The sequence below is a fragment of the Lathyrus oleraceus genome, chromosome 6 (genome assembly GCF_024323335.1).
Source record: "Lathyrus oleraceus cultivar Zhongwan6 chromosome 6, CAAS_Psat_ZW6_1.0, whole genome shotgun sequence".
NCBI classification, from domain to species: domain Eukaryota; kingdom Viridiplantae; phylum Streptophyta; class Magnoliopsida; order Fabales; family Fabaceae; genus Lathyrus; species Lathyrus oleraceus.
The window spans coordinates 243,986,249-244,058,337 of NC_066584.1; positions in this window are offsets into that span (position 1 = coordinate 243,986,249).

Here is a 72,089-nt window from a genome sequence, read left to right on the forward strand (position 1 = left end):
AATGTATTAAATTTTGTTAAAGATTTTGTCATTTTCATAAGCATATTCACATTCAATAAATCAATGGACCTTTTTGCATTCAAATATTGCGCTCTTTATCTTTCCTGTCATCTTTCAAATAAGCTATGTTTTCTTACACACACTCACGTAACAGATTGTTGATCCATATCCACTCTGGATCCTGTTGATAATAATTCTGCTACTGTTCATTATGACTTCAAAAATCCGATCTACCAAGCCAAGGATAGAAGTGAGGAAGATTGCGAAGTACCTGGAGAGCTTGCCAGACTGTTACTGCAAGAAGAAAAGACCATACAGCCGCGTGAGGAATCAATCGAAATTGTAAATCTGGGTACTGAAGTAGACAAGAAAGAAGTCAGAGGTTTCTTGGGATGCTTGAATTACATTGCCCGATTTATCTACCATTTGACTGCTACTTGCAAACCCATCTTCAAATTACTGAGAAAAAATAAAGAGATAATATGGAATGATGAATGTCAAGAAGCTTTTGACAAAATCAAGAAGTATCTCCAAGAACCTCCAATTCTGATGCCACCAGTTGAAGAAAGACCTCTAATCATGTATTTGACCGTGTTAGAAAATTCAATGGGGTGTGTGCTGGGGCAACATGACGAGTCTGGTCGAAAAGAGCATGCAATATACCACCTTAGTAAAAGTTTACCGACTGTGAAACAAGATACTCATTGCTCGAGAAAACTTGCTGTGCTTTGGCTTGGGCTGCTCGCCGACTAAGACAGTATATGTTGAATCACACCACTTTATTGATTTCTAAGATGGATACTATCAAATATATAATGGTACTAATCTGAACAACAAGATGATGACGGAACTCTGCACGCAGTTCAAAATAAAACACCATAACTCTTCTCCGTACCGGTCAAAGATGAATGGCGTCGTAGAAGCTGCCAATAAGAATATTAAGAAGATCATACAAAAGATGACAGTAACATACAAAGACTGGCATGAGATGTTACCCTTTGCTCTTCATGGCTATCGCACTTCAGTACGCACTTCGACAGGGGCAACGCCTTTCTCTTTAGTCTACGGAATGGAAGCCATTTTACCAGTGGAAGTTCAGATTCCCTCTCTAAGAATTATGAAAGATGCAGGCTTTGAGGAAGATGAATGGATTCAGACTCGACTCGATCAGATAAATTTGATTGATGAAAAGAGACTCGCGGCTGTCTGTCATGGACAGATATATCAGAAGCGCATGACCCAGGCGTTTAATAAGAAAGTCAAGAGACAGGTATATCAAATTGGCGACTTGGTAATAAAGCGTATCATTCTACCACAAGGTGATTCTAGAGGCAAATGGACTCCCACATACGAAGGGCCGTTTGTAGTTAAGAAGGTATTCTCTGGTGGAGCCTTGATGCTTGCTACAATGGATGGCGAAGACTTCCCACATCCCGTGAACGCACACATAGTTAAAAAATACTACGCATAAAAGAGACCCGCTAGGTCGACGTATCTAGGCAAAAGTAAGGGTATCCCGGCGAACCAAAAGGGTTCGGGCAAAAACTAGGGATAAACATATAAAAATGCACACCCGGCAAGTCGAAAACCTGAAAAGGCGGCTTGGGCAAGAAAGGGTATCCTGGTGGACTGAAAACCTGAAAAGGCGGTCCAGGAAAAAATTAGGGATTAAAGCGTATGACTATGTCCCGTTCTAGGTCAGATTGACCCAAGTCAAAGGGACTGAACAAGCCAATCACTTCTATCTGACAGCAGGAGATGAGAGGCTTGAAGACATAATGACAGTAGTGAAATTAAAATCAATAGGACTTTTTCTTCATAGCTTTTTCTTTGTTTTCTTGACAATTTCCTCTTACTAGGATCTCTGTCTCCTTGTACTCAAATTGGCTGTTTATAGGCCCTCTTTCAAAATCGATACAATTTTATTTCCAAAGATGCTTTTGTTTTACTTTCTCTGTTTTGTTTGCATAAACGTCCATTGATTTAATTCGAATTAATATATGCGTTTGAACATGATTGATGTTTACCGAAAATACATGCATAAAATAGGAATAGCAATTACTAAAAGACTTCAGGATCGAGGAGAAGGTCTAACCATGCTTTCCAATGAATCCGGTTGCTAATTCTATTCCCCAGCAAAACCAGTTATTTCCCAGAAGAAATTGGCATTACTAGACAGACTGGTCATCTCAGATATCCCCCAGCCAGGTCCTGTTGAATATTTCTACTATCAGACAAGAAATCAGATATCCCCAGCTAAGAAAGGGTCATCAATACAAATATCTCCAACCAGAATATGGGGATTTATTTTCCCCTGGCAAACTTCTCAGACGCATAATTCATTCATTACATCATTTCACAGCATACACATGCATACAATGTTCGCAAGCATAAAACATCTCATGCATCATGACATGGCATGAAGCTAACTTTATTTTTCAGGTTAATTATCCTCCTGATACAGTCAAAATAAAGATTCGTTCAGACGGGTACTCTTATTGATTACATTCAAGGTTCGGATACGTCTTTCAGATATAATCCATATGAACATTCATTCTGACAAGCATCCTAATATCCTCCTAATGATGGCATCTTTAAGCCCATCCCGGACATTTATTGCAAATACAATGTATACAAATATTATCAGATACAGCCTAACGTATGGTTCATTCTGATTCAGCCCAACATATGATTTCTTCAACTATTCCAATACGGTCTAGCGTACGACCCATTTGGATCTTCATTCCTCAGATACTACCTAGCGTACGGTACATTCCGAGGTGTAGTCTAGCGTACGATTACTTTCTTCAGATACAGCCTAACGTACGGCTCATTCTGCAACTCAGATACGATCTAGCATACGATCCATTATGACCTTCATTCCTCAGATACTACCTAGCGTATGGTACATTCCGAGGTGTAGTATAGCGTACGACTACTTTCTTCAGATACAGCCTAACGTACGGCTCATTCTGCAACTCAGATACGATCTAGCGTACGATCCATTCTGATCTTCATTCCTCAGATACTACCTAGCGTACGGTACATTCCGAGGTGTGGTCTAGCGTACGACTACTTTCTTCAGATACAGCCTAACGTACGGCTCATTCTGCAACTCAGATACGATCTAGCGTACGATCCATTCTGACCTTCATTCCTCAGATACTACCTAGTGTACGGTACATTCCGAGGTGTAGTCTAGCGCACGACTACTTTCATCAGATACAGCCTAACGTACGACTCATTCTGCAACTCAGATACGATCTAGTGTACGATCCATCCTGATTCTACCTTCGTCAGATACAGCCTAACGTACGGCTCATTCTGCAACTCAGATACGATCTAGCGTATGATCCGTTCTGATTCTTACCTTCGTCAGATACAACCTAACGTACGGCTCATTCTGCAACTCAGATACGATCTAGCGTACGATCCGGTCTGATCTTCCATCCCCAGTGAAGTCACCCGCCTAATGGACGACTCATTCTGCTACTCAGATACGATCTAGCATACGATCCATTTTGATCTTTACTTCTCCAGATACAGCCTAACGGACGGTTCATTCTGCAATTCAGATATGATCTAGCGTATGATCCATTCTGATCCTTTATCCCCAGCAGTGTATGACCCATTTGGATCCTTATCTCATCAGGATGACTCATTATACGGTCTAGCGTAAGGCCCAGTATGACACCCATGTCTTCAGATATGGTCTAATGTACGATGCACTCTGAAGCCTCCATCCTCATACTTTCTGGATGGCATATTTAAGCCCATCTCCATCAAGATTAACTTTTAATTAACAAGCGCAAATTTTTGGGGCATTCTAAGTGTTCAATAATCTTCCACCTCCAGATCACGAATGGCATACATACCATTCTAACTCTCTCTCGGTTTAAGAATATTGAACAGGGGCAGCTGTCATACCCCAAAATTTGCCCGTTAATCTTGCAAGACATTTTTCAAGGCACTCCAACTCATTTTTCAAGACATTGATCTTAAAGGAACAAAGACCCAGCACACAGGTGGCCAAATCCAGAAAATGACTTAAACTGGTTTGCTCGTTAGGCGAGCAAAATCCTTCGCCTAGCGAACTCTTCGCTGCACCACTCGCCTAGCGAAGCTTGCGAATACCAGAAATTTTGGGCTTCATTCTGAGCCCATTAGGTCACAAAAACTATTATAAATACCAAGACCTCATTCAGAAAAAGAGACATAGAGAGACAGTGGAGAGAGAGGGAACAAGCAAACCCTAACAGAGGCAACCGGAAAAACCCTGGAGGCTAACCAAGAGAATTCAGAACAACCCTAAAGGAAACCCTGAAAGAAACTCATCTGCACAAAGGTTACCTCCGCCCAACTCAATCCGACACCAACCCTAAGAGTGATCTGCCAATTCAACGTTGCAATTCAATTGCAAACAGGTTTGCACTACCACTACCGCTTTATGCTCCCAATTTACATGTGGCATTATGATTGAATTTATAAATGTATCTTAGGTTTTGCATGTGGATTTAAGTATGCATGGATGTCTTGAATGTTTAACCATGTAATTTCTATAATGGATGCCATAGGGTTTGGAGCTTGCTGTAATTGTACTGTTATTAAACTCAAAACCCGCAGCCGTTCGCTAGCACATCGCTAAGCGAACATGTAGCGAGTGTTCGCCAAGCCTTCGCTAGGCGAGGCAGTAGCGAACATGACAGTCGCTGATTTTTTTCTGTTCTGTTCTGTGCTTATCTGACATGTTCTATCATAGCTATGTATTATTTGCCTGACATTATTACTGCTGCGATTCCTTTGTTCGGTGCAACTATTGATTGCACCCCTTTTTGGTATTCTAACCCGTTTGTTGACTTTTTGTGAGGGTTCACATACTCCCGAAGAAGGTAGCTTGCTAGGTATTCCACTTTATTTGTGGGATACCCTTGTGGAGATCTATTCTAATTATCTAACTGATTACAAATGTTGCCTTTGAATACATGTGATCTTGGTCCTCTCTTTGTTGCCTTACGGTATTACGGTCATGTCCCGCGAACGTGGGGATACACTTAGCAAAGACTCTTCGATTAAATCATCACGTCCCTATAAGATAAATCATAGTCCCTCGGATGTTGCCTTCGAATATATGATTTTGTCCCTCGATGGCCCGTCGTTGTAGCCTACGGTTAAATGATGATCGTCCCTTCGAATGCTAAGGTATCCTTATAAATGTTGCCTTCAATGACCAATCGATGACCCTACGATGTCCCTTTACATCCAAAGGATAAGACTACTTACTTCTCAATAGTAAGGACAATTTTACCCTCATAAGGATAGGAAATGCCCATAAAGACCTTGGGTAGGTATAACTCTTAAATGCTTACTCACAACTTAAAATACTTTTCACACCTCACACTTTGCAAAACATCTATTAGAAAATCACCACTTGGTATACATTCGTACTAGAATCATTGCCAAGTTATATTTTTTCTAAACAGCTTTCAAAATTAAACGAGATAAATACTTTGTACAGGAATCATTACAAAGTTAAACTCTCTTTTCAAAACATTTTCTAAACAGTTCTCAAACACTTTTTCGGACAAGAAAAACATAAGTGATTAAGCAATTAAGAGCCCATGGATAACCATGGATACAAAGGGTGCTAACACCTTCCCTTTGTATAATGTACCTCCCGAACCCAAAATCTAATCAAGGTCTTTCCTGTTCTTTTCCGCCTTTCCTTATTGGATAAAAGAAAAGTCGGTGGCGACTCTTGCTATCCGCGACATTCGCTTTCCAAAGCAAAAACACACCAAGTCAGTTCACCGTATGACAAGTACCCTATGCCAGCCCGAGATTTATTGTCTTCCAGCTTAATCATTTGTCCTAAACCAGTAGTTGCGCCATGCTTAATGGCCAACTTCGCATCATTGTAGGACGCAAATGAAGAAGGTCATTTCCTTAAAGGCTCAACAATAGATAAGTTTTGGAACTGAGTCCCCACCTCATCCTCAACATCTATATAGGAAAAGGAAGACAAATGGCTTACCAAGAGAGCCTTCTCTCCCCCTACCACCACCAATTTCTTGTTCTTGACGAACTTTAACTTTTGGTGTAGGGTGGATGTCACGGTGCCTACCTCGTGAATCCATGGTCTGCCGAGAAAGTAGCTATATGATGGGTGGATATCCATGACCTGAAAAGTGATCTGGAAATCACTAGGTCCTATCTTGATTGGGAGCTCAACCTCGCCAATCACAGTTTTCCTGGATCCATCAAAAGCCTTGACTACCACTCCACTCTACCTCATGGGAGGCCCCTGGTAAGAAAGTTTGGCCAGTGTGGACTTTGGCAACACATTTAGCGATGATCCCGTGTCTACCAGCACATTAAACAAGGCTTCATCCTTGCAATTCATTGAAATGTGTAGGGCCAAATTATGGTCTTTTCCCTCCTCGGGAAGATCAGCATCGCAAAAGCTCAAGTTGTTACAAGCAGTAATGTTTGCAACAATGCTATCGAACTGTTCTATTGTGACATTGTGATTCACGTATGCCACATCCAACACCCTCTGCAAAGCTTCACGGTGTGGCTCGGAGTTCATCAACAAAGACATCACAAATATCTTTGAAGGCATTTAAAGCAGCTGATCTCCAACATTATACTCACTCCTTTTGATGAGCCTCAGCATCTCATCACAGTCCTCTCTTAATATACCATTCTGGCCAACAGGGACAGGAGTTCTAGCAGCAACGACAGGGTTGTCAACAATAAGTGTCAGATTCGGAGAAGAAGAAGAAGTCCGCACAGGGCGGGCTACATTATCAACAACATCAGTTCTTCTTATGTCAGCCTGGGGTTTCGGCGGCGCCGAAAAAGTACGACCACTACGGGTCAAACCACTGACATCAGAGATACTTGTCACAAAAGTGGAGGGCAAAGGCACCTCCTTCCCATCTTCTAATGCAACTGCATTATATCTATAGGGAACAACTCTGTTTGAAGAATATGGAACAGGGCCATCTAGCTTTATAACGAGAGTAGGAGAAGCCTTCTTGCTACCATCATATCTGACGACAACAGGTTCGGGCATTCTGAAAACAGGGGATATAACATTAACTTCATCCTCGTCACGATTATGAAGTATCTCGATCACACCCTGATCCAGCGTTTCTTGGATATCTTTCCTGACTTGGCGACATCCTCTCTCATTGACAGTGCATACACGGCAGTTGTCATGGTCATGCTCATAATGACTGTATCCACATAACAGTCTGTGCATCTCGACCAATGATTGTTTGATATGGCTAACATATCAGACCTTGTATTTGCCAGGGCAACCCTGAACCATATTAACTGCAGCCTTCCCATGCTCGGGCAATGGGTTCTTCTTAACATTAGGACCTATGTCCTCAAAAAATAATATCCCGCTTCTAACAAGGTCTTGAACCTTGGTCTTGAGAGGGTAACAATTCTCCACATCATGTCCGGGAGCACCGAAATGATAAACATAGTGAACCTCGGGCTTGTACACCACCGAGGGTTAGTCGGTACAGCAGGTGGGTCACGTGGAGTAATCAACTTCCTTTCAATCAATGAAGGGTATAACTCAGCATAAGTCATGGGAATCAGATCAAAAGTGACCCTCTTCTTGTCATAACTAGTGCTGGTATTGTTGTTGTTTCGAGGTTGGTAGGCCTGCTGTTGCGGATGATGTTGTTGCTGTTGATATTGCTAATGTTGCTGTTGCTGATGTTGATGATGTTGATTTTCCCTGAAGGCAGGTGCTATATGAGCCACCTGGTGCTGGTTACTGGCAGGGCGCACAGTCTTCCTCTTCATAGAGGATCTTCTTTGTTTAATATGGGAAAACACGGCATGTGCCTCTCCCTCTTTCTTCTTGGAAAACGCCCCATAATGTTTGGTAGAAGAGCCTTCTTCTCTGGTCAGGCGTCCTTCCCTGACTCCTTCCTCTAGTCGCATCCCCATGTTCACCATCTCGGTGAAGTCCGAAGGAGCGCTAGCGATCATCCGCTCGTAGTAGAAAGAGCTTAAAGTCTTTAAGAAGATCTTCGTCATTTCTTTCTCTTCGAGCGGGGGCACGATCTATGCAGCCAATTCACGCCACCTCTGGGCGTACTCCTTAAACGTTTCCTTCTCCTTCTGGGACATATCCCTCAGTTGGTCCCTATCGGGAGGCATATCAATGTTGTACTTGTACTGCTTGACGAAAGCTTCGCCAAGGTCGTTGAAGGAGCAGATGTTCGCACTATCCAGACCCATGTACCATCTCAATGCAGCACCGGACAGGCTGTCTTGGAAATAGTGGATTAGGAGTTGATTGTTGTCAGTTTGAGTTGACATCTTGTGTGCGTACATCACAAGATGGCTGAGAGGGCAAGTGTTCCCCTTGTACTTTTCAAAGTCAGGTACTTCGAACTTGATGGGAATCTTGACATTTGGCACGAGGCACAACTCAGCAACAGATTTACCAAAAAGGTCCTTCCCTCTTAGAGTTTTCAGTTCCTTGCGCAGCTCAAGGAATTGGTCATTCATAGCATCCATTTTTTCATAGACATCTGGACCTTCAGACGGCTCAAAGTGATAAATGGTGTCATCAACTCTCGGTAAAGTATGCACAACTGGAGGTGGCACAGTAAGGACCGGGTTAGATGCCGGCAGAGAAGTAAAGGTAGGGGCGAGACCCTCTGGAATAAAATTAGCGGGCATCCCCCAGGGAAACCCGACTGGCATAGTAGATGGAGCAAAATGAGCACTGACAGCAGGCACGGTAGAGGAAGCTACCTCTGAGATGACCGTCCTTTGTGGAGGAGTTGAAGGCGTTGGAGAAGACTGGCTTTGGGCAGCCAAGAATGACTCCATCAGGGCAGTCAATCTTGCCACTTCCTCATTGAGTTCTCTGTTTTCTTGCTCGAGGTGATCCATTAGCTTTGAAGAGTTGGCTCTGGTGTAGTACCGGTGCGTCAGCTTGTCTTCAAAATAAATGAAGAACACAGAGTTAGACCGCTGATCAAGAAGCCCTGAACAAAACTTGCTTATGCATATGATGCATGCAATGCTTGTGCTTATGATTTTATTTTTAATCAGAGGAACTTTTTAGAGATCTAGTTGCAAATATTTGGGAAATATTAATCATTTTAGACATATATGGAATACTCATATCAATAATATTTGGAAAAAATTTTACACCAAAGAAGTACAGTCTTGGTAACCAAATACAATACAAGAGAGAAGAAAAATGAACATCCTACGGAACCCTAGAAACAATCTTCCAAAGCTCTCGAGATCGGAAGATAAGCTGCACAAAGCCTCTTCACCTCTCTCTCATAGGCTGCCTCCATATCTGCCTTCTCTTTGGCGAGTCGATCATACTTCCTCTTCCAAAACTTGGATGACTGAGGAAGAAGAGAAGTAACCACATCATCAGGCTCGTCGATAACCTGATGCTCCAGAAAATCTATCAAAGCATCCTTATCTCTGAGTTGCTAAAGTAGCTCCTCTCGCTCACGGACCCAAGCACGCAAACGGTCTTCATCTCTCAACTCCTCTACTCCTTGGTTAGGGAGGGTTGAAGGCCCAACCATAACCATAGGTGTAGGTCTCGGATAATCATAGGGCATGCGGTACTCAGATACTCTCTCCCTCACCCAAGAGGTATATGGTTCTAAAGTAATACAATTCTTCGGACCAAGCTCTTTCCTTCCCTTCCTATGAATCTTGCGCCAAGCGCGGACCATCATGCTCTTCAAGTTTTGGGGATCTTTACCCTCTTGAAAGAACACACCTTCTAACAGAATGTTATTAGGTTTATCCTTTAAGGGGAACCCCAGCTGACGACGTGCCAAGACAAGGTTGTAGTTAATCCCACCACATGTACCAAGAAGAGGCACATTGGAGAATTCACCACAAGAGTCAATAGTCTGCACACCATCATACACACGGTTATACCAAAAGATATCATCATTAGTGAGAGACATAAGTCTCGTGGAACACCGTAGACATCCTTTGTTCTCCTTGAAGGCGAGCGTCTGTGGCAAGTGCGAAATAAACCACTTGTACATCAGAGGCAAATAACACACAATGGTACCACCACCCTTTGCATTCCTCATATGCAAAGAGAAATAAGTGTCACCCAACAGAGTCGGAACGGGATTAAGAGTAGAGAAAATCCTAATAGCGTTCACATCCACAAAATTGTCGATGTTAGGGAATAACACTATCCCATAGATGAGAATTACAAATATGGCTTCAAAGGCGTCCTCACTCATGGCCTTTCCAAACAAAGTAGCTTGGGCAATGAGAAAATCAGATGGGAGACCTTGAATTCCACCTTTGGTAGTCATATGAGCAACAATATCAAATACATCTATGAGAAGCAGATCAACAATCTCTTGGGAAGAAGGAACTCTCTCCAAGCCACTGAGCGACAACTGATCTAGGATAGGTATACCTACAAGATAGGCATACTCTTCAAGTGTAGGCAAAAGCTGGAAATCCGGAAAAGTGAAGCAACGGTACAGAGGATCATAGAACTGCACCAACACACTCATCAGACCTTCATCCACCTAAGTAGCAAGAATATACAAAAGCTTCCCATGGCGATCTTTGAACTCCAAGGGATCTAATACATAGGATGTCAAACTCCTTAACTCTTTCAAGTCGGGTTGTCTGGAACTGTACTTCTTTGTATTCCTTCTTTGTTTATCCATGTCTGAAAATTTTGCAAATAGACCTCTTAAGTTCCTTGGAAATTTTCTCATTGTTGATGATATGGATGTGTATGAATGCATGAATGCATAGATGCAACAATCACACTCAAGGATCAAGCAAATCACACCACACAAAAGTCACGGGATGGATCAAGTCATCCTTAATATTAATCATCCATTTTGGTGGATTATGGTTTTCACCTTATCAACACCCAAATTCCATTGATATTAAAGATATACAAGAACGGATCAACCGTGAATCAAGGGTTTGTTGCAAGTCACGAGCATGGAGTCTCGATTAAGAACCACCCAAAGGGAGTGTACTATGGTTAAACCTGACGATCATGTTCTACAAGAGGTTCCCATAGTCATCATCCCATCTTTCGGATATTATCGGATAAACGACTACTCGTATTCCAAAAATATTCTCAAGAGAGACTCTTATGAGTGTAGTATCGCCTAACAATCGTATAAAATCTTACACTTGAACGACCTTCGCACTACGTCCTAAAATAGGCCAAGATGGGCTAGGTAATCTAAGTTCCTTAGCTTCTAAGGCATATATTGGAATGAGTAATGCCTAGCCACGACTACTCGTGTGACATTATTGATCCCAACATAACCTCCACCGAGTGAATGGGCTTGCAAGTCAACTTGCTAAGGAATAACTCCACACAAGTCAACAAGACTATGCCATTCTCCTATCATAAGTGCACTCGAGTTCGGGTATAGAACTCATCTCACAAGAGACCACCAAGCACACAAGTAATTGATATATCAAGCAATTCATACATTACAAACAATACAGTCATCCCAAATTTGCACAAAAATATGTCACAAAAAATATAAACATACAATACAACAAAGGCAAAAAGTAGGCTAAACCCACTAGGAAAGATAAAGTGTCCCCAACAGAGTCGCCATTTTTCTGTAGCGGAGTATTCGTTACCTTTAGATTTATTGACTAAATCAAAAGTAAATCATACAATTCGAGTTGCCATCGCACTTCTATTTATCCAAAGGAAAGGTTAGAAAGCGAACAAAAAACCGAGAAGTTTTATCAAATCAAAAACTAATAAAAATGTCAGAGATCTGGGTAAGGGGGTTGGTTATGCAATGGGAAGGTTTTAAGCACCCAAAACATCCTTAGTACTCTAAGGGAGCCCTTTTTGAAAATGTTTTATGGTAGGTTGGTATTTGTGAAAATATTTTGTGCAAACATGATTGGGGGGATGAGAAAAGAATATACATATTTACAATTTTTGTTGTTTGAATGGATAAACCCATTACCTACGTACCATTACAAATGTAGGATCAAAACCTCGTAATTCGGGGTAAAAATCTCAAAAGAAGTTGATGAATTGATTGGTCAAAAGCCTTAAGGTCTTTTGTTATCAAAGGGAAAAAACTCAACCTAAACCACAATCCACCATGTGAGGAGAGCTTCAACATACTAGTGAGGGATCCACCCTATAATAAGTATGGAAGACTTATAGTCCAATCACTAAGGATAAGGTGAGGTTTACATCAACCACTATGATAACTCAAACCTAATAGCTAATGTTTATGAAAAGCTTTGGCAAAGGTGGCCATTGGAACCATAAAAAAGACTTTGAATGAGTTGGATTTACCAATTAGATGTATTCACAAAATAAAGTCAAAGTTGACTTAAGGTTCAATTTAAAAATGAGTATTATGAAAAGAGTTTGAAAAATCACATGCATAGTGCCTAGGTTTCTAATTTTTAAAGCAATGTTAATGTTTGCACAAAAAGTTTGGCTTGGGTTAGAGTGGAGAGAAGAAGATAAGGGTTAGGTCCTAAACATGCAAAGATGAGAGAAAAGAAATAAAACCCTTGGAGTTCCCTTCTTGAGATCATAAAGATGATCCAAGTTGCTCCTTTCCTTTGGACTTAGCAAGCAATAAGCAATTAATTCAAGCAATCAAGCACATATTCAATCAAGCTCCTAGGATCCTCCAATTTGGATTTGTCTCTCCCTTCTTGGATGCTCATGACAATGGTCCTTCTAATTAGCTCAAGTTTGGGATCCCTATCACACAAGAACAAACAAATCAAAAATTTCCACAATGCAATAGAAGAATGGACAAGAGTGAGTTTAGAATAGGGGTCCTTTCAATTCATCTTTCAAGATTAAGCATTCTAAAGGAATGAGGCCTAGTTGCTCTTCAACATATTTAGCATTCTAAAGGCATGAGGCCTAGTTGCTCTTGAAACTCCATTTAGCATAGGTAAGGTCCTAAATCTAAGTCCTTTCTCCATTTGCATTGGTTCACACAAACAAAACAAAACAAACACAAGGCAATAGTATATACACAATAATGTGCTCAAGTGAGCAAAAGGCAAATGACATAAACATAAACATGAGCTCAAGTGAGAAAAGGGCAAAGGATAATATGAATAAATGAGCAAGAAATTAAATTGTATTAAAGTAAATTGCAAGAATTAAATGCTTGAATTAAAAGTTAGTAATTAGTGGTTAGTGTTAGTGTGCCATAAGGCAATTTAGCGCTATGTTAAGCAATCGTAAGTGGACTAATGTAGTAGTCACACCTATCTGAGGTCGATCAATAAAACTATAGGCAAATAAACATAAGTTAGAGACCATGACTAGTAAGCCAAGCTCCTACAACTTGCCATGCCAAAAGAAAAGAAGAATGACCTTGTATGGATTTTAGGTTCTTTGCTTGACCAAGAAGCAACCTATCTTTGACACAAAGCAATTCACTTGATCTTTGATCAAGATGAATTTGATTTGGATCAAAGAAGGTTAAGCCTCTCATATGTCAAGGCTAACCATAAATCATTAACTCATTGGTCAAAAAAGAAAAAGAAGAAGATGAAGATGGAAATGGAATGTACAACATTGAAATTCAAAAGACATAACCAAAACACATTGATCAAACATGAATGGGATCAACATCAATCAATGGTAAACAGAAGTGAAATGAAGATTAGAAGTCAAGAAAGGTCAAACATATTTTTGGTATTTTATGGTATTAAAATAATGCATAAAATAAAATGAACAAATAAATGTCAAACTTCAAATCCAATTCAAATCAACTTGAATAAGTCCAATTGGATCATCATAAGTCTAACATGGTCAAACAAGGTTTGACAAAATTTCTCATCATTTTTTTGAAAATAGAAACTAATTTTAAACAATTAAAAAATGGAGAAAAATAACATAATTGGATTAAAATCTCAAATAAATCTCAAATCAATTAAGAAATTGATGAGAATATTTTTCATAGATTCATCATCATCCAAAGATGTTAAGAAAATATTTTGGCATTTTTTGAATATTAAAAAGCATTTTAAATGAATTAAAAACAATCAGAAAAGAAATAATTCACAAAAAATATTAAATGGAATCACAAAAATAATTAAAAATCATTTTATGAAACTAGAATTTAAGAGATTTTTTTTGCAACTGGTCCCATATTTTTGTGATTCCAAATAAAGAAGTTATGAATTTTTAAAATAAAATGGAATAAAAGAAATTAAAACAGAAATTAATAAAAGAGAAAAATCCTGAGGCGTTAGATCATAGCTCATTAATTGACGTGGCTCATCAGAAAGCCAGGAAGCGCGTGTGTATGGTGAGTGTTAGTCAACAACGTGGCATCATGCATTAAAATAAGTCATAACAATATAGGGCCGAGATTAGATTTGGAAACACTCATCCAAGGGCCAGGGTTTGGACGCGTGGGGATGGTGGTGGAAACCACCGTCTTCTTTGGTGAGAAGGCCTTCTCCGGCCACCAGTTGCCGGTTTTCAAACCTCAACCATAGCACGCGATCCATATACCATTCGAAAGCTGGGGTGATGTACATCACCCCTGTGACCTTAGTTTCTTCTCAAGATTCTTATGGAGGAAGAAATCTGAGATTGAAATATGAGGTGTTTAATCTGAACTTAACCAATTCTCAAAATTAAAACCACAAATCAATTGCCTCTCACATGAGGACTTCAGAAATGCCAACCAAACTAAGAAATGCACAATAATAAGAGAGATTCGAATCAAAACAGTTATGGTGAAAACCTTTGAAGTGCAGCTTGTGTGAGCTTGATCCAATCTAATCCTCGAGTGCAACTTGATCTTGAAGTAACAATGAAGCAAGGCTAAGGAATTTAGAAGCTAAAGATCAACTAGGGAAGTTGAAATTTAAGCTTGAAAAGTGAAGAAAAAATTCAGAATTCCTTTAATGGAGGGTTGGGGAATCAGTTGAGTAGAGCTTCAGGCACCTTCAGGTTACCATTCAAGTGAAGCAAGCATGTCTATTTATAGCCACAACTGATGCAAGGAAGTAGAAAACTCGTGTGTCCATGAACTTGGGTCCTCCATGCATGGGCCTGTACAGGCGTATGTGAGGCCCAAAAGCAATTGCAATTGAGTGCTAAATATCAACCAAAGTGAAATGGACGTGCAGATTGTAATGCATTAGCTTGTGCATGGAAATTTAACATGTTATGCATAAATGATCACAAAACTTCACCTCTTTGAAAATGCCAATTGGAAAATTGAAACATAAGCATGTGGGTAATGTTTGGAAAGGTCTTGACATGAGGAACAAATGTTATGTTGAACAAAAATTCATTTGGAGTTAGGAAAATATTGAAAACTGGCCATGAAGTTCAAGGTACAAAACATGTATTTGAAAAATTTGCCAAAATGGACAACTTCAAGCCCTTCTGTTCCAATGATACAAGCCTCAAATGACAAAACCTTCAACATACAAGTTGTAGGTCTTTTCAGTAAAATCAATTTGGATTTAAATTTTGCATCATTTGTATTTTTAATGAGAAAGTTATGGGCACTTGAAGTTGGACTTTTTCACATTTCAATGGCTTTGGTCCAAAGTGACCTATAATGTTTTGTATTATCACATGTGTTTCTTTTAGGATTATGAAAACTTGTCCAACATAAAAATTGAATTAGACATCTTAAAATTTCCAATTCACTTGGTCTCTCCTCAATATCATAAAAAATGAAGGAGTTAGGTCCTTGGGAAGTTGACCTAAAATTAGGGTTTCAATCAAAATGACCTATAATGTTTTGAAATGAATGATGACCTTCCAAGTTTCAAATTAAATTTTGTTGAACATGAAAGTTGTTAATATGGTTCTTAAGAACATGTTTTCTCTTGGGGTCATCGTTATTTTACTAACACCTCAAAAGTCAGGTCTCAGTGGATTTCAAAATAGTCAGATGATTTGACTGGTCAATTTCTCAAAGCCAAACTTCAAATCTTGATGTATGAATGATTGGGGATACTCACATAGGCTCATATATGCATAAAATTATGAATGAAAGAACTTCCCTTGATTGTATTTAATCAGAGGTTGAGGTTGCATCATGAGCAAGGCACAATCAATGCACAGTTGAATTATGGTTTCCTTGGGAAACAATCCTCAAGCCCTTTGGTTTATCTCGATCAAATTGGAAAATTGAGATACTTGGGAGGCATATATGGTGATTGAGATCTTTAGGAACCATTGTCATGCTTGCTTTCATCTTCATCTGGCCACTTCAATGGGCATAAGAGCCTCCTAGGAGCCTTGGATCACATGGCTGCTTAAGCTTCAAAACAAAAGATGTTAGTGACATATTTTTGTGCTTTTGGTTAGTAAAAAAAATAGGAAAAGCAATAATATACAATACAAGCATGCTTGGTGATCTCAAACCAATCACACAAGTCCCAACCCAAGGGTAAGGAGCCACACATGCTATGATCCTTGAGGCAATGCAATGAGCAATGATATGATGCCATGAGGGATCTTAGGGTCAAAATTAGGGTCTTACAAGATTCTTTGGGTCCCCTGAGATTTTATTACCCAGTATCTGGTAATATTCTTCTTAAGTTTTGCAGTTTGTTACTTTTTGCCCAATACCCGGCAAAAGTAACAATTTTCTCTCCCCAGCGGATTCATTTTCACGTTTCCCCAGGAAGTATATCCTTAATATGTTCATCCTAACCGATGACATATATTTTCTTCCACTGCTTTGAGTTTATCCTTGATATGTTCATCCTAACCGATGACGAATATTCTCATCTTTGGTATTCTACCCAGTAAAAAGGTAGTTGTAATCCCTATTTTGTTTCCCAGAGAGTTAATCCTTGATATGTTCATCCTAACCGATGATGAATTTTCTTCTCTTTACGATCTTCTTCTCAGTAACCGGTAGTTGTAAATCCTGTTTTTCTCCCCTTTGCAGAGCTTATCCTTGATATGTGCACTTTAATCGGTGACAAATATCCTCTTTGTGGTATTTTATCCAACATTCGATAGATGTAATTCCTATTCTTTTGTTCAGGTAGTTTACCCTTGATATGTTCATCTTAACCGATGACAGATATCCTCCTTAGCATCTCTAGGAAGGTCTATCCTTGATATGTTCATCTTAACCGATGACAAATTTTCTTTCCTTTGAGTCTATCCTTGATATGTTCACTTTAATCAGTGATGGATATTCTCTCCCTTCGGTCTTCTGCCCAGTAACCGATAGTTGTAAATCATTTTCCTGCAGTTTTTCCCCAGTAAGTCTATTCTTACCCAGTAACTGGTAATGAATACACCCTCTTGGAGGCCCTCAGTGAGTCATCCATGATATGTTCATCCTAACCGATGATGGGTGTCCTCTCTGTCAAATCTTTATTATCTCCTTACCTAGTAACAAGTAGTGGATAATAGATTTCTGCTCCTCCTGTGTTGAAGTTTATTTCTTCTCCAGTTGAGTTGAGTGCGTATTTCTTTAGTGAAATCGTTTTTCCTGCATGATTTGAGTACTTCAGTTTTATTCTGATCTATTTGTTTCCCCTGTAGTTGTTCTTTTGTTTCCCCGACTGAGTCTTTCCATTTTTTATGGAATTCCTCTAGTCCCCCAGCAATTTTAAGTCGTAGCCTGACCTACGCACAACCTTTTTATCCCCTCAGAGTCTCTGTCTCCCTAGTGAGTTTTCCTTATGGAATGCATTATGCTCCTACGGACCGTCGGTCCCTCTGATTTCTTTTCCTTTGTGGCAACATTTCCCCACACAGAATTTGTTTTTGCATTCATATCACAAGCATCATGTGGTCTCTCAGGGACCAAAATTTGTTTCTATATGTTGTTATTTAAGCCCATTTTACTGAGTCAAAGCAAAGATTTTAACCTTCACCTCCTCAGCTAGAATGTTCTTAAATAGGGGCAACTGTAAGACCCCAATTTTGACCCTAAGATCCCTCATGCCACCTCATCATATGCATTAGCATTGGGATCATACCTTGGTATTCTCCTTGCCCCTCTTTCATTGGGTTTGTTTTAGAGAGATCACCAAGCACCATGTGATTGTATCATACTTGTATTTTATCATTTTACTAACCAAAATACCAAAAATATGTCTTTGCATTTGCCTAACTCTTTTGTAGGTAGGGCATGATCACCTTGATCTATCAAGTTCACATCTAGGGTTTAAGACCCTCATTGCTAAGAACACAACCAAGGAATTATCCACAAAGGATCTAGGCATCATATATGAGTCCCTATGATCTTCACATGTTATTTTAATCAAGAAAGCATTAAGAGTTTGAAGTTGATTTGCCTTGGAAAGCCTAATTCATATGGGTATCTTGTGTGATTTCTTCAACAAGCTTCTTCACCAATTGATCAAATTCCCAAAGGGATACTTTAAAATTCATCACATTATGCATATATGATCTACCATAAGCCTAAAAAGTCAAGAGAATTGCAAGTTAGCAAGTTGATGGATGGTGGTTGACCAGATGAATTCATTTGATCAAAACTAGGTCCCCCTAGACCCTATCTCCTACAATTTTCATCATATGAAAATGATTCCAAGATAAAAGTTACTCTAAATGACACTCCAAACAACTTTCATGTTTGGGTCTAGACCTAAGTTTGCTTATAAAGTCATTTTATATGTTGAAACATTATAGGTCATTTTGTCTAAACCCTAATTTGAAAGTCAACTTCCCAAGGCCATAACTTGCTCAATTTTTATAATATGAAAGATTTACAAGTTTGACAATCAAATTAAATATGTCTAATTTAACTTTTATGTTTGGAGTGAGATCTAAATCAAATTTTATGAGCACGTGATAGGAGGATGCATTATAGGTCATTTTGGACCACTACCATTGAACAAGTGATTTTCCTCAACTTCAAAAATGCATAACTCACTCATTCTAAATTCAACTGATGCCAAATTGGTGACAATTTTGAAGGTCTTGGAAAGAGATACAACTTTGATGAATACACTTTTCTCATTTGGAGCTCACATAAAAAGTTAAGCAAGGTGGAATAATTGAATATGTGACTTGACACTTAGAAAATATTTTAACATGTTGAAATTTCCAAACATCCACCTCAAAATGCATCATGATACAAGTTCCAAATGGAAAAGTGTTCAACATAAGAGTTGTTCCTCTTGATCTAAGCTTTCCAAAGAGTTCTAATTCATTCATTTTGGACTAAGTTTGATAGGTCTGTGCATGGTGTAAACAGACCTGTATCAGTTGGCAAAATCAAAGCTTCAATTGTTCAAACAACTTTGCCTTGCCACTCAAGCTTCATGCAGACCTCATTTTAGTTGATTTTGGACCTAAATGGATTGCTTCATGGGCCTGTACACGCCCATGCAAGCATGTGCATTGCATTACCAAATTTGGAGAATTTTTCAAGTGTGCAAATAACACTTCCTTTGGCTATAAATAGAGGTCCCCTACATCAATTCAAAGGACCCTTGCGCACCAGCTTTGTCCCCAATCTTCCAAACCCTCTCAATTCAAAGGAAAACCTGAGAAATTTCATTTGAAATTTGAGTTTGAATCTCACTGTTTGGAAATTCAAAAACTTCAGGATCCAAAGCTTTGCATTGTTCTTAAGCCACTTCCACAAGCTCCATAAGCAAGATCAAGCACGAATTGAAGCAAGAGAGATCCATTTCTGCACAGCATTGAAGGTAATTTTCCAGATTTTTATTCTCTTCTATTCTCTCCTAATACTCATCAATTCTCTTGGATCCTTGGTTGTCTGAAGTCCTACCAATGTAGGCAAGAAGATTGAGTTGCTTTGAGGTCAAATCGAAGCAACTCAATTGACACACCTTAAAATTCAACTCCACGTATCTCTCTATATACTTAGAGGTAGTTAAAATTGAGGTGATATTCGTGATCTACACCATTTTATCTTTAAGATCATGTCCTTTTTTTTTCTTTTTCAGTTTTGATGTGGTGATGAATGGACCAATCCGGCCAAGGTCGCCTGAGAAGACGACCGACGCTTTTCTCCGGCAATGATGTGGCATGGTCTAGAGCCATTAATCTGTTTCAAAATGTTTTAATCATGAGCGTACATTATAATTACCATTGGTACAACATGTTGACTCAAGCGCATCATGGAACGCGTGCGCTCCACCACTTGATCTACCACCTCAACTAATGAGGTAGATCAAGTGGTCCATTTGCCTTATTCATTTGCCATTATTCATACCATTATAATTGTTTATGTTAATGTCATTTTCATTTTGTCCACTTGGACCATATTGTGTGATATATTTTTGATTATGTATATTGTGTTTGTTTGTGTGGTCTTTGACTATTAATGTACATAATAAGAACAAAAAAACCCTAAAAAATATCTTGTGTGGACTGTTGGTTTGATCTGAGACAATTGGACTTAGAATTTAGGCAACACTCCATATGCAAAGGACTTGGCCAATGCCAACTTTCATGTAACCAAGTGCTTGTGATTTGAAACTTCATCTGATACATCATTGAAGATACATTTAAGTTCATCTGCAACATGATCATTATGAAATTGTTATTTTGAACCTGTGATTTATGCCATCTTGGAATTCATCTGATGCATGGGAAACTTTGAGGAAGATTACGGAGTTGATAAGCTTGGATGTGGCTATCTTTATTTGATGCCTTGATCTTCAAGTTGAGATTTTGTGCATTGTTTGTTGCTTGATTCTAAAAGTCCAAGGAATTTGGTTTTCTATAAGACATTCTTCTCTATTGGAATGCAACCCGTTGGTCAGATCTTTTCAACTCTTAACTAATAAATTTTTGCTTAGGATTAGTCTCTTCATCTCCTCCCCACCTCTTTAATTTCAAAATCTCTCCCTCCTTTCAAAAATATTCTTTGCTTGTGTTTGTAGATTTTCAAACTTTGACCATTTTTGCAAACTAGAAACTTTGGCCTTAAGCCATTGTATTTTCAAACTTCTTTTCTTAATCAAACTTGTAAATAGACTTAATTATACTTGACTTAAAAATTTCAAAATCCAAAAAGAACTAACTCATTCAAACCATTTTTAGGCCTTTGTGCCTTTCAAACTTAAATTTTTGTTAAAAAGCAATGTACCCACTTTGAAATTGATACCACGAACTACGAGGTTTTGATCCCTCATTTTTATGTTGGTACGTAGGCACAAGTCCGAAGGTCTTGTCAAACACAAAAATATAATTAACAAGTTCTTTTCGCAACCCCCATTCTATTTGTTTGCAAACATCATTTATACAAAAACACTTATGCACACAAAGAAGGGCTCCCTAGGAGTACCTAGGACACTTTGGGTGCTAACACCTTTCCTCTGTGTAACCAACCCTCTTACTTAATCTATGGCATTTTATTAGTTTTGATTTTAAAACTTTTTTTTGGGGTTTTGTTCGTACTTTTCCCTTTTCTCTTGGAAACAATAAAAGTGCGGTGGCGACTCTTGTTATTTGATATCTTGCTTATCCATAGCTCGATGATCATGAATTTACCGCTATAGTTTCATTGTCAGCCATAAAGGTATTGAAGTAGATCCTGATAAAGTCATAGCTATTCAAGATATGCCATCGCCGAAGATAGAAAAGCAAGTCAGAGGGTTCCTTGGGCGTTTGGATTATATATCCAGATTCATATCTCACATGACTCCCACATGTGTGCCAATTTTCAAGCTTCTCCGTAAAGATCAAAGTTGTGTTTGGACAGAAGATTTTCTGAAAGCTTTTGACAGCATCAAGGAGTATCTGCTTGAACCTCCTATTTTGTCTCCTCCAGCGGAAGGAAGACATTTGATTATGTATTTGACTGTGTTAGAAGAGTCCATGGATTATGTGCTTGGATAACAAGATGAAACTAGTAGAAGGGAGCATGCCATCTACTATCTGAGTAAGAAATTTACAGACTGTGAGTCTCGGTACTCCATGCTTGAGAAAACTTGTTGTGGTTTAGCCTAGGTTGCCAAACATTTACGCCAGTATATGATCAATCATACCACTTGGTTGATATCCAAAATGGATCCAATCAAGTATATCTTTGAAAAGCCTACTGTGACAGGAAGGATAACTCGTTGGCATATGTTATTGTCTGAATATGACATTGAGTACCGTACTTAGAAAGCAATTAAAGGGAGTATTCTTGCAGATCATTTGGCTCATCAGCCGATCGATGATTACCAATCCATCAGGTTTGACTTCCCTGATGAAGATTTTATGTACTTGAAAGCTAAATATCGCGATGAATCATTTCCCGGAGAAGGGTCAGATCCTGGATCCCGGTGGGGTTTAATGTTTGATGGATCATTATTACTCCTAAGGGTTCTCATATCCCTTTTACTGCAAGATTGATGTTTGATTGTACGAATAATATGGCAGAATATGAAGCTTGTATCATGGGTCTTGAAGAAGCCATTGATTTGTGGATTAAGATCTTGGATGTATACCGAGATTCGACCTTGGTGACCAATCAAATTAAAGGAGAATGGGAAACTTGTCATCCTGGCCTGATTCCTTACAAATATTATGCAAGGAGGTTGTCAACCTTCTTCAACAAAATAGAATTTCATCATATACCTCATGAAGAGAATTAGATGGCGGACGCTCTAGCTACTTTGTCTTCTATGTACAAAGTAAATTGTTGGAATGACACACCCAATATCACAATCATGCACCTTGATAGACCTGCTCGCATGTTTGCAGCAGAGGAAGTCACAAATGATAAGCCTTGGTATTACGATATTAAGTGTTTCCTCCAAAGTCAGGAATACCCGTTTGAGGCATCTAGCAAAGATAAGAAGAGTTTGAGAAGACTGACTGACAATTTCTTTCTAAATGAAGACGTGTTGTACAATATAAACTTTGACATGGTCTTACTTAGATGCGTGGGTAGATACGACGCAAACATGTTAATGCAAGAAGTTCATGAAGGATCCTTTGGTACTCGTGCCAATGGATACACAATGGCTAAAAAGATGTTAAAGGCAGGTTACTATTGGATGACAATGGAATCTGATTATTATAAATATGTGAAGAAGTGCTTAAATTTTCAGATTTATGCTGATAAGATTCATGTGCCTCTGACGCTTCTCAATGTTATTTCATTCCCATGGCCTTTCTCTATGTGGGGAATTGATATGATTGAGCCCAAAGCTTCAAACGAACATTGTTTCATTCTGGTAGCTATTGATTACTTCACCAAATGGGTTTACGCATAATCTTTTGCTAATGTGACCAAGCAGGTTGTGGTCCGATTTATCAAGAATCAGATTATTTGCCAATATGGTGTTCCAAGTAAGATCATTACTGATAATGGGTCAAACTTGAATAACAATATGGTGAAAGAGCTTTGTGATGAGTTCAAGATTAAACATCATAACTCTTCTCCTTACATAACTAATATGAATAAGGTTGTTGAAGTTGCGAATAAGAACATTAAGAAGATCATCCAGAAGATGGTTGTGACGTATAAATATTGGCATGAGATGCTCCTGTTTGCTTTGCATGGATATCGTACATATGTCCTTACTTCAACAGGGGGAACCCCTTTCTCTCTTGTGTATGACATGGAAGTAGTGATCCCTATAGAGGTTGAGATCCCATAAATATGAGTCCCGATGGAAGCCAAATTGTCAGAGGCTGAATGGTGTTAGAGAAGATATGATCAGTTGAATTTGATTGAAGAGAAAAAAATGACGACCTTGTGTCATGGCCAGTTATATCAAAAGAGAATGAAGAAAAAAATTGACAAGAAGGTTCGACCTCGTGTATTCAGAGAAGGTGACCTTATGCTCAAGAAGATTTTGTCTTTCAACACTGATCCTAGGGGAAAGTGGACTCCTAATTACGAAGGCCCATATATTTTCAAGAAAGCTTTCTCTGGTGGTGCATTGATTCTTACAACTATGGATGGTGAAGAGCTCCCGCATCTTGTGAATGCCGATGCAGTCAAGACATACTTCGCCTAGAAAATAAAAGAATAGCTTGCTAAGTTGAAAACCTAAAAGGGAGGCTTAGGCAAAAATGAGCGTCTCGGTGGATTGAAAACCCGAAAGGGAGGTCCAAGCAAAAGTTAGAGACATAAAATATAAAATAATTGTCCCGGTAGATTGACCCTGAAAAGGAAATCTAGGCAAAAGTTAGGGATTATGACAAGTAACTGCATCAGGCTAGACTTGATCGTTTGAAGCAACAGTGCCTATCACATGTTCCTATTCAGTTATCCTCGACCGAAGTCTAGAGCATAGTGGAATTCAAAGTTGCTAGGGAGAATAATGGTCATGTATTTCAATGTAGCCCTTTTCATGTATTTACCATTTTTCCAACTTTGTAATGATCCATGGGGTCACGCCTTTTGTGGACCACCATTCTATCAATAAAATTTAAGCATTTTGCCAATTTGTTTGCTACTCTTATTTTGTTACAGTTTATGAAATTTCATTTATTTTTTATGATCCTTTTTGAAACAAAAATATATTTAAACAATCATGTTTTTGAAAATTTACAAAAAAGATATGTATTTTTCCTCGACTTATGAATACAAAATGGGAATGTTAATGGCAATCCCAAGGATGGTAATATCCTGAAGAGTGGAATTCAGTGACTTTCCCAGGCCGAACTTTATTTTATAACAATCTCCCTAGCATCAGATTGCAAGAGTGGTGTGATCCCTAATGAATATCTTCTAGCATCTCCATCTTGTTTGAGATTAGCCGAGTATCTTTTTGTACTTTATCAGTCTCACGCCTCTGCGTTTGTTTTATCAGCATAATCATACAAATGTGTAAAGCATCATGATGTTTATTTGCGCATTTTGCATTTTGCAATAATTCCTCACCACTCTCTGGGAATCTTTCTCCCCGCAGGGTGTGTGCGTCCTCTCTCTAATAGAGTGTTAACCTTAAGCAGAAAGATTTTATCCTTTCTAATTCCCCACTGAGTCTGATCCTCGTGGAAAATTTTGCTTTAGTTTTCCCCTCCAGTTTATTATATGGATGGGATCAATCCCTTATTGAGTTCATTCCCTCATTGGATTGAGTCCTCTTTGACCGCTTCTCTCCAGTTCATTCATGGTCTGAACTTTGGTCCCCCTGTGATTGGTTACCTTTGTTAAGCTATCACCCAACTGATAGTTGGTAATCATTTTGTTTGAGCTTATTACCTTTGTTAAGCTATCACTCGGTTGATAGTAGGTAACCGTTCCTTTTACCTCTAATTGGTTACCTTTGTTAAGCTATCACTTGACTGGTAGTTGTTAATCATTCTGTTTGAACTTATTACCTTTGTTAAGCTATCACTCGACTGATAGTAGGTAATGTTCCTATTATCTCCGATTGGTTAACTTTGTAAAGCTATCACTTGGCTGGTAGTTGGTAATCATTCTGATTGAGCTTATTACCTTTGTTAATCTATCACTCGATTGATAATAGGTAATATTCTTCTCCTATTGGAGTTAATGTTTTCACTAGTTATGATTGCTTTTCCCCAGGCGAAGTCTTACTTTATTAAGTCTTCTCCGTTGAGTCTTTAGTTCGTTTTCTAACCATGCATCAGTTATTTTTGAACTTTTACTTTTCCCCCTGTGGAATTTTGTCTATCCCCATCTGAATATCCCTTTGGAATCCGTCTTTCCCATGCGGAATTCCAGTCTCCTCTCGTCTCTAACAATTCTTTGTCTCATGTGACGCGATATTCCCCACAGAGAAACTTTTTTGCATTCGTGTCATATCATAAACATCTTGCGGTATCTTAGGGCCAAAAATTGGGTATTTAATATTTAAGTCTCTCCAATCTTATCGAGATGAATATTTCAACCTTCATATCTGCAAATTGAAGAAACTTAAATAAGTGCATTTGTCATACCCTAATTTTTAACCATAATATCCCACATCTCATTTGCATCTTTTGCATACAAACAAGGTCACATCTTGGTGTAACGGTAAATTTTTTGAGATTAAGCTATTGATTAACTTAACTTGCAAAACAAGAGTCGCCATCACACTTTTATTGTTTCCAAAGGAAAAGGGAAAAAGTACGAACAAAACCCAAAGAAGTTTTAAAACAAAACTAGTAAAAAGAGAACAAGGGCCCGATGATTAATTATACAAAGGGAAGGTATTATCACCCAAGGCTGTTGTTTATTAAAATATACATATTTTGGTTTGCAAAAGGCTGTTGTTTATTAAAATATTGGAGAGATGGGAAAAGAAGCATTTTTATTATGATTTGGAGTTTGCCAAGACTCTTAAAGTCTCATGCCTACGTACCAACAAAGTGAAAACGAGGATAAAAACCTCGTAGTTCATGGTAAAAATAACAAAGATATTTGTTTGGATTCTTTTTTTTTTATGTAAAAAGGCATTTTTTCATTTTAAGGAGAATACTCAACTAGTCACTCACAAGTATGAGAACTTTGCATCATCATGAGAAGGGCTCCAACTTGGATAAGGATCAATAAATATGCCACTAACTCCCACAGATTGAAAAGAATTATCATCAATCTTATGGAGATGGGAGAATTATAACTCAACTATGGAAATGAATCATGTCTAATGCCTTGAAAGAAAGTATAAAAAATAAAAGTGCACAAAGGGAACAAAATAGTTTCAATGAGTTAGGCGTTTTTTAGTCTTTTTGAAACTGATCTAAGTATGCTTAATATGGATTGGCATTTATTGGGAAAAAGGTTTTGAAAATAACTTAACACAAGTCAAGGTTTATTAAGAAAGTGGTTCAAGTTAAAAAAATAAGAAGGTTTTGAAAAAGAGAGAAGATTTTGAAAATTAAAGAAGGGGAAGGAGAAGAAGAGACTATCCTAAAAAAGTAAAGTAAAAGCTAAAGAAGAAAGATCTAACTAAGAGATAGAAAGTTTTATGAAATAAGTCAAGCAAGAATTTTCCTTCTTTGGATTAAGTCTCAAGCAAGCAAAATAAGCAAATAGTAATCCATGTGTCAGATGAAACTAGAGTAACCAATCCAAGTTTTCCAAAGGAAATTCCAAGTCAAAAGCATCAGATGAATTTCAAGGTCTCAGGTCACAAGTTCCAAAGCAAAGGTCAAAATCCTAATTCTAAGTCCATAACTCCACAAAGATGCCAAGGATAGTAACCACATGTCCATAAATTAAGAGAGATAAGTTTCTTTTTTAGGTTTTTAAATAATAACATAAAGAATGGTCAAAATGGACCAAGAACAAAATGATATAATCACAATGTAGTATGAAATGCTAAACTTAAAGCATAAAGTAAATGACATAAAAAATCAAGGAACATAAAATAAATGTCTTATTAATAAAAGTTAATACAAGTAAAGTGTTAGTAAGTGATGTTAGTAATCAAAGATAAAAAGATATTTTGGTCACTTTTTAGAGAACACTCAACTATCCGCTCACAAACATGAAAATATGAGCCTATACATCATTTATAAGAAGAGCTCCAACTTGGAAAAATCAACAAGTATGTCACTACTCTCATAAATGGAAAAGGAGCAAAATTTTCACACAATACCATGAGGAATATGAGACTTACAATCTCACTTATAAAAATGCCATTCGCTTTTGGGACAAATTTAGCGCTATGTTAAGTAATCGTAATTGGACTTATGTAGAAGTCACAACTATCTGAGGCCGGTCAATAATAATGTTTGTGTTAATACATGCTAAAGAAATGATATGTAAGTCATTATCCTAAAGCTATGCCACACAGGAAAAGCAAATGAAAGGGGATGATCAAGCACAAACGGTAAGAGGATGATCCATTACTTCAATCCACATTTCATGACACTTAAGAAAAACTTATACATCAATACAAAATACCTTAAATGATTCATGATTACTTAGTAGGTAGATTTGAAATGATGAAAGTTCATCAAGCACCAATCCATACATCATGAACAAGATGGACACAAATCCATCTGATTGATCAAAAGAAAAGAAAGGGATGAAGATGAAAGGGGACAAAAGACGTCACACCCAAATTGAATCACAAATTTGATCAAGTCATCATCAAAATCAATCATCCATTTTGGTGGATAAGGTTTTCACCCTATCAACACCCAATATCCATTGAGTTTGATGAGACTTGAAGTCAAAATCATCACGATCCAAGGCCAACAGAAATCCACAAGGTCAAACAATTTAAAAATGCAATTAAATGAAATAAAAATGCATTAAAGGTATTTTTAAAATAGAAATAAAATCTTAAAATCCACAAAATCCTTCAAAACACTAAATAAATGACCAAGAAAATTATGGAAGGTTGAAAATAAGAAACATATAATAAATTTTTCAGAATTTTAAAATGCATAAAAGTATTTTTAAACCAATTAAAACAAGGGATAAAAGAGAAAATTCATGAAAAATAGAAAATGAGTGAAATAAAACATGGAGAAATAAAAATCAGATGAAGAAAAATAAAAGAGAATTTTGGAAATTATTTTGGGATTTTTTGGATAAAAAATGAAACTACTACGAATTTTTAAAGAAAAAGAAATTGTAAAAAATAAAATAAAAAGAGTTAAAACCAGTAAAAACCAGGAGCGTTGGATCATGTCTCATTAATTGACGTGGCATATCCAACACTCATAATGGTGAGAAACACGATGGAACTCGCTGCAAGCCAAACACAAGATCCACTTTGAATTTAACCAATCAAAACATTTCAAAATATCAACGTGTCTGGTCCAAACTCAGACTACCTGAGAAAGACTCTGGTCATCTTCTCTGGTGAGCTCTCACCGGAGTTTTATCGTTTGGTAACTTCAAGACACGAGACCACCACCATTGTGATCCTCTTCTCATCCCGAATTCAACCTCATGCCTTAAATTCATTTATGTGAATTGAGCAAAGGGAATTTCAAAGAAGTTTCAGAAACAAATAAAACACGAAAAGTAAAATTAAATGATGAACATGATTAATCAACACCAAATAAGTTAGTGGAAAGCATCAGAGAGTGAAAGACTACATTGTGGTAACTTGTTTGAGTTCAAATGATGCTCAAAACTACCTTGTCTAGATGGTGATCAGAAGTTGATGAAGTTCGATCTGGTTGGAGAAATTCAAAAGGTCTTAGAGCTTAGGAATTGTTGCAAAAGCTTCAGAGGATGTCAATGAAGCTAATAGAATCAAGAAAATGGATTGAAACAGGCTGAAACTCAAAACACGATAGTTGAATTTTCTGGAAAAACTTCAAGTTGCAGCAAGGGTTTCTTGGCTCTCAAAAGATTGCAAATGAAGGCAACATGATCCTCTATTTATAGGGAAGCAATTGGTGATCTCATACGTGCCAAATGATGCTCAATTCGTGCAAAACCAGTTTGCTCAAAATGCATGGAAAGTGTGACTTGCAAACCATTAAAACTCAGCCAAATGATGCATTTTTAGTGTCAATTAACTTCTAGAGGTTTGATTAAACATGTTTAGGACCAAAAAAATTGCTAATTTGGCTTGGAATTGAGTTTTGTCATGATCAAATTTCGGGCTATAGTGATTTTTGCAGTTTCAAGTCACCATGTTCAACTCAATGGGGCATCCTACTCCAGAGGTTTTTTGATCCCATTCTTTCTGCAATGTGTTAACATCATGGCCGAGATTACAATATGCCAAGAAAGGTTGCATTTGGATTCTTGAGCACAAAGTTATGATATGTTGAAGTTGGCATAAAGTACTGGTTCCATAACTTAGAAAACTTTGAGTGTTTCATGGCTGAAAATGACCTATAATGTCCCAGTGAAGTATGACCTTATAAGCATAATTTGAACTTGTTTCTTGAAGCAAACTTGTAGAGGGAATCATAAATGACATTGTTCAAGAAGAATCAACTCCAAATGTTGAAAATTGAAGAAGTTATGATCTTTGAAAGTTGGCAAAAAGTCACTTGAAAATAGGTCAAATTTCACTAAGTCCACAAATGACTTATAATGTCTCCAAACTTTTGATGATCCTCCAAGCATAACTGGCCCTTATAATGTAAATAAAAGTTGTAGAGGATATTGAGAAGAGTCATATGAAAAAAGGAGCATTCAAAAATGTTCAGAATTGAAAGAGTTGTGATCCTTGGAACTTTGACCTCAAAATGTTGACTTATAGGTCAAACCCCTTAGAACAAGCTTGTGAACTTGGAATTTCCTTGCATTACAAAGCACATGGGTGATCATATGAACTCAAGGTAAGTTTTCCTTGATGGCCTATTGATTAAATTTCTCAAAGCTTGAAGTTGCTTGTTGAAGAAGGCATGGAAATAAACACACGAACCTTTGACTTTCTTGAGAAGTAGGCCACCAAACTTTGAGGTGCTCTTGACTCGAGGGGACCTACCTTGCACAATAAACTTAAGAGAAACAAGACATATTTTTGGTATTTTGATTAGTGGTTAGATAAGCAATAGAACAAATAAACACAAAGGTAAAACAAAGAGGTGCTTGGTGATCACTACAAGAAGCAAACCCAAAGATGGATAGGGGAAGGACCAAGATGTGACCTTGTTTATATTTAAAAGATGAAAATGACACATGGGATCTTAGGGTTAAAAATTAGGTTATGACACTTGGCCATTCCCTTTACCATCTCGGGTTTGCTTCTTGTAGGGATCACCAAACACCTCTTTGTTTACCTTTGTGTTTATATGTTTATTGCTTATCTAACCACTAATAAAAATACCAAAAATATGTCTTGTTTCTCTTAATTTTATTGTGCAATGTAAGGCTCCTCAAGTCAAAAGCATCTCAAAGTTTGGTGGCTTACTTCTCAAGAAAAGTCAAAGGTTCATGTGTTTATTTCCATGCCTTCTTCAACAAGTAACTTCAATATTTGAGCAATCTAATCAGGAGAACATAAATTACACCTTATTTTGAGTTCATATGATCACCCGTTTGCTTTGAAGTGCAAGGAAAGTCCAAGTGCACAAGCTTGTTCCAAGTGATTTGACCTAAAACTCAACATTTTGAGGTAAAAGTTACAAGGACCACAACTCCTTCAATTCTCAACATTTTTGAATGCCCCTTTTTTCATATGAATATTTTCAACATCCTCTACAAATTCTATTTACATGACAAGAGCCAATTATGCTTGGAGGATCATCAAAAGTTTGGAGACATTATAGGTCATTTGTGGACTTAGTGAAATTTGACCTATTTTCAAGTGACTTTTTACCAACTTTCAAAGATCATAACTTCTTCAATTTTCAACATATGAAGCTGATTCTTTTTGCACAATGTTATTTGTGATATCCTATATAAGTTTTCTTCAAGTATTAAGGTCAGAATATGCTTGGAAGGCCATGGAATTCATTGGGACATTATAGGTCATTTTCGGCCATAAAGCACTCGATTTTTTCTAAGTTATGGAACAAGTATTTTATGCCAACTTCGACACACCATAAATTTTTGCTCAAACATCCAAATGCAACCTTTCTTGTTTCATTGTAATCTGGCCATGATGTTAGCACATTGCAAAAAGAATCAGATCAAAAAGCCTCTTGAGTAGGATGCCCCATTGAGTTGAACATGGTTAATTGGAACTGAAGAAATCACCATTGCCCAAAATTTGATCATGACTAATCTCAATTCCAAGCCAAATTAGCAAGTGTTTTGGTCCTAAACATGTTTTAACAAACCTTCAGAAGTTAATTGACACTTAAAGTGCATCATTTTCCTGAGTTTTGAGGAGTTTCAACTCATACTTTTCACACACTTGGATCAAATTCGTTTTGCATGAATTCAGCATCATTCCACACGTATTTGGATCCAATCACATTCCCTATAAATCAAGGAAACTATTGTCTTCATTTGTAAGCTTTGGAGAGCCAAGAAACCCTGCTGCAACTTGAAGCTTTTCTAGAAAACTCAACTATCGTGTTTTGAGTTTCAGCCAGTTTCAATATGTTTTCTTGATTCTATTAGCTCCATCGGCATCCTTTGAAAATTTTGCAACAATTCCCAAGCTCTGAGACCTTTTGAATTGCTCCAACCAGATCGAGCTTCATCAACTTCTGATCACCATCTAGACAAGGTAGTTATGAGTATCATTTGAACTCAAACAAGTTACCACAATGTATTCCTTCACTTTATGATGCTTTCCCCTAACTTATCTAGTGTTGATTAATCATGTTCATCATTTAATTTTATTTTTCATGGCTTGCTTGCTTCTGAAACTTCTTTGAAATTCCCTTTGCTCAGTTCACATAAATGAATTTGAGGCATAAGGTTGAATTCAGGATGAGAAGAGGATCACAATGATGGTGGTCTCGTGTCTTGAAGTTATCAAATGATGAAACTCCAGTGAGAGCTCACTGGAGAATATGACCGGATTATTTCTCAAGTGGTTTGAGTTTGGACCAGACACGTTGACATTTTGAAATGTTTTGATTGGTTAAATTCAAATTGGATATTGTATTCTGATGGTAGCGCGTTCAATCACGTTTCTCATCATTTGGAGTTTTGAATATGCCACGTCCATTAATGAGGCGTGATCCAACGCTCTTGGTTTTTTCTGATTTTAATTCTCTTTCTTTTATTATTTTAAATGGCATTTTCTTTAAAAATTCGTAGTAATTTCATTTTTTATCCTAAAAAATCCCAAAATAATTTCTAAAATTCTCTTTTATTTTTCTTCATCCGACTTTTTATTTTTCCACATTTTATTTCACTGATTTTCTATTTTTTTTAATGAATTTTCTCTTTTCTCCTTTGTTTTAATTGGTTTAAAAATACTTTTCTGCATTTTCAAATTTCAAAATTTTTATTGTATGTTTCACATTTTATTTCCAACCTTCCATAATTTTCTTGGCCATTTGTTTGGTGTTTTGAAGGAATTTGTAGATTTTCCATTTTATTTCCATTTTAAAGAAACATTTAAAAATACCTTTGATGCATTTTTATTTTATTTAATTGTATTTTAAGTTTGTTTGACCTTGTGGAGTTCTGTTGGCCTTGGATCATGATGATTTTTACTTCAAGTCTCATCAAACTCAATGGGTCTTGGGTGTTGATGCGGTGAAAACCCTAATCCACCAAAATGGATGATTGATTTTGATGATGACTTGATCAAATTTGTGAATTAATTTAGGTGTGACCTCTCTTGTCCCCTTTTTTATTCATCCCCCTCTTTTCCCTTTGATCAATTGAATGGATTTGTGTCCATCTTGTTCATGATGTATGGATTAGTGCTTGATGAACTTTCATCATTTTAAATCTACCTTATAAGTGACCACGAATCATTTAAGATACTTTGGACTGATACATAGTGTCATGTAATATGGATTGAAGTAATGGACCATCCTCATAGCCTTTGTGCTTGACCATCCCCTTTCTTTTTCTTTTCTTGTGTGGCATAACTTTAGGAGGATGATTTACATATCATTTCTCTCGCATGTATTAGCACAAACATTATTCTTGATCGGTCTTAGATAGTTGTGACTTATACATAAGTCCAATTATGATTTCTTAACATAGTACTAAATTTGTCACAAAGGCAATGACTTTTTATAAGTGAGATTGTAAGTCTCCTATTCCTCATGGTATTGTGTGAAAATATTGCTCCTTTTCCATTTGTGTGAGCTAATGGCATACTTGTTGATTTTATGCAAGTTAGATCTCTTCTCATAAATGATGTATAGGTTCATATTTTCATGATTGTGAGTGGATAGTTGAGTGTTCTCCAAAAAATGACCAAAAACATCTTTTCATCTTCACTAACATCTTTTACTAACACTTTACTTGTATTAACTTTTACTTCAAAGTCATTTACCTTTATGCCTTTATTTTTTATGTCATTTATTTTATGCTTTATGTTTAACATTTCATATCATATTATTTGTGTTTATGTCATTTTGTTCTTTGTCCATTTGGACCTTTCTTTATATTATTGCAAAGAAGACACTAATAAAAAGAAATTTGTTTCTCCTAACTCATGGACTTGTTGTTACTACCCTTTGCACCATTATGGAGTTATGGACTTAGAATTAGGATCTTGACCTTTGTTGTGGGATTTGAGACTTAAGACCTTGGAATCCATCTGATACCTTTGACTTTGGACTTCTCTGTGAGATTTGGATTGGTTACTTTGGTTTCATCTGACACATGGATTACTATTTGCTTATTTTGCTTGCTTGAGGCTTAATCCAAAGGAGGAAAATTCTTGCTTGACTTATGTCATAAAACTTTCTATCTCTTGGTTAGATCTTTCTTCTTTAGCTTTTACTTTACTTTTTTAGGATAGTCTCTTCTTCTCCTTCCCCTTCTTTAATTTTCAAAATCTTCTCTCTTTTTCGAAACCTTCTTGTTTTTTTAACTTGAACCACTTTCTTAATAAACCTTGACTTTTGTTAAGTGATTTTCAAAACCCTTTTCCCAATAAATGCCAATCCATATTAAGCATACTTAGATAAGTTTCAAAAAGACTAAAAAATGTCTAACTCATTCAAACTATTTTGTGCCCTTTATGCACTTTTATTTTTTAGACTTTATTTCAAGGCATTAGACATGATTCATTTCTATAGTTGAGTTATAATTCTCCCATCTCCATAATATTGATGATAATTCTTTTCCATCTGTGGGAGTTAGTGGCATATTTGTTGAGTATACTCCTTAAAATGACAAAATGTCTTTTTCCATAAAAATTAATAAATAAAAACTCCTTTTGTTATTTCTACCACGAACTACGAAGTTTTGATCCTTCATTGCACTTTGTTGGTACGTAGACACAAGACTTTAAAAGTCTTGGCAAATACCAAATCATAATAAAAATGCTTCTTTTCCCATCCCTACAATCTTTTAACAAACAACACCTTTTTCAAGCTAAAATGTGCATATTTTCAAAGAGGTTTCCATGGAGTACCATGTATGTTTAGGGTTCTAATACCTCCCCTTTACATAACTAACCCCTGAACCCTTGTTCTCTTTGATTAGTTTTGTTTTAAAACTTTCTTGGGTTTTGTTCATACTTTTTCCCCTTTCCTCTAGAAACAATAAAAGCGCGGTGGCGACTCTTGCTTTGCAAGTTAAGTTAATCAATAACTTAATCTCAAAAATTTTACCGCTACAAATACCACTACCTACTAACATCAAACCACTACCAATAATGTTCATCCTATTTCTCTTCTTCATCTTTGTCATGTGAATCAAATCCACTGATATGTTTGTCCATGTTTGGATCCTTGAAAGCATCCCACATTCTTTCATATATCTCATTCACTTCTTCATCATCTTCTTTTGTTAATTTCTCAGCCCTACATAAGATTTATAAACATAAAATCATTTAACAAGAAATACATCAAAAAATACACATTTAACATGCATCCCATTATCTTACTCTATAACTCTATAATTTCCAACCTAAACAAAAATTCTCATCGCTTCAAAATAGACATACAAGACACACACCCAAAAAAAATGCATGCAACTTCAGTCAAACCACTTTCAACACCGACAATAATACATGAAACATGACTTATATTTCCATCTATGTAATTAAAAGAACTTAAAATATTTACACAACATTTGAAACCCACAAAACATACATGCAACATCATCAATCTATTTTAAATATTTCTTAATCAATATGGAAACAAATATTCCTATGCTTATTTTTCATTCATATGAAATCATCTCAAATTATTATTCATAATCGTTTTTAACACAATAATGCTTTTCTGATACCATTCATCTGATTGTCTATCAACCAAACTTAAAAATAAATCTTCTACACATACCTTGCATCTTTTATCTGCTTCTAAAAATAAATCTTCTTCAATAACAAACAAAATCATCATTCAAACGGTACAAACAAAACTTATTTTACACGCTTCTTCGTTTTCCATATACATCACCAACCTTGCAACCTTCCTCGACTGCTCCGCCGTCTTCACGAAGTGCTGCTACCTTCAATCTCATTCCCGCTTCTTCCTTTTCCTTAAAAACTTTTTGTTTACCATTTTCCACCTACTCCAATTGAAATATCTTTTCCTTTTTTATTTCTTTCTCATTCTTCCAACTTTGATATACTCCTTATTGACAGCAAGAACTTCTCAATAAAGCGCGTCTAGCTTCTGCTGGATCAACTCTTTATTTATTTCTGAATCAGATGAATATCTGCAAGAAACACAAAACAAACATGCAACATCATAAATATGTTTTAAACATTTCATAATGAGTATGGAAAAAAATACATCTTTGCTTCTTTATCATTATTTTAAAATATAGTACGACTGAATTTTAGCATACTCGATTGACAAAGTTATGGGATTCGGTGGAGCCATAGTTGGGACAATCACTTTCTTTCTGACTTCCTTTAGACAAATGATTTATTTGCATATAAACAAAGCATAATGCTATTTATACATTGTATAATGGGCCCATTTTTATTTTTCCAATACCCAAATCCCTTATCAACTACTACAATTATAATGTTACCTCATTTTTATTATCTTTCCCTTTCTCAACTATATTGTACTTTCATCACTTCTACTACCTGTTAGCTGGAAGTTTCGACGTCAGGCCGGAGTCAATGAGCGAAAAAGAGAGAATACCTTTGAAGACTCTTTGGACTTCGACATAAAAAACATTGTCTGAGAAATCCAGTCGAAGTGATCCTTGTGTAAGAGAGAATTGATGTGAGACTTAGAAATACTTCTAAGTTTAGAATGGTAATTTGATTGAGGCAACATTAAGATTGTGTTCAACACATATGTTTGAATTTGAATGAAAGAAGGATAACTGTCTTTTGTCCTTATCCAATTTAAATAAAAGACACGTGGAACATTATGATAAATTGAAGACATGTCGAGTGCGACATGTCATTACATGGGAGAAAAGCCGTTGGTAGCGATTATTTTGACTTAGTATATATAGGGGTCTTAGTGTTAGGATTTCAAGGTCTTCAATTGTTGTACAAATACTCAAAGTTACTTAAAGTATCTAGCGTATTGAGAAAAGAGTGTCATTGAGAATGTACGTTTGATAACATCATTTTCTACATATCAATAAAAGTTTATTTATACTTTTTCCAGAATTTATCTTCCATTGCAAGTCATTTTTCAAGTGCCTTTATTATACTTTCTCTTACATTCTGGAATTTATATCTTTAAAACCTTTTAAACGAACAATCTTCATATATGAATATTGTCGAAGTGTTCATCATTTTACAAATACAATTTTAAACAATAGCACATGTCCTAGGATCAATCTGGTCGATCCTGTGAGTAACAAAAGTATTCTTGATTTGAAAGACTAGTGGTTGTTTACCAATTTTCACGGTAAACACATTGGCGCACACAGTGGGACAATGCTAGTGTTTTAAAAAAATTCTTTTTGAAAATCTTTATTAGTTCTTCATTTTGATACCTATACTTATAATTTTGTTGCATGTTATTGAGAAGTGGTAAAGTAGCCATAACCAACAAAGATAAACTAAGGAGAAGATACACGAGGAGAATGGTGAATCCACAAAATAACCAAAATCCTCCAAATAGTAATTGAGAACCACCCCATGCATCTGCGCCAGAGGAAACTACGGTCGCATCATCCGTTGTGGAACTTGTACAATCCATGGCGAATTCGACGCTTGTGTAGTTGATGGCCCAAAGTGGGCCTATTTTGTCTTATATGGGTCCACAAGGCCCACCAGTAAACCCCTTAGGAATGCAGGGTCCACTAGTGACCCCCATCCAAGGGGAAATCAATTTTTTAGGCTCTATGTGACTGTTTTTTTGATGCCTTTAAATGGTCACGAACAACCATTTGGCATGCCACCTTCAATGATGGCACATTTACACAATTCAACATCAACATATGCAGACCCACTGGTGAATGCATCTTCGCCATTACAGGGGTCTAGTTCTGGTGTTAACAATTTGGACCGAAGCCAACCCTTAGGGATGGGTCTTCATACCCAAATGTTTAATTTTGCCAATAATTCTGCAGCAGTGTTGAGGCAGCAAATGGATAAAAGTAAACATGGAATGGTCCAGATGCTGGCCTAAACAATGGGTACAATATTTAACCCTTTGATCTAAAATACTACCCAGTCAAACCAACAAATGGCAACGCAAATGACGTGTATTACATATTTTTTGGGTGTGCCACAACCTCCTCGACACCCTCAAAGGGAATGGATAAGATAAAACCAAGGGTTAGCCATAGAGGATGACCTTACCATTAACCAAGTCCCACGAAATGCACCATAAGCAATTGTGGTGAATCAGGGAATATGAGTAGAACCACCCAGGGTCGAACCCCCTAGGGCTGAGAAACAAATCCCAAGGGAAAGAGAACCAAGGGTAGTAATGGTAAATAAGCACCAAAATGTTGACGAAGTCGTACAACAAATTTGACATGATGATATGGCAGCAAATAATAATCTATCAGCCATGGTCGAAGAATCATGACACAAAATGGGGTAGATGTTGGCCTCCACAGGCCAAATTACACATCACCTTTATCTGAGTATGTTCTGCAATCAGAATTACCTGCTAGATGAAAAGTCCCTAAGTTCACTAAATTCTCTAGGGACACTAGTGAGTCCACTGTAGAACACGTGGCCAGATACCTAATAGAGGCATGGGAAATTGAAAATAATGAGAATTTTAGGATAAAATATTTCCCAAGTTCCCTTACAAGGAATTCCTTCACATGGTTCACCATATTACCAACAAATTCTATTGATACTTGGACTCGTTTGGAGAGATTGTTCCATGAGCAATTCTACATGGGACAATCGAAGATAAGTCTGAAAGAATTGGCCAACATCAAATGAAAGGTCACTGAGTCAATAGATGATTACCTAAATAGGTTTCGTTTGCTCAAGGCAAGATGGTTTACGCAAGTGCCTGAGCATGAGTTGGTCGAAATGGCCGCTGGTGGACTTGATTACTCTATTAGGAAAAAATTGGATACCCAATACCTGAGAGACATGGACCCGTTGGCTGATAGAGTTCGACAAAATGTTTGAAGTCTGAGAAATCCAGAACAAAGACAAATAATAGGAAATATAGAATACCTTATGTAGAATTAGGTGATGATGAACCTGAAACATATGGTGATCAGGTGGATTTCAACGAAAGCGAGATTGACCTTGCTGAACTAAAGCAAGGACCACCTTATTCTTGCAAAGCCTTAGCCCCTTCAAATGGGAATAATTCGGTCGAACCGGATAAGAGTGATAAGTTTCCTAAGAAAACTTATACCTTTGACGTCACCAAATGTGACGAAATATTCGACTTACTTGTCAAAGATAGCCAGATGATAGTGCCTCCTGGCGCTAAAATGCCTCCTATAGAAAAAAGAAAAAAGAAGGGGTTTTGTAAGTATCATAATTTTTTGGGCCATAAAACTTCAAAATGTTTTCTTTTCAAGAATCTTGTGCAAAGTGCTATTAGGGATGGAAAGCCAAAATTTGGACATAAATCGAAGTCTCCAATGAGGACTGATTTCAGATCCTCTTCAGATCGCTGATGCTCACTACACTGAACCATCCATGGTCAATATGGTGGAGATTACCGAAGGTTCTGGAAAGAATACTGAGATGGTCGTGTAGGAGAATTGCCATCCATGGCGCAACGGAATTTAAAAATTTCTCCATTTAGTGATCCTTACGAATGGGCATGATCAGTGATAGAATCGTTACCTCTTATGGCGATTCAAACCTTTGGTGCAGATTTCTGATAATGATCAAAACCTTTGATACAGATCCACGGGGTGATCACGAACGTTGAACGATGACAACGTCTCTACTCAGTCCACACGAACGGATTCCTTCAATCGCAGTGCTAGCTGTTATGAATGAGAGAAAGAGGGAAACAAAATTCCAAGTCTCTACTTGAATTTCTGTCTGAGTGGATTGGAGTGACAATGCTTCTACCCAAGGGGTTCTACTTATAGAACCACTTGTGTGGGCTTCAAGCTAAAAAGCCCACTTAAGTGTATTTTGGCCCATATCTTATAATATGCCCAAAATCACTTAAGTATTTGGTACCTTACCATATTTCGTCTCCCACTTAAGTGCACCGTACCTTACGGTGTTCCTTAGTTACTCTATCTCTCATCAATCCGTCCTTTGTGTGTGACCCTACAGGTTTTCGCGACGTTGGCAATTATATTAAATCACACATTTAACATAATAAACAGTGAGCGGTATCTAGCAACACATCACTGCTACCCAAGTCACGAAAATGTCATGTGATCTGACAAAACCTCCTGTGATAATAATTATGTGTATAATTACCCCTTTGCCCTTATGTCTATATTGAACACAAGGTATAGGCCGTGTCACCCTTGTCCAGTTCAATATTGGGCCCATAGACATTTATCCTGTTACGCAGGATTGGCAAATTCCATCTAGGACACTCATGTCCCTCAGCATGCTTCGTGGAGTACCCATCAACTATCTTTATGGTTATCCAGTTACGGACAATGTTGGATCAGCAATAAAGCACTCGACTCTACATCTAGGATCCATAGTGGTTTCAGGTCGAAGAGTGGTATACACTATTATCACCATGAGAATAACTTATGACACATTGCATAACTTTCTATATAGTATTCTCATAGAGGGTCAATCCGGTATACATATTACTCCTAATATTCATACCTATGTTTAAGACTTGATAACTCTTTATCCATGATCCATGAGATGTGATCATCAGTCTACAAACATAATAGTCTTAATGCTTTAATGTTATCCCACTTCACATTAAAGCTCGACTACGGATACTTTAAGAACAATGCCCTTATGTTTAATGTGTTCTCATGATTAAGTCACACTTAATACATTAAACGGACTATCTATTCTAGGGACTTTATTAATCAACCATAATAAAGAAACTGCCTTTTATTATTAATAAATAATTCGATACAAGTACCAAAAGTATTGGCCTCTAGGGCTTACACCAACAATCTCCCACTAGCACTAGAGCCAATCAGACATACCCCGTATGCCCATTGATCTAGTATGGCCATCATGCTTCTGCTGCGCAAGAGGCTTTGTCAGTGGGTCAGCTATATTGTCAAGTGTAGGTACTTTACATATTTTCACATCTCCTCTATCTATTATCTCTCGAATGAGATGATAACGCCTAAGTATGTGTTTGGATCGTTGGTGAGATCTAGGCTCCTTAGCTTGTGCGCTAGCACCATTGTTATCACAATAAAGACCAATGGGATCCACAATGCTATGGACTATGCCAAGTTCACTAATGAACTTCCTGATCCAAACAGCTTCCTTTGCTTCACTTGAGGCAACAATATACTCGGCCTCAGTTGTAGAGTCAGCAACTGTATCTTGCTTCGAACTTTTCCAGCTCACAGCGCCACCGTTCAAGCAAAACACATAACTAGATTGCGATCTAAAGTCATCCTTATCTGTCTGGAAGCTAGCATCAGTGTAACCAATTATAGCCAACTCTTCCTGACCTCCATATATCAAGAATGATTCCTTAGTCCTTCTCAAGTACTTAAGGATATTCTTAACAGCTACCCAATGGGCATCACCAGGATCAGATTGGTACCTACTCGTTGTACTTAAAGCATACGAGACATCTGGTCGAGTACATAACATGGCATACATGATAGATCCTATTGCAGATGCATATGGAATCTTATTCATGCGTTCCCTTTCTTCCTTAGTTGAAGGGGATTGTGTTTTTGATAGACACAGGCCATGTTGCATAGGTATGAATCCTTTCTTGGAATCATGCATATTAAAGCGTCTCAGCACTTTGTCTATGTATGTACTCTGACTTAGGCCAAGTAGTTTTTGTGATCTATCTCTATAGATTCTGATTCCTAATATATAGGCTGCTTCACCTAGGTCCTTCATAGAAAAGCATTTCCCCAACCAAGTCTTTACGTGTTGCAGGGTAAGGACATCGTTTCCAATGAGTAATATGTCATCTACATATAACACCAGGAATACGATCATGCTCCCACTAACCTTCTTGTAGACACAAGGCTCATCTTCGTTCTTGATGAATCCATATTGTTTTACCGTTTCATCAAAACGAAGATTCCAGCTTCTGGAAGCTTGCTTCAATCCATAGATTGATCTTTGTAGCTTACATATCTTATGGGCTTCTTCTGGTATGTCAAATCCTTCAGGCTGTGTCATGTACACATCCTCAAGAAGATTCTCATTAAGGAAAGCAGTTTTGACATCCATCTGCCATATTTCATAATCATGATATGCAGCGATAGCAAGTAAAATCCGAACAGATTTAAGCATTGCAACTGGTGAAAAGGTTTCATCATAGTCAACACCATGAATTTGTTTATATCCTTTTGCAACCAGTCTTGCCTTATAGGTATGTACCTTACCATCCATGTCAGTCTTCTTTTTGAAGACCCACTTGCATCCTATAGGATTAACTCCTACAGGAGGCTCTACCAAGTTCCAAACTTGGTTCGTGTACATGGAATCTATTTCGGATTTCATGGCCTCTAGCCACTTCTCAGACTCGGGACCAGTTATGGCCTCTTGGTAGGTCACAGGCTCATCTTGATCCATGAGTAATACATCACCTTGATCTGTTATGAGATATTCATATCTCTCAGGTAGGTGACGTATCCTGCCTGACCTACGCTGGTCTTGCTCTACTTGAGCAGGTTGCTCTTCCACAACCATTTGTGTTTCCTGCTCTATTTCATCCATAGGTGTATCGATGCTTTGTGATTCTTGAATTTCTTCAAGCTCTACTTTCCTCCCACTGGTTCCTTTGGAAATAAAATCCTTTTCTAGGAAAACTCCAGTTCGAGCGACAAACACTTTGCCCTCAGAAGGATTGTAGAAGTAATATCCTCTTGTTTCTTTAGGATACCCCACAAATAAGCATTCGTCAGATTTGGGCTCAAGCTTAGTTGAAATTTGTCGTTTCACATAAACCTCGCAACCCCAAATCTTCATGTAAGACATATGTGGTCTCTTACCACTCCATATCTCATATGGTGTCTTATCAACCTTTTTGGATGGAACACGGTTAAGTGTGTAAGCTGCGGTCAACAACGCATGTCCCCAAAAGGAGTTTGGAAGATCGGCTTGACTCATCATGGATCGGACCATGTCCAACAGGGTTCGATTTCTTCTCTCAGACACACCATTCCATTGGGGTGTTCCAGGAGGAGTGAGTTGGGATAGGATCCCACACTCTTTCAGATGGTCATCAAACTCTAGGCTTAAATATTCACCACCTCGATCTGATCGAAGAGCTTTAATATTCTTACCTTGTTGGTTTTGTACTTCATTCTTGAATTCTTTGAACTTTTCAAAGGACTCTGATTTGTGTTTCATTAGATACACATAACCATATCTACTGAAATCATCAGTGAATGTGATGAAGTATTGAAAACCTCCTTTGGCTGATATGTTCAGTGGACCACATACATCAGTATGTATGAGGGCCAAAAGATCATTAGCTCTTTCACCTTTTCCTGTGAATGGAGACTTTGTCATCTTTCCAATTAAACAAGATCTACATGTCTCATATGATTCATAATCAAAAGAGTCCAACAGTCCATCTTTATAGAGTTTGGAAATGCGTTTCTCATTTATGTGGCCTAATCGACAATGCCAAAGGTAAGTTGGATTTAACTCATTAGGTTTCATCCTTTTAGTATTAATGTTATAAATAGGCATTTCAAGATCAATGACATATAGTCCATTGTTCATTTGTGCAGTTGCATAGAATATATCATTCAAATAAATTGAACAACAATTGTTCTTTATTATGAATGAAAAACCGAACTTGTCCAAACAAGAAACGGAAATAATATTCCTGCTAATTGCTGGTACATAATAACAGTTCTCTAACTGAATTATTAAACCACTGGGTAAAGTCAATTCATAAGTTCCTACGGCTAAGGCAGCAACCTTTGCTCCATTACCAACTCGTAGGTCGACTTCACCTTTTGCCAATTTTCTACTCCTTTTTAGTTCTTGCACATTTGTACAAATGTGAGAACCGCATCCAGTATCTAATACCCATGATGCAGAAGTAGATAAATTAATTTCAATAACAAAAATACCTGAAGTTGGAGTCTCTACTCCATTCTTCCTATCTTCCAGGTACTTTGGGCAGTTCCTCTTCCAGTGTGTGGTCTTACCGCAATGGAAGCAGGTGCCTTCCTTTTCTATGCTTCCACTAGGCTTCAAAGAAGCACTAGTGGGTTTGGGTTTGGCAACTTCCTTGCCTTTCCCTTTATCATGTTTGAGGACAATCCTCATGTCTCGGTACCAATCCAGAAAATTTGTCCCAGACAATTTTTCCTTGTCAAGGTTTGATCGCAATATATTGTTAGAGGTGTTTGTTGTCATGGTAATCTACATAAGGATTAATGAAAATATAAGTATCATTGACATATTCAATTAGGCCTTTAATTAAATATGCTCCCACTATTTTACTCAAAACAAATGACCCTCATCATTTGATTCGGAAAATCCCGTTGGAAGATTTTCTAGTGGGTCGAGATCCATATTTCACTTCGTTCTAAGTCCGCGTAGGCGGATTACACAAAACTAGGTTATTTTAGGTAGGAACTCCTTCCAATTGTATCTCATACAACTCTCGAAAATTTCAGTTGGGTGAATAACTCCTTATTCTAATCCATCATATGGATTATTCCCAACTCTTGCTTCTAAACATATATATAATCTTATTATAATTTGTTTAGTTAAGTTTGACCCATTGTTTTAACAGTTGGATATTACAATTATCCCATCGCACCTTACTAATATATAGATCATGCACCTCGCGTAGGCGAAACCTACATTATCCATTACTAGTCTTGATGAGTGTTAAAACTTGGAAAGCATAAACTTAATATTTATTTTGAGGGAATTGCAATTTTTCTGATCTCACCGGCTTGTTTATCATACAAACCGTCTCTCACATGCATCAACATACATTCACATGCATCAACATACATACAAACAAAATGAAACAGTTATGGCCCCTAGCGCAGTTGTTCTCCCAAGCCAATGAGAGAACCTAAGCTAACCTACAACGATCTAAGCTTCTCCAAGCAAGATCTTCAAGGTTGTCCTCCTTTGGCACTGACTTCTTTGCTTTCTTCATATCATTACATTACATGAAAGAAACTCGTTTTACATATTAGAGAGTGAGATGAGAAAAGAAGTTACATTTGGGAGATTAAGAGAGAGGCACGACACGCAGGTCGTATTTTAAAATCCAAAGCAGAATAAAGGAAAACTAAGGCCATAACCGATCACCACAAGACAATAATAAACACTTTATTATTATTATTAATTCCTTTAATTAATTAAAATCAAATTAAATTTCGACGACCGATCATCACATTTTAATGAACAATTCATTTAAAATCGATGTCGATTTTCGTATCAACACTTGACACTTTTAAAGCACTGAGTTAGCCGAATGGGTGAAAATTTCCTTGCGTTAACCGGTTAACCATATGCGTTAACCGGTTAACACTGTTTGAAATCTAAAAAAAATGTTTTTGCCTTGCGTTAACCTGTTAACCAAATGCGTTAACCGGTTAACACTGTTAAAAACTCAAAAAAATTTAATTTCGCATTGCGTTAACCGGTTAACCATATGCGTTAACCGGTTAACACTGTTCTAAAAAGTGTTTAGAAAGCACAACTCTTGTGCAGTCAAACCCCAATCGCATAACTCTCTGACAACACAACCCTTGTGCCGTCACTAACCCTGATGCACCAATTTCAGACCGTCAAACACATCTCGATTGTTAATTCAGTATGATTGATCAACACGTCATTGCTTCACCATACAAATGTTGGATCAAGAAGCAAGCGACCATTGATCGCTCAAAGGAAAACAATCATCGAGGGTTTGAATGAACGAAACGAGAACACTATATCATATATAATGTATTTTGCATCAGGATTACATATATCACATATATGTAACTTGATCGATCTCAATTTAACCTTTGATTCATTCTGTCTTTAATCATATTATTACAGAACAAAAACAAATATCAGATTCATGGTTTCGTAAGTGGCTCTGATACCACTGTAGGAGAATTGCCATCCATGGCGCAGCGGAATTTAAAAATTTCTCCATTTAGTGATCCTTACGAATGGGCATGATCAGTGATAGAATCGTTACCTCTTGTGGCGATTCAAACCTTTGGTGCAGATTTCTGATAATGATCAAAACCTTTGATACAGATCCACGGGGCGATCACGAACGTTGAACGATGACAACGTCTCTACTCAGTCCACACGAACGGATTCCTTCAATCGCAGTGCTAGCTGTTATGAATGAAGGCTTTGAGTGAGAGAAAAAGGGAAACAAAATTCCAAGTCTCTACTTGAATTTCTGTCTGAGTGGATTGGAGTGACAATGCTTCTACCCAAGGGGTTCTATTTATAGAACCACTTGTGTGGGCTTCAAGCTAAAAAGCCCACTTAAGTGTATTTTGGCCCATATCTTATAATATGCCCAAAATCACTTAAGTATTTGGTACCTTACCATATTTCGTCTCCCACTTAAGTGCACCGTACCTTACGGTGTTCCTTAGTTACTCTATCTCTCATCAATCCGTCCTTTGTGTGTGACCCTATAGGTTTTCGCGACGTTGGCAATTATATTAAATCACGCATTTAACATAATAAACAGTGAGCGGTATCTAGCAACACATCACTGCAACCCAAGTCACGAAAATGTCATGTGATTTGACAAAACCTCCTGTGATAATAATTATGTGTATAATCACCCCTTTGCCCTTATGTCTATATTGAACACAAGGTATAGACCGTGTCACCCTTGTCTAGTTCAATATTGGGCCCATAGACATTTATCCTGTTACGCAGGATTGGCAAATTCCATCTAGGACACTCATGTCCCTCATCATGCTTCGTGGAGTACCCATCAACTATCTTTATGGTTATCCAGTTACGGACAACGTTGGATCAGCAATAAAGCACTCGACTCTACATCTAGGATCCATAGTGGTTTCAGGTCGAAGAGTGGTATACACTATTATCACCATGAGAATAACTTATGACACATTGCATAACTTTCTATATAGTATTCTCATAGCGGGTCAATCCGGTATAAATATTACTCCTAATATTCATACCTATGTTTAAGACTTGATAACTCTGTATCCATGATCCATGAGATGTGATCATCAGTCTACAAACATAATAGTCTTAATGCTTTAATGTTATCCCACTTCACATTAAAGCTCGACTACGGATACTTTAAGAACAATGCCCTTATGTTTAATGTGTTCTCATGATTAAGTCACACTTAATACATTAAACGGACTATCTATTCTAGGGACTTTATTAATCAACCATAATAAAGAAAATGCCTTTTATTATTAATAAATAATTCGATACAAGTACCAAAAGTATTGGCCTCTAGGGCTTACACCAACAGGTCGAAGTTGCTGATGGCTTCAACTAGGAAGCTGCTGAAGGCTTCACCGACAAGACCACTGAGGGTTTCGTTCAGCAGGTGATACGTCTCGTGACTGTATATAAAATATAGTCAATCGCGTACTTGATTGCAAGTGCACAATTTAGTCGTTTTAATTTTAAAAGATATCGAACCCACAGGGACCGATGGTCAAACTAATGCCATCGATGTTACTATGTTTAGCTAAGGAGATGATTTTTAGAGGTTTGGTTGAACAAAAATTAAATCTAAAGGAAATTAAGTTTTTAAGAGAATATTAATAGAGGGATATCAGTATGCAACGCATTAATCGTCAGGGTTTCGGTAAGTCACTGGTGTATATTTTAAGTACCAAATATCTTTCAGTAGAAAATGCTCATTTAAAAGGCTTTATCTCACACTCTCGTGATTGTTGACTCGGACTATACTTTTAAGTCAGAATGTACGCTCTCGCTGTCCCATTTGAAGTTAAAAATACTTTTTGAAAATAAATAAGTTCTAATTGCTTTTAAAGTGGTCTCGCTTTTTTAAAATCAATGCCTAGTTTTTACTATCCAGTTATACCCTCACGCTCTCGCGATTGTCGGTTCTAACCTTAGTTAATTTCCCACTCTCGTGGCAACACCGTATTAAATAGATTCTCACTCTCGTGACAAAGTTAATTAAATATAAATTAAAAACCACAGCCAAAAATATTATTTGAGAAAAGAAGTTTACACCGATTATTATTAAATCCAGTCTAATTAAATTATTTATATACCGATACCGGTAGTTTAACCGGACATGTTAATTAATGCAAACACAGACGAACATAAACAACTTAAGAATAAGGAAAACATGATTATTTAATAATAAAGCAATAATAATAATTGAATAAAAACCTGGAACTTTGATTAATCGAATATCCCGAATCTTGAAGTACTTGAGCAGTCCTCCACAGGTCGGTAGGATTCTACTTCTGCGAAACAATTGCTTAACTAAATTAAATAATTTGAAGTAGTTCCCCAATGTAGGAAACTACTACTTTTGGCTAAATGAAAAACGGGAAGGGAAGGGAAAAATCAAAGCTCTGAACGGAACGGTAAACAAATTGTGGTAAAAGAAAACAGTGTTGCTGAAGAAAAATAATAGAAAACAAAATTGCAGTGGAAAATAAATGCAGAGAAAATAAAATAGCTTGAGATTTTGCTTCAGGGAGGCTCCAAACAAAAGTTCCTGTAGGTTTCCAACTTCCATCCTTTTATAGTATCAATTTGGTCTTCATAGTTGAGAGAAATAAGGGTGACTTGGTTGGGTGAGAGATTCACGGGAAAGTGGGTTGAGGAGTGAAAAATGGGGCGTGTGGATCACTTTTGTTTACAAATTCATTATGCTGCCTTTGCCTTTGTGACAGTCATGGTGGGTCTATGGCGTTCGTCACACCTAGGGCGTGACGGTCGTGACGGGGTGTGTGACGGTCGTCACCTACAAAACATGTGAGTTAAAATACCTGTAAAAATAACTCGAACACTTACGGAATAATCGGAATATAAATGAAAATGGTACGATTTTTGAATGTAAATCAAGGCAAATATACGATGTATTTTCGCGTTATCAAACTCCCCTATACTTGAATCTTTCCTTGTCCTCAAGCAAATAGTCAGTATAAAATTCAAAAGACTAGTTAAATGCAAATACATGACACATTTCCAATTCGTACGTGGTTGTTAGGTATTTCGTTAGAATGACAGATACTCAAGTAAAACACTCAAGATACAGTGACGACACAAGCAATAAGCATTGACATAGATCTCTGTTTTGTATAAACCAGTTCGAATCATGCTATTATAGCCAACCTAATGCTTCTTGTTCCTATTTCTCCCGGTTTCATTTTAGTGCAATTACATTAAGCCCTTTGCCTTTACACGCACTTAGTGAAGTAGCCGGTTAATGGCTTTGATCCTTTTTTAGCACAGGGTCTGGTACACTAGTGTGGTACCCCTTTATATATCCCATTTGAAGGTTATGAGGGATCGAACCGTAGTTCGCCCTACTGAGTCCAGTACCAGGTACCTCTGAACCAACCGACAATAAGTTTTTCTTTCCTTTTGTATATCTTGCAACCATTTGTATGGTGCATTTTCAATTTCTCGATAGCAAAAGTATGAAGGATCTTCTTAATTCGTAGGCATCAATCACTTATATTCATCGACTCTTCACATGGTTTGTGTTTAAGACGGTGTTAACTGCTAGTATAAACTACTAGGTGTTAATCAAGAACGGAGACTTAAGGTATCAGTATAATGGGTATTCAAACTGATCTCGCACAAGTGAGAGATCTAAGGTGTCAGGACGTATCAATCTTGTTAGATTTTTCTCAGCTTTCTAACAGAACATATGTAAGACAACCTATATACTCATAAGGTATGCATTTAACATAAAAACAAAAAAAATTGTTATGGCAAATTAGATATAAATAAATGAACGATTAGATAGGAACAAATAAACGAAAGACAAATTTTTTGTTATGGCTAAAAATAGAAATAAGTGAAGGAAAGACAAGGATTCCCTCCCACACTTAAACAAAGCATTGTCCTCAATGCGACAAAATAAAGTAAGAAAAGGGGAGAAACAAGAGGATCACAACTCTTCTCCACAACGTTGGGCTCTGCGTGCTCTAACTCTTGCTCGTGCACGTTCATTTCTACCATGCTGGGTAGGGTCCACCCCCACATGCTGAGTGTATTCCTGGATGGCATCAACACGATGTGTCAAGGCACTCATCTCTTCGGATTGTTCCGCCATCCCTTGGTCATGATAGTTTGCATAGTCATGCTGATCTAGCTGTATTTGCTGGATCGCTTGCATCATTTCTGTCTGGCGCTCTTCCATCCTCTGCTTATGTCGCAACATCTCATCATAGATGTCTTCCATGGTGGCGGGTCGGTGCTCAGTTCTTCGTTGGCCTCGGGAAGATGTCTCTGCAGCATGCTCAGGAGGTGGTTGTGGCACCTGTCGATCCAGCTCTTCTTCAATTTCATCGGCTCCATTATCGTTAGGATCGTCTTCATTGCGCTTAGGAGCATTCAGATTGAAAATCCAATTTTCCATATTCTGCAGATCTATATGATTCCTGTTAGGCATAATGATGCAACGAACTATCTTGTTCCGAACCACAGGGTGGTATCTCCTATCGTCTCTAATCTTGATAAGGCGTAAGGAGCGGCAATAGTCGATATTGAGGAACTCGGCCGACAAGGCAGGTAAGTTGGCGAGCCTATCCCCCAGATTTAGGCCTAATGCTATGGAGGTGATGATTCCTTCAAAATAGAATGCCGTGTTGCCTCTCATGCAGGCATACTGGATGTTGGCCAACAAGAACAGAGTGACATTGAACGCCACCGGAGTGAACACACAGTGAAGGAAGAAAAGCTCCTTAGAGTTTACCTTGTGGTTGTTGACTCTTTCTAAGACTGTGTGTCCTAAGACCTGGTGGAAATATCTGATAGCTGGGTTATGGATGTACGTTGCGTTGAGTGCATCCCAGTTTGTGACGTTCACGTTGGTAAGGTTGTGCCACACTCCAAATGCTATTTCCGACCATCCTTCAGGGATACAGTAGTGAACTCCATCTCCATGTCGGAAACCAAGTATTTGCGCTATTTGGGTTTGGTTCAAGGAATACTCGGTGCCGAACATTCTAAATATGGCGACTCCGATGAGAAACTGAGTTGCACCGGGAGGTGTTATATAGGAGAACGAACTCAGGAATTTCAGGGTCAGCGCCTCATAAGTTGGTTGTGGGTTGGTGCAGAGCTGCGTCAAACCAGAAATGTTCAGCATCCATTCCACGCCATCTGAAAGCCCCAACTCCGTCAGACAGTCACTATCAACGTACCTCGTAGGTTGGACTGAACGTTGATAGAACCTGAGGTAGTTGTCTCTTTGTCATTCGCCGGCTTCTCCCTCTCTGAATTTGATATTTGAAAGGTCGGGAGCAGGTCTCTCTTGACCGACCATTGAGTGTGCGAATTACAAATTTAGGTTTTGGTGGAAGAGATGGATTTCGTGAGTTATAGGGAACTCACTTGTTTCTTGCTTAAAATAGGAGGTGATGGAAGTGTTAATGGAGAAATAAGTGGTGTGAGTGGGATGGTTAAGGAAACAAAAGGAGTAGATGAGGAAGAAGAAGAGAAGTGTGCCTTATTTAATAGGGAAACAAGATGCGCGTTCTGGATCCCTGACGAGCGTCACAGGGCTGTTACGGTCGTCACGCGTAACGGTCTTGTGTAACGGACATGCGTAACGGTCACATGCAACGGTCATATGTAACAGTCATGTTCATGTGTGACGGGCGTGATGCTTCATGTGACGGTCGTCACATGCCACGGTCACATTTTTTTTGCAAAAACGCCAAAAAATAAAAAATAAAAAATAAAAAAATAAAAAATAAAAAAATAAAAAATAAAAATTTGACTGCATGCTTAATTTCTAACTGTTTGCATGTTATGAGGGAATTATACTGTCAGCACCATAGCAAACATAGAGATTATTATAACTAGAAGAAGGTAAAGACAATAAAAATATAGAAACACAGTAATAAAATAATTGCAGCAGCAGTACAAAATAAAATAACAGCAGTAACAAAATTAAACTGACGGAGGTAAATTAAATTGATCATAGAAGAAAAAAAATAACAATGTCATTTATATTAAATGTAAAAGTAAGCATTAAAAGAATAATAGCAATAAAGTGCTCCCTCTCCATACTAAAACATAGAAGTGTCCTCATTGCTTTAATGCGAGTAGAAAAATTCAGAGATCGATGTAATTAGCCACGGTGCTGTCCCAAAGCAGCTACAACCTGGTTCAAGTGATCAAACTGTTCGACGGCGACACCCATTAAGCCTAAGACATCAAGGCGCATGCTTTTTATTTCATCTTTCACATTATTAATGTCAGTATGGAAACCATCCAAACGGGTAAGGATTATGGTCAGATTTTCGGCATAGGATGGAATTTCTGGTTCATCCAGATTATAGTAGTTTGAAGGGGTTTCAGGGCCAGATTCATCAACAGAGATAGGGTCATCTAAATACTCATAAATAGGTGGTGTCTCAGGAGGTGATGGGGGAGCAATGTGATGTTCATCTAAATCATATAGCCAGTTATTTTGGTTATGAACACTTGTTCTCTCATGGTTTGGTAAGGTAAATAGTTGGACAACTTCATTAGTAATTAGGTAGTCAAAAGTATCCGGCCCAAGGTTTCCTATAATTCTTCGGTCAAAGCAAAAGTCAATATCCATGGGTCGGATGTGTCCAAAAGGTGTACGCTCGTTAAGTGGGCGTCTAAGTCCAATGGCATCGGCTATCATGGTTACTAGGCCGCCTATTATGATTGGGGCGTGATTATTCTTTGCAAGGTAAACAAATCTTTCCATCATAAATGTTACATCATTGACATGTCGACTTGGTCGACACAGAGTAAGATGAAAAGTTCATCCCTTGACACTAAGGTATTGTTCTCTTCTTTTCCAAATAGGGTGTGGGCTAGTATTTTGTGGAAGTATTGGATAGCAGGATTGTGTATCATTTGGGAGTGCATCTCGTGTGAGTCAGGGTGGTGGTCTCCAATTAAACTACCCCAAAAGTAATCTAGGTCAATGTCATCGATTAATTCCTCCTGGCGGGTAGTGAATACAAATGGGCCACTAGGAAATCCTAGAAGGTCAGCAAGGTCTCTATGGTTATAAGTGAATTTCATACCAAACATCCTAAAGGAAATCAACCCTTTGTTGAGTCTGTAACCATGCTCGGGGTTGTAAACTAGTGAGCTAAGGAATTCTAGGGTAAGCTCACGGTATGTGACAAACCTTCTCTTAATAACAGCATTTTCCCAACCTAGCTGGTTAAACATAAACAAGATGATATCGCAGATGCCTAACCTATCCATGGTAGGTCCATCATAATATATGGATAAAGCCATATCCTTCTGAGCTAAATAATCATAACGCCTTCTCTGAACTTTGCCTCTGAAAACTGTCTCTACTGGTTGCATGATGAAAGTTAGTTACTAACTAGTTATAAATTTGCCTGTTAATTAGTATCCAATATTTCTAAGTTAGTAACGAGAAACAACAAATACATTACTGCAAAGAATTAAGGAAAGGGAGCAAAATAAAAGTAATAGTCAAAGAAGGAAAACGCTTAAAATGCAAAACATAAAAATAACAAAATCAATAACAAATTAGAAAGAGGCGGATTGTCTCCCACTAAGCACTTTGTTTAATGTTGTAAGTTCGACAGTAATGTTGCAATAAATCAGTGTTGAGGTTAAACGGGCAGCTCTATAAGTCTTAGACTATTTGAATAGTCTCTATTGTTAATATTATGATAATGTTTTAATCGCTGCCCATTTACCATGAACGATTCACTATTTCTACCCTTGATTTCTATCGCACCACTTTTAAAAACTTTTGTAATTTCGAAAGGGCCTGACCACCTAGATTTAAGTTTTCTTAGAAAAAGCTTAAGTCTTGAGTTAAATAGTAGCACTACGTCGCTGACATTAAACTCTTTCCGAGATATACGTTTATCGTGCCATTTTTTGGTTCGTTCTTTGTATATCTTGGCATTCTCATAGGCGTCCAGTCTAAGTTCTTCCAATTCGTGAATGTCTAAAATTCGCTTCTTGCATGCGGAAGTATAATTTAGATTTAGGGTCTTAATTGCCTAATAAGCTTTGTGTTCTAACTCCATAGGGAGATGACATGATTTACCATAGACTAATTTAAAAGGTGTGGTCCCTATTGGGGTCTTGTAGGCTGTCATATATTCCCACAGAGCTTCATTTAGTTTAGATGACCAATCTTTTCTAGATATTCCGACAGCCTTTTCTAGAATTTGTTTGATCTCTCTATTCGAAACTTCGACTTGCCCACTTGTTTGTGGGCGATACAATGTTGCTACACGGTGTCGGACTCCATACTTCAGAAGAAGTTTTCCAAAGATATTTGATATGAAATGGGAGCCACCGTCACTAACTACTAGTTTTGGCACACCGAATCTAGGAAAGGTTATGTTCTTGAACAACTTAATCACTACTCGTGTGTCATTTGTCAGAGAAGCTACAACCTCGATCCATTTTGAAACGTAAGAGACAGCTACAAGTATGTACTTATCACCAAAAGAAGACGGGAATGGTCCCATAAAGTAAATCCCCCACACATCAAAAACTTCCACTTCTAAGATGCCTGTTTGTGGCATTTCGTCACGTCTTGAAACGTTACCAGTGCGTTGGCACCGATCGCAATTTATAACTGCATTATGGACATCTTTCCATAGAGTAGGCCAAAAGAGGCCAGATTGTAAGATCTTAGCACAAGTTTTTGAAGTGCTTGCGTTCCCACCATAGGGATCAAAATGACAATGAGAGATTATATCGTCTATTTCATCCTCAGGAACACATCGACGAAAAATACCATCGATACCTCTTTTGAAAAGCAGAGGTTCATCCCAGTAGTACTGTTTTAGATCATGAAAGAATTTCTTCTTTTGTTGGTATGATAGGTCCGATGGAAGTGCTCCAACAGCTAGGTAGTTGACAAAATCAACGTACCATGGCAGAGTTATATTCGTATGGATTTTTTCTACGAATTCTTCTATTCCAGTATCATTTAAGGTTAGCTCAGACATGTCGCTTTCCATTTGGGTTATAAGTCATTCGTAAGGGAAATCATCATTGATTGGAATTTGTTCAGGCTTATTCCCTTTGATTCGTGATAAGTGGTGTGCTACTACGTTCTCAGTACCCTTCTTATCTTTTATTTCTAAGTCAAATTCTTGTAAGAGTAGGATCCATCTTAAGAGTCTTGGTTGGGCATCCTTCTTACTTAGCAAGTATCTAATAGCAGCGTGATCAATATAGATGATGATTTTCGCTTCTACTAGGTAAGAACGGAATTTGTCTAAAGTGAACACAACGGCTAGAAGTTCCTTTTCAGTGGTGGCGTAGTTCATTTGGGCAGGATCTAAGGTTCTACTTACGTAGTAGATCGCATGAAGTTTTTTTTATCCTTCCTTTTTCCTAACACTGCGCCTACGGCATAGTCACTCACATCGCACATGATTTCGAATGGTAATCTCTAGTCAGGTGGTTGCATGATAGGTGCGGTGATTAAAGATGTTTTTAATTGTTCAAACGATGTTAAACATTTCTCATCAAAGATAAAGTCAGCGTCTTTCATTAATAAACCAGTCAATGGTTTGGTAATTTTCGAGAAATCTTTGATAAAGCGTCGGTAGAAACCGACATGTCCTAAGAAGCTTCGTATTTCTCATACTGTTTTTGGAGGTTGAAGATTCTCTATAATTCGATTTTAGCTTTGTCTACTTCAATTCCTTTATCAGATACTACATGTCCTAACACGATTCCTTGTTGGACCATGAAATGGCATTTCTCCCAGTTCAAGACGAGATTCACCTTTACGCGTCTTTCAAGTACCATTTTAAGGTTTGATAGACATCCTTCGAAGCTCTGCCCACAAACAGAAGTATCATCCATAAAGACTTCCATAATATCGTCTATAAAGTCAGCGAAGATTGACATCATGCATCTTTGAAATGTTGCGAGAGCGTTGCATAGTCCAAATGGAATTTGTCGATAAGAAAATGTACCATAAGGGCATGTGAAGGTTATTTTCTCTTGGTCGTTAGGATGGATAGGAATTTGAAAGAATCTTGAATAACCGTCTAGATAGCAGAAGTGGGAATGCTTAGCCAATCGGTCAAGCATTTGATCAATGAAAGGCAGAGGAAAATGATCCTTTCGAGTGGATTTGTTTAGTTTCCTATAATCGATGCAAATTCTACTTCCGGTCACAACTCTTTGTGCTATAGATTCGCCCTTCTCATTCTTAACAACTGTAACACCCCCTTTCTTAGGTACTACATGAACGGGGCTAACCCATTGACTATCGGAGATCGGGTATATGATTCCTGAATCTAATAACTTCTTTACTTCATCCTTGACTACATTACTTAAAATTGGGTTGATCCTTCTCTGGTGTTCTCTAGAGGTTTTTCAAACTTCCTCTAGCATAATGCGATGCATACAGATAGAAGGACTTATTCCTTTTAGGTCGGCGATGCTGTAACCTAACGCAGTTGGATATTTTCTTAAGACATCTATGTACTTTTCAGTTTCGATTTGTCCTAAGTCTGCGTTGACTATTACTGGTCTTTTGAGTTCAGTGTCTAGGAATTCGTATCTTAGGTTCTTTGGTAGTGCTTTTAATTCCAGGTCTGGTTTCTTCGGGCATGGCATGTGGTTGGGTGGAAGTGCTAAGCATTCGTTTAGACTGTCATTTTGGTATCGTTCACGCCAATTATCATCTTCAAAGATTGGAGGGATTTGGATTTTCATTATATCAGAATATGTGGTTTCTTGCATCTCCATCTCTCTTACGCACTCGTCTATGACATCAAGTAGATAACAAGCATCGTCTATAGCTGGCGCTTGTAAGAGTTGTGTCAAGATGAATTCAACCTTTTCTTCTCCAACTTTGAATGTTAGCTTACCTCTTTTCACGTCTATTATGGCTCCGGCGGTAACTAAAAATGGCCTTCCTAATATAATAGGTGTAGTGGCATCTTCTTTGATGTCCATGATTATGAAGTCTATAGGAATATAGAATTGTCCTGCTCGTACTGGGACATTCTCTAGTATACCAACAGGATATTTGATTGAGCGGTCAACTAGTTGAACAGACATCTTGATTGGTCTTAGCTCTCCCATGTTGAGCCTTTTACAGATGGTTAAGGGCATTACACTAATGCTTGCTCCTAAGTCGCATAGAGCTTTGTCTATGACGAACTTTCCAATGATACAGGGTATGGAGAAACTACCTGGGTCTTTTAGTTTGGGAGGCATGTTGTTTTGGATTATTGCGCTACACTTAGCAGTAAGTGTAACTTTTTTGTTATCCTCGGTCTTTTTCTTATTGGATAGGATCTCTTTAAGAAATTTGGAATATGAGAGCATTTGTGTGATGGCTTCTATAAAGGGAATTGTAATATTCAGTTGCTTCAGAAGTTAAACAAATTTCCTAAATTGCCCTGCAGTTTTAGAATTTGCGAGTCTTTAAGGATACAAAAATGGGTGTTTTATAAGATGGTGGAGGCACATAAGGTTTTTCTTTCTCTTCGGCCTCTTGGGTATTATCTTCCTTCTCCTTCGGCTCACTTACCTTATCAGTTGTTGTTTTGTCAGGTTTTTGGTACATGGCAGGATTTTGGAGTCTTGGATCTACGGGTCCGTCTAGTTCTTTTCCACTTCTCAATATAATGGCATTTGCATGTCCTTTTGGATTAGGTTGTGGCTGTCTAGGAAATGTGCCAGCGGGAGCAGCAGTAGATGCTTGTTGTTGAGTCACTTGTGAAATCTGTGTTTCAAGCATTTTGTTGTGGGTTGCTAAGGCGTCTACTTTGCTCACTAATTGTTTAAGTTGCTCACTAGTATGTATGTTTTGGTTCAAGAAGTCTTTGTTTGTTTGAGCTTGGGTAGCTATGAAGATTTCCATCATTAGTTCAAGGTTGGATTTCCTAGGGATGTTAGGAGCATTATTGTTGGCTTTTGATATCCAGGTGGAACAGCGGGTGCTTGGCCAGGTGCATACATGACGTTGTTGTTCTTGTACGAAAAGTTGGGATGGTTTTTCCAACCTGGGTTGTAGGTATTCGAATAAGGATTTCCTTGTGCATAATTTACTTGATCAGTGGGGACTCCTGCTAATATCTGACATTCTGGTGCAGTGTATCCAGGAATTCTACATAACTCGCATTTTGGAGTTACGGCAGCCACGCTGGCTGCGGGTGGTATGGTCAAGTTGTCTAACTTTTGAACAAGGGCATCTACCTTTGCATGGACGTGGTTGTCGCAACGCGAAAAACAACCGGCGGGAAAAACACTTTTTTACAGAGCCGCCACCGACGCTATTCATCCTATGACGGAAAGGAAGCGCAAGACTAACCTAAGAAAAGGGAAAGGAACGGTCATACGACCAGAGATTACAAGGTACGGGAGTCGGTTACGCAAGGGGAAGGTATTAGCACCCCTCACGTCCGTCGTACTCGATGGGATCCACGCTCAAAAGAATAGGAAAAGGTTGCTAAATAACTGCTCAAAGAGAATGCACACACACTGGAATAATAAACAGGTGAAAGAAGACGGAGGAAGGGGACTCGGCAGGATGCCGCATCCTGGGCCTACATAGTTTGTCAGAAACAAACATCAGAGTCAACATAGTTCGGGGAAATGGGAAAAATGCTCGCTAGGATATCGCATCCTATGCCTACGTATCTTCTCTATCCAGAGTAAGAATCAGAGCACTCGTAGCTCGGCTAACCCACGCCGAAACAAAACAACGAAAAGAGACGCTGAGACGTCAAAAGAAAACTCAACAAGGAAACAGAATGCCAATAGATGGACTTACATCCGACTCCAAACAAACAACACAAACAAAGGAAACAGAATGCCAATACATGGACTTATATCCGACTCCAAACAAATAGCACAAACAAGGAAACAAAATGCCAATCCATGGACTTACATCCGACTCCAAACACACACACGCTAACCAACGAACACCAAAGCAAAAGGTTATCAGATTGACAAACTAATAGGGAGTCTGGAACTCGAGCCTAATAGCTGTCACAAAAACACAAAGAGAAAAAGGGTGAACAAACAAACTAATAAGGAGTCTGGAACTCGAGCCTAATAGTTGTCAAGAAAAACACACACACAAAAAAGAAAAAGGTTGCCCGGAGAGATCTCACTCGATCTCCTGCCTACGTATCTCATCTGGTATGAGAATCAGGGCGACGTAGTCCCCCTTAACAGGGGAGAAACTCTCTCCTAACCAGAGACCAGGGAAGCAAACAAACTAATAGGGAGACTAAGACTCGAGCCTAAAAGTTGTCATGCAATCAGATATCCCTAAGTTGAGGTCTCTAATCAGAACCTAACTCACACAAGAAGCAAGTCAGCTCAAACAACAAGTAAACACCAATTGCAAATGATCAAGCATCACACACTATATACAAACAAGAGGCTCAGACAAATGGTTGGGATTTAGTCAAGAGGGGTCATATCAACCTCGACAAACAAGCCAAAACTGTAGGGGTATGCTGAAGCTCTTAACCACTAACATTGAGAGTTAGGGTGAAGCTGATCAAAGATGGAAATGAGGATTAGACCTCATGCTATTAACCCTGGCCTGGGTGATCTCAAATCAAAGAAAACATGGGGATCCAGAAAGAGGGACCCTATTCCACTTGACCGACTCTATACAAAGATCTTGGGTTATGTTCAAGAGCATCAGCACGTAGTGCGAGCATAATGAACGACTCATAGGATAACAGGGGATTGATTTCTAATCCCTTATATATGTCAATTGCCTCTTCACTTAGGAGGACTTATCAAGTAACATGCCTCATTTAGAGGTCTTAGGCACAAATGTAAACAACCACAATCATTGCCTCTTAAGGAGGACTTCAGCCAAATGCCTGCCAAAAAAGTGACAGGGCTTCCAGACTACATGGAGTGAGAAGGCTAAACAACCTCAGTGGTGTATCAACCACACTCCAAAGCAAAGCAAAAGCTATCTAGCAAGCGACTAATGTACCTGTACAAAAGCCAAACAGTTAATATTGTATTCAGAAAACCAAACAGACAACACAGTGGAACCAATGCAACTGTACACAATGCAAGTCATAAGTGCAAGCACTCAAGTGAGTTCATCACATCCATTGACCTACAACACAACAAGAGTTAGTATTCAAAAGCAATTGGCATCTCAAGTAATGAGACCAAACCAAACATTAGTGCTAAATGCTCAATGCCTGAAACACAAAACACAATTGGTGAGTACAAACCACTAGTACAAAGACTAGGGTCAAAGGCAAGTCAAATGACCAAAACAGAAGTCAATATTTCACATGAAGCACATTTAATCAAACAAGAAAAATTCCTCAAAAGTACCAAAACCAATTCATAAGGCAAAGCCATCAAATGATCCATGTAACACAAAGGCAAGCAAGGTGCACACAATTGGACATCCAAATGAGAAAATCCCAATCAAAACAGAAAAGCATCCAATGGTCTTGAAATTTTTTATGTGAATTCAACATGTTATGAACATACATCATGCAAAAAATTAGATCCAGAAGAGCTCAAGTGGCATAGGAATGAAAATGAACAAATGCAACATCAAATATGTGACACAAATTGTCACAACATATGTTCATGTGTCCAAAACAGTGATAGCATATGATAAAAATCTCAAACCAAAGCCAAAAAATCATATCACATGTTAGGATCAAGCATGCCAAATTTCAGGCCAATTGGATCAAGAATGAGCATTTCACAAACAAATGAATGTAGCATATTATTTTGACAACATGTTCAAACAACCAATCACAATTAAAAATCTAGAAACACAAAAATCATGAAATAAATGCTATAAAAATCTAGAGATTAAAACAAGCATGTGAAAAAAAACTTGGATCAATTTGTATTAACCTACTATTTTTTGTGATTTTTAGAAGATGAACAAATAAAATGGAATATACATGGAATAATGGAGGGAACATGATAATTCAAATGGAAATTCACAAAATGCATCAACCAGGTTCGAACCAGCGCCTGCCAGGTAAAAAGGAGTGCTCATGAAATAAATTAAAAACTTGCAAAATGCCAGGATCGAACCAGTGCGCGCTAGGTTCCAAGCGCGCTGAAGGAAAAATGAACTGGAATTCTCAAAATGCAGAAGCGGAGTATCGAACTCGCGCTAGGCCAGGTCAAGAGCGTTTGCCAAAACGCTGCGTTTAGTACGCAAACCCTAGGTCAAAACCAGGCGACGACGGACAGTGGTTTCCACCGTCTTCTCCGGCCAGCCAGGCGGAACGCCACCGTGAAAAAACGCAGAATCCGACGAACCTTACATCAACCGAAAGGTCTTTCCTCAGGGAATCCAAATCTATGATTATCAAATCCTAATTCATCATATATTTCATGAATCGAGCAAAAACATTTCCATGTGCAAAACTTTAAGTCCATATATCTAACTTAATTCTTAACCATTTCAAGATCTAATTACAATAGAATCATCACTGAAGCAAGCTCTACAGGTTTATGGCAAGCAAATGGCAAAACAGAGAGGTCGAAAATTGCACCTACTTGAAATGGCAGTGATGAAATCGCGTCTTTCAAGCCTCCACAAGCTCCAGATCTGCTCCAATATGATTGATTAGAAGCTTTGAGCACAAATCATCACTTGAAACCAACCAGATCCAGCTTAATTCCAAACTTCCATCGATATGTGAATGTTCATGAACCTTTCCAAATCTTGCTCAATTGCTACGAATGATGGATGAATCTTGCTCCAAATTCCACCAGGATCATGAATCTACAACAATCTTGAAGAGTTGTGTGAAGAAATTTGAAATTCAAGGAGAGAGAGTTTTGGAGGGAAAAATGAATTTGAGATCTAGAATTGTTGTTATGGCAAATTCTGTTAGGATTATGCTTATATATGATGTGTTAATGACTGTGCTAATCCCACTTAAGCCTTGGCTAAACATGATTAGGGAAAATGAGGTGTTTTGCAAAATTGCCAAATACACCTAGCATGGCCAATGTGCACGTGAACAGTGCCATGCTGAGCTTGAATTTCACTCCAAATCATCCAATAAACACAATGGAAGTGTTAAATTGTTTGTAGCATCAACCAAATTTGAATTCTTGAATTCCCCTCCAAAATGTACATGAATGAACAAGTTTTCACATGAGCTTTTTCCATGCAAGGCAATGGTTGATTTGGAAAGTATTGGTCAAGGCAAGCATTTTGCAAAAAGAGTGGACCAATTTGGAGTTTTGGATCAAAAGTTATGTCATGTTGAACTTTCATGCACACTTTGTGATCATTTGGCCATAACTTCTCAACTAATCATCAGATGATCATGATCTTGGACTTTTTGAAAAGAGGAGAGAAAGATATTCAACTTTCATGTTCACCAAAAATCCATTTGAAGCTTCTTTGATGCTGGAAAATCAAGTTGAATGTGAACCAAAAACTTGCCATTTTTGGAAACTTGAAATTACAAGTCACTTTCCATTTTTGGAAACTTTTGCCCTGACTTCAAAATCTTCAATATAGATGTTTGAAATTAAAAATGGACTTCTTTTTAACATGATTGAAGTGTTGAAACTCATTTCCCCGCTTCATAGTCCTCAGTTGACTGCACAGTTGACTTTTTGTGGTCCTCAGATGACCTTGACATGTTTTGATCAGCTTGAGCCTCTACCACTTGGGAAAATTGCTCAGAAATGAACCCCTAGCTCATGTAAGCTCCTCATGATAACCATGTGATCCTCATCTCATAAAAATACGTCATCTCCTTGAGAAACCCTGATTGAAAGAATGGCATTGATTAGGGTTGACCAGAGGTCAAAACCCTAAATCCAAAGGCACTTGAGGATGAACTTTGAAACCCTTGATGATGATGATATACCCTTGCCAACAAGATGATGCTCATAATCTTTGAAGAATCAAGAAACCCTGGTGAAAAGCAAACTCTCAGATGGTTGATCACCAATTCAAAGACCCTCAGGCTTGAATCATATCACTTCTCCATCTCTAAAAAGACTTTGGAGGATGACTTTCTTATTTTCAGATGATATGCAAAAATGAAATGCTTAATGTCCTAAGAATATGGAATGCAATGTGTCAAACTAGTCCCAAGAAGAGGAGGGCAAATTTTGAGGTGTTACAGCTGCCCCTATTCAATCCACTGTGAACCTGTCGATATGAACAGCCTCAGCTTTCAGATGATCAGAGTGAAGAGTGGTTGAATACCAAGAACAGACGAACAATTTACGCTCCGCTGGGGATTATTCCTATTATTTTTTGCTTTTCTTGAACCCCAAAACCTTTTCTTCCGCGCGGATGATCGCTGATCACCGCATTTGAACCCTGAAAACTTCGTCACTCTTGCTGCCAAACAATAAACCCCGTTCTCCATTTTCCCATGCTAATTCCGTTGGCAACGCCGGAAATAACACCAACCACCACTCTGATGGCGACATATCAGAGGGTACACCTTCACAACAGGAAGGTAATCATGTGCATTTCTTCCCTCGAAGACACCCATAACGACTTCTCTGGGCCTCGCCAAAGTCTAAGGTGACACATGATCAGAAGACAATCCTGAGGACCTCATCCCGGATACAATCTTCAACTCCAATCTCCAGTTGAACCCCGTTCTCCAGAAAATGCCCCGCACTTCCTTTTCTCCATTTGAACCTCGTTCTCTAGAAAATGCCTAGCACTTCCTTTTCTCCATTTGAACCTCGTTTTCCAGAAAATGCCCCGCACTTCCTTTTCTCCATTTGAACCTCGTTCTCCAGAAAATGCCCCGCACTTCCTTTTCTCCATTTGAACCCCGATTTTCGTGCTGATCGCGTAACGTTCTCTGATCTTCATTTCCATCTCTGCCCGACAGAAAATTTTCCTCCCATATCGCGCTACTGGGGAACATTGTTGATCTGACGTCATGCTGCTAAACTCCTCAGAGTAACATCTTCTAACTTCTATCTCCGCACGACAGAAATTCTTCCTCCAATATCGCACTACTGGGGAATATTGTTGATCCAACATCACGATGCCGAACTCCTCAGAGTAACATCTTCCAACTTCCATCTCCGCACGACATAAATTTTTCCTCCAATATCACATTACTGGGGAATATTGCTGATCCAGCATCACGATGCCGAACTCCTCAGAGTAACATCTTCCAACTTCCATCTCCGCACGACAGAAATTCTTCCGCCAATATCGCACTACTGGGGAATATTGCTGATCCAGAATCACGATGCTAAACTCCTCAAAGTAACATCTTCACCATCCGGCGAAACCAATTCTCAAACGGTAACCACGACTTGAGTCGCGCTGATGCTTGCAATGCTGATGCATGATTTTTACAACGTAATGCTCATAACCATGGAAATGCTACGCAATTTAGGTATGCAATATGCTATGCTTCTCTAAATGATGAATGCATAAAAAGTATCCCCCTCAGGGGACTCTACTGGGGAGCTCGAGGAACTCGATATCGCTCCAATCTCCAATCCTGCTTGGGAAATAACACTGTTGCTGGGGAAAGGATAACCCTTACTGGGATGACCTCCACTGCACTCGATAGAGATTATTTTTAACATTTTCATATCACATGCATCATGAGGACTCTTAGGGACCAAAATTTGTTTCTATATGTTGTTATTTAAGTCCATTATACTGAGTTGATACAAAGATTTTAACCTTCACCTCCTCGGTTAGAATGTCCTTAAATAGGGGCAGCTGTAAGACCCCAATTTTGACCCTAAGATCCATCATGCTATCTCATCATATGTATTATCATTGAGATCACACCTTGGCATCCTCCTTACCCCTCATTCATTGGATTTGCATTGGGAGAGATCACAAAGCATAATTTGATTGTATCATACTTTGTTTTTTACTAACCAAAATACCAAAAATATGTCAATGTATAGTTTGTTGCTTTTATAGGTAGTGTGTATGCTCACCTATGCTCCATCAAGTTCATATCTAGGGTTCAAGACCCTCAAGGCAAGAAGATCAGTCAATAAATGGTTCACATTGGTTCTAGACATCATATATGGATCCCTATGGTCTTCACGTATCATTTTGATCAAGAATTCATCAAGAGTTTGAAGTTTGTTTACCTTGAAAACCCTAATTCTTCTAGGTATCTTGTGTGACTTCCCCAACAGGTTTCTTCATCAATTGATCAAATATTTAAAGGGATAATTCATATTACATAATCTTACCCATATATGGTCCTCTATGAGTCCCAAAAGTCAATAGAATGTCAAGCTAACATGATGGTTCATGGTGGTTGACAAGAGAAAATCAACTAATCAAAACTGGGGTTCCCTAGACCCTATCTCCTACAATTTTTGTCATATGAAAATTATTCCAAGAGAGACGTTACTCCTAATGACATTCCAAACAATTTTCATGTTGAAGTCAATATATATTTTTGCTTTTAAGGTCATTTTTTATGGTGAAAGATTATAGGTAATTTTGTCTGAACCCTAGTTAGGAGGTCAACTTCCCAAGACCATACCTTTCTCATTTTTTATGACATGAAAGGAATTCAAATTCCATGATCAAATTAAAGATGTCTACTTCAACTTTAATGTTTGGAGGAGGTTCAAATTCAACTTTCAAATGCATGTTCCAAGAGGAAACATTATAGGTCATTTGGGTCATTACCATTTAACAAGTGATTTTCCTCAACTTCTAAAATGCATAACTCCTTCATGCCAAATCCAAATGAGTTAAAATTGGTGACAACATTGAAGAGGTTTGAAAGAGCTACAACTTTGATGAAGGAACATTTTCCATTTGAAGTCCATAGCAAAAGTTATTCAAGGTGGAAGAAGTGAACATTTGACTTGGTACTTAGAAAATTTTCATATATGTTTGATTTCCCAAACTTCCACCTTAAAATTAATCATGATCCAAGCTTCAAATGGAAAAGTGTTCAACGTGAAAATTGTTCCCCTTTATCTTACCTTTCCTAAAAGTCTAAAATCATCTCATTTGGATCACTATTGACGGACTTGCGCATGGGTGCAATGCATGGTGCCATTTGAAAGGATTTCATGATCAAACTCAATTCAACATTGCGTGGCTTAATGCATTGCTTTCAGCATGACCTATGCACAATTTTGGATATTTTCAAATGATTTTTTGGGCTTTGTACACACCCATGCTAGCTCATGAAGGAAGTTGCTAAATTTGGATTTGAAATGAAAATGTGTAAAGAGCATGTGATAGCTCTATAAATACAAGTGCAATGAGCTCATAACTTCATCAGCACCTTGCCCGAGCTTTGTCAGAACAATCCAAACCCTCCATTTAAAAGAATTCTTGAAGATTTCATTTGAAATCGAGTTGAATTTCATCGTTTATTTTGGAAATTCAAACTCCAAGAATTCATTGCCCTTTCCATTTCAATTGATCACTGCAAGCAAGAGGAAGAGAAAGCAAGTAAATCCAGATCAAGATCAAGTGAATTTGAAGCAACTCGAAGGTGATTTTTCAGAAACTTCATCTCTTCGATTCTTTCTCAATTCTTCACCATTCTTTATGATTTTTGGTTGGATGAAGTCCTACCAATGTAGGCAATAAGATTAAGTTGCTTTGAGATCAAATCGAAGCAACTCAGTTCATGATCCTCAAAATTCAAATCCGTCTATCATTCTATATACTTGGAATTGGAGAAAATTGAGGCCAGATTCAAGCTCCTAAGCATTTTTTCTTTAAATCCATGTCCTTGTTTTTCATTTTGGTGGTGGTTGGTGGTGGACCAGTTTGGTGAGGTCCACCGGAGAAGAAAACCTGAGCCCTAGCTCCGGTGGTGTGTTGTCACGCCTCACAACCATCAGATCTGTTTAAAATGTTTTAATCCTGACCTTCACTTCAGATTACCACGCGTATAACATGTTGACTAGAGTGCATGATGGAGTGCGCGTGTGTGGCAATCAGATCTACCACCTCAATTACTGAGGGAGATCTGATGACCCTTGTTTTTTCTCATTTTATTTAATTTCTGATTTTATATTTTAATTAGCTTATTTTGTTTAATTCATATTAAATTTATTTTTAATCCAAAAAATATGGGACTTTCACCAAAAATCTTTAAATATTTTCATGTTTCATTTTCTGAATGAAAAATAAATTTTGGATTAACTTTGATATTTTTCATGAATTAATTGTTTTTATGCATATTTTTAATTGTTTAAAAATACTTCTGACTTTTCAAAAATCATGAAATTTTTTGACTAAGGTCCTTTGACCTTGTTTGACCTAGGATAAATCTCTTGGCCATTTATTTGGTATTTTGAAGAGATTTTAGGTTTTGACCAAATTAAATTGAACTAAAATGCATTTTTAATTTGATTTTTAATTGATTAATTGTGTAAAAATTCTGTAGAGCCATTTTTATGGTCTTTTGATGTTTGACTATTTGTTTGGGCCTTGGTCAAGGTTGATTTGAGTTTTGTTGGATTAAAATAATTGGATTTAGGGGATTGATGAAACGTATATTTCATCTCCCAAAATGAATGAATGATTTTAATTTGATAAAATTCCTCCCATGACCAATTTGTGTTTCTCTCATCTCCCCTCCCTCTTCATCTTCATTCCATTCTCTCCTATCCCTCTCATTGACCAATGAAATCTCAAGATCCTAAGGCTAATTTGTTCATCAATAACCTTGTATTAGATGAACCAATACAAGTATGGATGAGATAGGTCCATCCATTTTGATATTTTCTTTTAGTGTGTGGTATGTTTTAGGAGTTTGGTCCATTATACCAAATATCTAACATGCATTAGCACCTAAATTTTTATTGCCCAGCCTTAGATAGTTATGACTTCTACATAAGTCCAATTACGATTGCTTAACATAGAGTTAAATTTTGATCCTAAAGGCATAACATTCTAGTAAGTGAGATTGTAAGTCTCCCATCTTTCACGGTATTATATGGAAACTTGACATTTTTTTCCTTCCTTTGGAAGATGTCTTGGTTCAAGGATCCATGCTAGTGAATAAATGGTTGAGTGTTCTCCAAATAATGGAGTAATAAATTGAAAAGCAAAATATCACTAACATATAGTTAACCTTAACTAACATTTGACTATTCTTATTAATATTGCTTTATCCTTCAAGTCATTTATTTTTATGCAATTTAATTTCAAGTCATTTACCATTCATTTGTCATTTACATATCATTTAACGTGTTTATGTTTTTGCCATTTTGACTTTGCTTATTTGAGCCATATATTGTGATTATATATATTTGTTTGTGTACTTTTTTTGTGTTTATGGTCTTAGGACCTTAAAATACCTAATAAATAACAAAAAAAACCTAAAAAATGTTAGTGTCGACTATTGGATTTGATATGAACTTTTGGACTTAGGATTAGGCAACATTCCATATGCAAAAGGACTTGGCCAATGCCAACATTTCTGAGACCAAATTATTGTAATTTGAGCTTTCATCTGATGCAAGTATTGGGATCCACTTGAATTCATCTGCTACATTGTCTTGGTGCCAATTGTTATTTTGATTCTGATGCATTGTTCTGAGTTAATCAAGGAGTACTTCATTTGATACATGAGAAGACAAAGAAGACTGCTAGCTATGGGATTTGCTTGCTTGGATGTGGCCATCTTTATTTGATGCCTTGATCTTTATGATGTCTGATATTGCTAATTGCTTCCTGATTATTGCTTAATTCAAAATCCAAAGGAAAAATGAGTTTTCTATATGACATTCTTGTCTGTTGGATTGCATCCCATTGGTCAGATCTTTTCAACTCTTAACTTTTAATTTTATGCTTTGGATTAGTCTCTTCATATTCTACCACTTCTTAAATTTCAAATTTAGACCTACTTTAAATAGAAACTTTGGCCTTATGCCATTGCATTTTTTAACTCTTTTCTTAAATCAAATTTGTAAATAAATCTAATCATATTGACTTAAAATTTAAAAATACAAAAAGAACTAACAATCATTCAAACTTTTGGGCCCTTTGTGCCTCTTTTAACTTAAATTTTGATTAAAAGAAACTGACCCATTTTGAAATTGATACCACGAACTACGAGGTTTTGATCCCTCATTTTTATGTTGGTACGTAGGCATAAGTCCGAATGTCTTGTCAAACACAAAAAAATACAATCAATGAATTCTTTTCTCACCCCCACACTCTATTTTTCTCAAACATCTTTTATACCCAAAACCCATACACACATAAAAAAAGGCTCCCTAGGAGTACCTAGGACACTTTGGGTGCTAACACCTTCCCTCTGTGTAACCAACCCCCTTACTTGTAATCTCTGACATTTTATTAGTTTTGATTTGAAAACTTCTTATATTTAGTTTTGTTCGTACTTTTCCCTTTTCCTTTGGAAACAATAAAAGTGCGGTGGTGACTTTGGTTTTATTGACGTTAAGTTTATCCATAGCTTGATGGTCATGAATTTACCGCTACTGGTCGGGAAAATAGCAAGTGTACTATTTTGCCTTTTATAGTAATAATGGGGAAATTCCCCGGATGTCGATCTCAAGGACTGCAAGTTAATATTGACTTTAAAGTATCATTCAATTAAACAAAAAGTATTAATTTGGTTTTTAGGTGTAAAAATATAATAATAAAAGTAAAGGTGAAGAAGGATGAAAATAAGGGTTTATAGAGAAAAATGAACAATGCCAGGGAAGGTGTATGATTTATCCCTGTAACAACTCTGAGTCACTATTGCATCAACAAATATCAATTACTACCAGTTTTTAAGTGTATTTTCTCCCAAGTCCTTGTCCATAGCCATATAGGATGAAGTTAAGCTGTATAATATCAAGAATACTCTGGGTCATACAGGGTATCCCTAGTCCTAGGTGATATCTACTGTAGAGTAACCTTATGAAAAACTTATCAATGGCGGTCCAGCCTAATTGATAACCACAAATCAATCTCGATTGGTCCGAAAGAGAAAGCAATAAACACATCAAAAGGTTACCGTAAAAACAATATTATAAATGCAAATATAAACTCAAATTCGTTACAATTCTAAATCAGGGACACCCCTAAAGCATTGGGGGGTTTAGCTACTCATATTGATTAAAACAAATTCAAGATAAAAATTACACATTACAAGTAATTGGATGACTTTGATCTTCAATCGCTCCCGCTCATGAAAACCTTCAGCTCTCCGAATGCCTTGATCTCTGTAATACTTGATTGCTTCACAAAACTGTATTTTACCATATTCCAAGATGATTTTTCCAATGGAAGAAGACCCTCTTTTATAGTGAAAATTCCAAGCAGCAGTTGGACATGTCCAAAAATATCTCTGAAAAAGCCCGACAAACAAAAGTCTGAGAAAACTGAATTTTTTGGCTTGGGCTGACACGGCCTGTGTCAGCTGACACGGCCTGTGTCAGCTGACACAGGTGGTAGTGTAAGCCTATTGTCCTTGCTGACACGGCCCTGGCATTGGGTGACACGGCTGGAGGAGACGCCTAACATGGCCCGTAGGCTACTATTTTTCTTCACACATCCTTCCTTTCCTGACACGGCCCGTGTCAGCTGACACGGGTGGCCGGGTCAGGCCTCCTGTACCAGGGTTTTCTGCTTCTCTACTTGTCGGAATCTCGCATTGTCTCATTCTGAGTCCCCTGGTTCTTCTGCTGGGACCTGTCGGACAAAAACACAGTTATCCCACGCATAAAATCACTAAAATATAAGTAAAACAGAACAATGATAAAAATGCTTAAATAAAATGACGGAAGTAAAACTAACTCGAAACGTATCATAAATGCTTGCATAGTGTGTCAAAAGCCTCTGTTTCGTGTCGGATCAGTAACGGAAACTCAATGCAAATGGTGACTGATTACAACCCAAAACTTAGCTCATTGCTTGTCCCAAGTAATGTTTCAGACAACATTGTCACTCCCCATAATTCTTTATCTTTCCCACTACTGCTGAGATCATTCGCTAATGTCTTCCCTTTTCCTTCCACAAGTCTTGCTTTTATTTGTAAGTCTTCCTTCGCACTTCCACTTCAAAGCACCGTTTCACCTGTCAGTTTATATCACATTCTCACCAATTCTCTCGGGGTCAACTGTTTTCACTCATAATTCAGAGTATGCAATATCACTCACAAGTTTGAATAATCTCTCTTTTCCTATCACCTACACACAACACACACACTTTTGAGGTATTTTGGGTTGTAACTTGGCTTGGGTTAGGGTATGGATTATTCAAACAAAAACGGAAAACAAGTGGGATTTTGGTTCAGAGTCGATGTTACATACTGTGTTTGTTTCTCTTATTTGCTCGGTTTTCTTTTCTTATTTTCTTTTCTTCACCGAATGCCCTTTTTCGTGCTTCTTTCTGAATCTTCGAGTTATAAATTTTTCTCTTCTTTTTTTTTCTTTCATTCTCTCGATTCATCATTTTTTTTCTTTTTTTTTGTTCTCGCACTTTCTTGGGCTTTTGGTAGCTTTTGGGGTTTTTTACCCCAAACTTAGCTTTTCAATACAGTTTGAATGCATTAACATGACTCTGAACAGGGTAAGGAAGTGTTTTGGCCAAGGGGTACATTTATGGGGTTTAAACAAACAAATGGATACAGACTCAAATGGGGTTAACGAAGGATATAATTATTCAGGATGGCTATAAAGGCTCGGGGTTAATTTCAAACTACGTGCCTCAGTGTGTGTATTATAAAGTGACAGTCCCAGAGAGTATATGAAAATTTAGAGTGATAAAGACAAACCTAAGTGTCGCTCATGATGATCAATGTGTTTGGCTTTTTATGACTCAATTTGTTTGGTTTAGCTTTGACAGGATCTACAGTACTCTTTAGTTTGGTGCGATATCTTCCTTATTTCAGAATGTACAGGATACTCATGTCGGTTAAGCTGTATACGTTGCGTCCGATCTTACTTTCAACAGTGTCAACTTCCTAGGGAGATCCTTCACAACAAGCAATGGTGAATGGCGTGATCCTTTCATCCACTCTCAATCGTGATCATTACTATTTCCAACCTATCAACACAGA